A 71,824-nucleotide genomic window follows, 5' to 3' on the forward strand; every position below is an offset into this window, starting at 1 on the left:
ACATCTGCTCTTCTTCCTCTCTATTGTAGTAACTTCTCCATCTACACTGGAGTGGGATCAGCTATTTGCCCCATGGCTAGCTGCGTCCTGTGCCACAGACCCCGGTGACTGAGACTCAGAGCAGCAGGAACCAGGAAACCTTACGCAAACCTGCCAGTCTGAACCACACTCTCCTTCCAGCCAGTGCCCCAGAAGCCCTAAGTCAGGAGATGGGGGCATCTTCTGAGGCTTGCCTTATGTTAAGTAAGCTGATATTTCACAACTACTTGGTTCTTTCACCTTGTGGGTGTCCTTTCCTGGTCAGGAGCCTCGGAAATGTGGGATCTGGAGCACCAAAACCCAAATTCCAACCCCTCATGTGTATTTTAGCCATTGTATACCTTCCTGTTGCTCAGAGTGTCCATTTTGAAAAATGGAATTAAAAAAAAGCAATACTATGTCACATGAGGGCAGGAGGTTTTGAAGAGAAGGGCAGGAATGTTTTCTTTCTTTTAAACTTAAATTCATTAGCAACTTCAAAACGAAGATCACACAAGCCCCATTCAGGGTTGTCAGCCATTACCAGCAGGGGTTAAATTCAGGCTTCCTTCCAAAATCTACATTCTTTTGGGCTTCAGGTATGAGATAAAGTAACACATTTCCAATTAGGCTTTAGGTCTCCAATTACATATCTCTTTTAAACAAACTCACCGTTCTAATAGATGAGTGCACAGCATCTTTCTCCCCTTCTCAGAACTGCAGTATGCACTGAAAAGTACATTACATGTATAGTTATTAATGTTTAAGTAAATTCTTGCTCCAAGGAATGAAAAATGTCAACACTAGGCTAAATACACGGCGTTTAAATTTGAATGGTGTGGGGGAGGAAAACATTGTCCTCCTGACCTTCTAGGTTCTTTGGCTGGCCTAATAATTGAATTGATGTAAATCAGATTAACAGAAGAAAAACAGATTTAATTTTGTACACACAGGAATTCACTGAGGTGTGTGACTCAGAGAAGTGACCAAAGCTGGCAGCTTTTTGCCTTTTAGAAAAAGAAACAACAATTTGTGAAAATTTGACAAAGCCAAGGGGTTTGGATTTGGGGTAGCTAGTTAGTGAGGCAGTAGCCAGCCTTGTTTATGCAGACTTCCCCCCAATGGTCTATCTCTGGTGATCAGTATGCCTCCTCCCCTCCAGGTGTAGGGAAGCTATGCTTCACATGGGGAATTTATTTCATGCTTTCAAGGGGACAGAGGAGGGTCAGAGTGTCCTTCTTGCTCTGGCTCTTTTTTAAGTAACTTTAATTCAAGATAATCGATATGCCAAGTGGCACATTTTGGGGTGATATATTCTTCTCCCCCTCAATTGTATCCACAAATGTAAAGATACTCCATAAATATATCTGTGTGCTTAGGAAGCTCTCCTAAAAAAGGTTAAACAGGATGACAATAGCAAAGGAGGGAATAAAGGAAAAGAGATTCATGTCGGGTAAAGACAGCTGATGCTATTGAAATTGACAGTGCATGCATTACTGAGGGGTAAGGAAGCACTATTTTTGCTTGAAAAATAATAGGACATTGTAATCATCTTCTGGAAGAAGCTGTAAAGCTAGGAGGACATGTTAGCTGTTGAAAAGCAATTAAGCAATCTCCTAGAGGAGACTGAAAGGGCTGTAGGAAGAAATGTAAAATAGCCTTCAGTGATGGGTCATGTGTCAGCCCTTCACTAGCCCTGAGCCTTCCTGGAGCTGATGAAGGGTGTTTGGTGAAATGTTACATCAGGAAGGAGGCCATGCACAGCTAGAGCATGAAGCAAAAGGACCGTGTTTCAAATTGTGAAGAAAGGGAATTGCTGGTGCTCATTTGTAACAAGCTGATTGCAAAATGGAGGTTCTCTCTGTGCTGTCATAGCTCCAGAAGATGTGCTGTATATGTGTCAGGATAATCCAGTTCTGTCTAATGGTTCATTACAGTTCAGAAAATAGGGTGTTTGGCTGGCTCAATCCATAGAGCATGTAACTCTTGATCTCTGGGTTGTGAGTTTGAACCCCACATTGAGGGTAGAGATTACTTAAAATAAAAAAAATTTTTTTAAAGATTAAAAAGAAAAAGAAAACCAAAAACACAGCCAGATAATTGCTTAAGCCTTCCTAGCATTTGTCACTCATCCAAAATTCACCTGCTGATTAATATCACCCCTTACAGTAGGCTTTCTCCACCTGGACATTACTAACATTTAGGTCTGGATCATTCTTGGTTGGCAGCAATCTTGGATAGGATAGCATGTTTAGCAGCATCACTAGCCTCTACCCACTAGATGCCAGTAGTGCACCCTGCTCCAGTTGTAACAATCAAAAATGTCTCGGGCACCTGGGTGGCTCAGTCCATTAAGCGTCAGACTCTTGATTTCAACTCAAGTCATGATTTCAGGGTCGTGAGATCAAATCCCGCGTTGAACTCTGTCCTGGGTGTGGAACCTGCTTAAGATTCTCTCTCTCTCTCTCTCTCCCTCCCCCAAGGGGGGGGTAATAAATGTCTCTAGACATTGCCAAATGTCCTCAGTAGAGGGGAGGGGTATGAGGTCAAAATCACCACTGGTAGATAACCACCCTCTTAGAAGATGTAGACACCATTTTTTTTTTCTTACTCCTATTTCTGCATGGTGTCATGGACAGCTTGTGAGCTTGAAGCCAGGTGGTCTAGCTGCAGAACCCTGCTCTCATGCTTTGTGAGTGATCGGAACACCAAGTCCTCTATCTTTCAGCCACTCCATGGCGCCCCTAGAGGCGGCTGGGAGTTGTGTTGTTTCCTAGAGGAGCTTCCGCTCTCCCAGCTCAAGGTGCTATCGCTGCTTCTCTTCAAATGAATTAAGTCAACCAAAACGGTCTATAAGCTCTGCAGAGAAACCTACGAAATGGGTCTGAAAGTGAAATGTCAGCTTCCCCTAATGTGTGAATTTTCAGATCAGTTGAATTTATTATAAGGTCAGCAGTAAAGGTGTATTACTACCCCTATCTGTGGCATGTGACAAGCAGATTTTAAGACTGTGAGTGTTGGAAGGAAGGGGTGGAGTTGGAGAGTCGGCCCAAGGAGGTGGCCCTGACACTGAGGATTCTGAATGCTATGAAGTACGTGCGCTCACACCCCCGGGTTGCTGACTCAAGTTTGGAAAGGTCTCTCTGAGTGCCAGATCTAAAGCTCACCACTAGGTGTCACCCTGGTCTCACCAAAGTTCCCCACTATTGCTAACTTGCACGTCAGAAAAGTTTCAGGGTCCACGGAAGCTGATCAAGGAGGAAATCTGAGGCTGGATTAGCCCCACCGCAACCCTTAATCAACGATGGGCCAAAAGATAGCTCAGCTTTCTTGACGGGTCCAGACAACCTCTGAGGTGTACCCTACTGCCCTTCGACGCCCCGGTGGGATCAGGCAGAAGCTGGATGCTGCGGGGCCTTGCTGGAGGTTACACCCTTGTTGAGCTCATTCCCTACCCTGCTGCCCTTCTCCCTGACCTGTTTCCCTGGAAGTCACGTTTCCATAAATCACTTTACACAAATCCTCATGTCAGCGTGTGCTGACAGAGTCTCATGCAAGAGTCTCAGGCCAAGACACTGGTGTACAGGTGGTGCTCAGAAATATCGGTTCTTATCGGCCTGCTTCAGGTAACAGTGGAATTGGGAGACACATCTCACCTCGAGTCTCCTTCTCTTGCAGGACAGCCCAGCATTGCTAGACTATGCAGCCCACCCCCACTCTCCCTTCTCTGCCTGCAGTCCCTCATGGCCTGACTGAGGTTGGCCCCCAAACCAGTGTGTCTGCTTGAGGCCCCTGGGAGTCAAGGCTTAAGTTTTGTCTGCTAATCTATGTGTGGCTTTAGTAGTAACAGAAAGCTCAGGGAAAGATCTAGGAGCAGAAAAAAAAAAAAAAAAAAAAAAAAGAGCCTTAAGTCAATTTGCCACAAGGGGGTGTGGAGAGAAGAAAGAACTGTGAACTCCTGAGTGACTGGGGTCCAGCCAGGTGGGTGGATGGACAGCCAGGGACGGTCGACACCTCAGGCTTTCTGCCTTTGGTCTATAGAAATCTCAAAGCCCACATGGGCTCCCCACACCCACAGCTTGACATAGAATTGTTCAAAGGGATTAACATTCCCAACTGGACTGAAGCTTTTCGCCAGGATAAATTCCCCTGCTGAAGCAAAGAGGAAGAAGGGAAGCGAGGGTAAGAAAAGATGAGAGGCAGGGACCCATGGGGTCATATCTTTACCTCTCAAACACACTCACTTGAGTACAGCACACACTTGGCCAAGAAATGATTAAAACAATTGCTCACGTGTGACAGAAAAGTCATTTCCATTTAGAAAAATATTTAAATCACAGCTTGGGGAGCATTCTCTGTCTTTGTTAATGATGGGTTAGAGGATGGATTCTCTAAAGCGTGCAGATCGATATGTCCTTTTTCCCGATTAAATTACTGATCTATGATGGTATTTGCCGGTAACGCAGTCAGACACTGTAACGGGAAGGCCTTTACAGTCTGCAAAATTGTATTTCAAGGATAGAACATGGAATAGTATTAGCTTGTGTAATTTCTCTCTGACTTTTTTTCCCCCCTCACCATTTCAGATAGATGAGGCTGATTGTTGAAGAAATGAGATTTTTCTTCCTGGTGCTCGCTTTTATTTCTTCTCTCCACTTGGAGCTGAAATACCCACTTCCTCCAGAGATTTGTTTAAATACTACACGAAGGCGCTTAATATTTCCCTGTATCGAATCGGATCCGTGAGGGCACAAGCATCTCCTCAGCCAATAAACATGAGAAGCAGTAAATGCCCCATCTATCTAGGGTCAAGAGTGGGGGATGCTAAAGGCAGCGCCACTTTGACTTATCTTTCTTTGAAGCTTATGAAATCCGCTGGGGTTTTCTAAAACTTGACTGCACAAAAAACTGCTGCTGAATTTAGTCACACTGCGAACAATGAACTAAGTCAGCTGTGACTCAAAACTTTTTCACACACACTGTGTGGATTCACACACACACTTTTTCACACACACACCATCACCCCAGTTACTCCATGCCCCCATAGCAAGTCTGAAAACCCTCGCTAGGCCTGGTTAGGAAACGCTCTTAGAAGTTCATGGTCGGGAATGGAAGGAGAGGTTTCCAATCTTAGTATCTGCTGGGGATTCTGATTTACCTCTGTTATAGGTTTGCAGAAAGGAAAACTAGCATTCCCAATGACTTGCCTCTTGAACAAGAGGTATGACTTTTAACAAAAAGAATTGCTATTAGCAGGAATATGCTGCCTGACTTGCAGGGAGAAGCTCCCAGCGCTCTTCCTGGGATAATCAAAGCCCTGCCTTAAATTGCCCTTTCTTGCCATTTGCTGATATTTGTTCTGGGGAAGTGGCCAAGAAAGGGAATTCAAAAGCTTGTACTCTGAAAATGAGGTGTCTTCCAGATCTATAGACTCGATAATTAGGGCAATGTTCATAGTTTCTGCAGGACTGCAATACTCAAAATGACCCCCAGCCACTTATTTATTAGTCATCCCAAGCATCTGTCCCCATCACAAACACTCAGAAGGTGTATCGGCAGTCAAGTCAGTCTCTGTTGGCTGGGCACCAGATAGCACCGAGAATCCCATGGCCGGCTGCCATTTGCAACATTCTCTGAGGATAGAGGAGGGTGTGGGAGGAAAGGGCTGGAAGTCGGAGAGTGCTGGGGCTCTGTCCTGCTAGGTGTTTCTTAAATGTCTCTTTGACAGAGCACCAGGGACATTCCCCGATAATGAAGTCAGGGGAGCGGTGCCATCCCAGACATCAGATACAGCATTTGTCAAGTTTTGTGTGTGCATACATGCGCACGTGTGTTCCTATATCCATGCCAAGTATTTGCAGTATGCCTTGCATAAAACTTGAAGAAAGCCATGGAGGAAACACAGAAGTATACTAGAAAGAAAAGATGCTAAAGATATACTTTTGATTCACTTAAAAAAGAACTGAAGTTCTTCAAAAGTTTCAAAAATGCTTTAAAAACCTCTCATTTTGAAGTTAATTTTACTACCATTTATTATACACCCACTGTGTACTGTGTACTGTGTACTGGGCTGGGTGATTTTACATACTGTATCTCATTTAATTTAATCCTCATAATTACCCCCCAAAGTTAGTTATTCTTACCCTCAAAGGCATTCTTATTCCCACGTGTAGATGAGTTACATGGGAGGTAAGAGGTTCAGTGACACGAACATGGCCACACAAACAAGAGAAGTCTGAGCCATCAGGCCATGTGATGTGCAAGAGCCCCAAGGGCTCTCAGGGCTACAACAATTCACGTTACGATTACTCCACTGGCTTTGACATAACATGGGGAATCCACCAAATGTAGCCCATTAAAATTACTTGGATTTATAAAAATCACTTGTATTTATTATAGGAGTACTTAACATAACAAAGGTGTAGCCAATAAGAAATCACATACTCTGGGGCGCCTGGGTGGCTCAGTCAGTTGGGCAACCGATTCTTGATTTCGGCTCGGGTCATGATCTCAGGGTGGTGAGATTGAGCCCTGCCCAGGGCTCTACACTCAGAACGTGGAGTCTGCTCAAGATTGTCTCTCTTTCCCTCTCCCTGTGCCCCTCCCCTGCTCCAATAAATAAATAAATAAATAAATAAATAAATAAATAAATAAATAAAAGAAATCACTCCCCTAGCAATCTATTCGGGATAAACTTCTCATTAGCATGCATTCCACACCTGTGCATACTGTTTTAGAGAAAGTGTAGAAGCCACAGTACCTCAGTCTCAGGCCTTCTCTCCTCCAGGTGCCATGTGCTTTGGATTTTGTACAAGGCTCTCATCAGAATGACAGTCAAAATGTCTGGCCAGACACGTGAACTTCCAGCATCAGGAGAGCAGAAGACCAGTACTCACCCCTGCAGTCAGAGCAACTGCCATCAAGCTGTGTAAAACCAAGGTGAGACGCGCCCCTTCCAAGGCTGCTTTCCTAAGAGGTGTTGTTATTTACAACTTTGCCGGGATGGCTAGATGCAAATGAGACAACCCAACTTTGCTGAGCCTAAATATGATGAATTTACATAGTAACATCCATCTGGCTGTAGGTCTCAAAAATAAACAAATATATAGAGAACCTACTATATTGATTCTTACAAGGTGTGGGGGCCCTCAGTGGGACCTAAATGACCCCCACATGTTGGTGTTAATGAAGGGCTGTGGCCAGAACTGGGACTTCAAATCAAAATTATACTCATACACTCCACACTATTTCGGGTAATTTCAGGTGTTTTGTTTTTTTTTGTTGTTGTTGTTTTTTAAGAAATGAGACCACAAAAAAAGCATGCAATGTGGAAATATCTTTGATTTAGAAATCCCAGATGGTCTGAAGGGGAAGTTACAATTTCTTATCAGTGAAGCATCTAGCAGATTACAGCACAGCTCCTTGAGGGAAGGCTGTTCTCTCTGCGGCCCTCTTGGGTCAGATAATACTAGCTGCCACCTAGGGGTCCCACTCTTAGAGGCCTTATTATATTATATTTAAGCCTCGCAACAACCCAGCAAGGAAGATGCTGTGAACCCCTTGACAGCCAAGAAAACAGAGGTCCAGCAAGGTCAGAACCTTATTCAAGCATGCACACATAGGGAACGACAGCACTGAAAGAAATAGACAGCCTATCTTTTTCCATGCTGCCCTGAGCTCTGTGCTTGCCTGACTTCTCTGAGCCACCAATTACACAGTTCCCTTAAACAAGATTTCATTTCATTTTATTGCCTGCCGGGGTCTTCCATGCCATGACTGTTCTCACCTCGGATGGGTTTCAGTGCTTCTCTCGTCTTGCACTGGTAACCCCTTTGAATAGCTCTGCTCGAGGCAGTCTCACCATTTGCCCTAAATTGGCTCCTGAAAGCTACTTGACTGCGCTACCCATATCCACTGCCCTTATTGTTTCCCATATCCTGTAAGGTCAAGGATGAGGAAACTCTTTTTTTTTTTATTAGTTTCAGGTGCACAGTATAGTGATTCAACAATTCTGTACATCACTCAGTGCTCATCATGATCAGTGTGCTCTTGATCCCCTTCACCTATTTCCCCCATCCCTCCACCTGCCATCCCTCTGGCATCCGCCAGTTTGTTCTCTATAGGTTAAGAGTCTGTTTTTTGAAAAAAGAATAAAAAAAAAAAAGAGTCTGTTTTTTGGTTTGTCTCTTTTTTTTCTTTGTTTCGTTTTGTAAATTCCACATGAATGAAATATAGGGTATTCATCTTTATCTGACTGACTTATTTCACTGAGCATAATACTCCAACATGTGGTTGCAAATGTCAAGATTTCATTCTCTTTTATGGCTGATGAATATTCCATTGTATATACACAAGGGATAGTGAAATCCTTAGTTTTCTCCCAAGAGGAAATAGTACAGCTACATGGAAAAATTTAAACACTACACACACACACAGACACACACACACACACACACAGACACACACAGCCTCAGCTTGGGAGTATAGAGGAAACCTACAAGTTGGAGTTCCCTCAGGGATCCCTAGGCCTAGTTGTTTGGGGATTTTTGTTTTCTTTAATGTCTGTTGGGGGAGGTCATGGAGAGGACGTGACCACCAGTTGACCCTTGAGCTGGACGCGAATGGTCAGTAGAGGCTCCTCACTCGTCTTGCAGCCGCCCATAAGCCTTGCGTGTTAAGTCCCTTGCTTCAGGAAACTGCCACCTGCCCATCTGGAGTGGTCTACCTCTTTCCCAGTCTCCCCTTCCAGGGCCTGGTCTCAGATTTCTCAGGAGCTCCCAAGTTTGCAAAGCAACAACATCAGGGACTGAGAATCTCTTAGAGGTAGAAGATACCCTTGCTCGTAGTGGGAAGGAAGGAAGATTCCCCAAGTGGCCTCATTGCCCCCCCCGACTCTCACTTCCCCACCCCACGGCCCCCTTTTCTGGAAGGTAGAGATCTATAGACACCACGCCGGTGCCTACAACATGGGGGGATACTGGTTTCGGAATGTGGAAATCCTGCTCGTTCAACCTTGGCAGAGCTGCTTCATCTCCCGGGTGCTCTCGCTTTTTTCACTTATTTCTTTCTGTGTCAGAGGAAAGGAGAGAACTAAAATGAGTGTTTCTCATAACCTTTAATGTCCAAGGGTTTTAGAACATGCTACCCCAAAAGATGCCGCTTCGGCATATTGATCATTTTGAGCTGAAGGCGGGAGAGAAATCGTGCAGATGCAGGAAGGGCTCTCTGACCTCCCTTTCTACCTAAAAACAGGCCATAAAATTTCCCACGAGGAAGGTGCTCTCGGTGCGCTGGGAAGAGGACGCACTTATGGCCAGGCCCTAGGAGTCGGAGCTGGAAGGGACCCGGGCAAACAAGCCGCTGCAATCACCCTTGTCTTCCACAGCTCTCCGTGTACGTTTCCTGGTCACCGTACCGTGATTTACTGCCCCGCACCCAAGCCACTTTGTCTTGTCACGTCCCACATTTTATTGTTCATTGTCGAAAAAGGTGTATAAGTACATGGCTCTAGTGGCTTCTCTGAGTCTTCATTTTCCTTTTGAAGATTCCCATCACCATATAAAAATATGAAATTAAGCATACCCGCTTCTCTCCTGGTGGTCTATGTCAGTTTAATTCTTAGGCCCAGCCAGAGACCCAAGGAGGGTAGAAGGAGGTTTCTCTTTCCCTCCAATGCATCCATGAACCTCAAATCTGGGGGTCTTGTGAAAATGCAGATTGTGATTCAGAAAGTCTGCGGTGGGCCCTGGGGTTCTGCCTTCTTAACCAGCACCCAAGTGAGGCCCACGCTGCCCCCGGGCCAGGGATGGCCCTTTGCCTTCTGAAAGGCTAGCTCATGTTTAAAAGTCCCTGCAGGTGCTTTCATTCTGTTGATGCAGCTAGGCCCCCAGAAGATGGAAACCAATCAAAAGTCCTGGATGAGATCGGTTCTGGTGAGGGGAAGGCAGGTGTGGCCAGGAGGGACCGCAGCCTGAAGCCCCGTGCTTGAGGAGGAAGGCTGGAAGCATGAGGCCAGACAGATGGGGGCTTTGGCAGATGGAGGGTGTCATGAGGGATAATGGTGTACCTGGAAGGGGGAGCCAGCAAGTGAGAGGCAGATAGAAATAGCGGATAAATGTCTCTTACCTTAAATTGTGTTGACCACCCTAGATGCTGCCTGAAACATTTTATGGAATGCAGTAAGTGGGTTTGGGTTTGGGGGGCTTTTTGGGGTACCATTTCACATGATGAAACCCCATGGGAATTTGGCAAAAATAAATTCACCCCAAATCACAATGGACACAGCTGGAAAAATGACCCTGGGGTCCCCATCTCTGACTTATTGTAAATGCCCTCCTCTTCATGCCGGTGGGATGAATAGACCACAGAAAACTGAGGAACCAACCCCAATTCCAAGTGCCTTCCAGACTTTCGATGACCCCAGGTGAAAAATGTTTTAAAACAAATTTTACATCAGAAATTGTCAATTTTTTTGAGTACAGGCATTTTAATTACATGTAAAAAAGACTCATGACTACATAAAAAGAATTATAGTAGGAATACACAATCAAAGCAAATTTCCAATCAAATGTAGAGACACTTGTATTATCCTTTGGGACCACCAATGCCCTCACCAGATTTCTTCACACATCATCCTTGACTGGGGGACTTTGCACAGGAAGAGGAAATTCAAAGTTGAAAAAGAAGTCGAGAAATAACCCACAGAATTTTTCCCCCTGTCTTTTGACTTGAAGCTCAAATGTTTGCAGTGACAGCACATATGATGGGGAAACTATCCCATTACAAATATTTCATAAGCTGCTCCACCCTTATTACATACACACACACTTAAAATTTGGGAAGCAGTAAATTGATCACTAGAAGATAAAATTCCATTGAAATAATTCGTGATTTTTTTTAAGAGAAAGAGGCATAGTCCAAATACCTCTGAGCCCAAACAGCTCATCCGCTCCCACCAACTTCACATCCCAAACACATCCAATATTAAAAGTAACAACAATCCTCGAATACTCCTTGGGGATATAGCCCCTTTGGGTACATATAACACTCCAAATGGCCAGTGAGACAAATAATTAGAAAACAGCATGTCCAAAGAGAAGATCTGTGACCCACCAAGTTTATATAAGAAGCCAAAGAGCTGGTAAGAATTACAATTTAGAAATAATAAAAATGAGCCATCCTCTGTATACATTCTTGCATAAGAGAGGGTTCTCTAGGCTAAAATAGAATTTCTGCTTTCAATTCTCCCTCTTGAACCAAACGTCGCCCTGCCCCAGGTGGTGGGAAGACCAGGCCAGCAGAAAACTGAATGGAACCCCCTCCTTCATGCGCCACCTCTGGCCGCCAAGGCCCAGTCCTCCTGTAAGGATAACAAAGCCTTGAAACAAAAGTCAGGAATTAGGGACACGTATTTTTTTCTTATTTCGCTTTTCCTAGTTTTTGGTGTTTCCTTTTTCCTTGCAGGTTTGTCTAATTTCTTACTCACAGAAGAAGTCAATATCCTAGGGGGAAAAAAAAGGCAAAAAAAAAAAAAAAGATTGAACCGAGCACACAAGGGCCAGAAAACAAATATAGTTTCTTTATTTAAAAGAAGGTCATAGGTCATCAAAGAGAAATCTGGATTTAAAATAAGGTTGAACCCCAAAGAGTATGACATAATTATCACTTTAAGTCAAAAACTACTTAAAATGAAGGTTCTCAAATACACTTTTAATTGGTGGTTAATTGACACATTCAAGCTCAGTGCTCAGAAGCGATGACAAGCAAGTCCCGTTTGTGTGGGTTGGGCAATGTTTTGAAGTTATTTCACGCAGCAATTAGCTCCAGGAGAATCTTCAAAACAACCACCCTGCCAAGTAGCTCAAAGGGAATCTTTTATGTCTCTTCTGGGGCTTGCAAGACCCCAGGGCACTGGAAAGAGTATAATTTCTTTTTCAAACATAAGTAGAATCTATAGACCACAGAAATAAGGCACCCAAAGATTTATTTTTCCAGAATGTTTTGATTTGATTAAATACAGGTGCTGATTTTTTCCCAGCCCAAGTGTTTTAGTAAATAAATGTAACCATCAGTTAAGAGTCCATGAATACTATATTCTTTTCTTTCTTTGTGACATGGACTCCTTTCTAGGATAACTTGTATCTAAAAACAAAAGGGGGTGGATGGAGAAAGTTCAGTAACCTTTCAACACTGAGAGTAGGTGTAAATGCTCTCCCAAACCTCCCTGTCTTGGGGAAGCCTCTGCTACAAGTAGGGGGGTTTGCTCCAGTCGTCTTGTAAGTGACAAGATGCATTTTTAACACCTGCCTGCACTAGCCCAGGATCTGGGTCCTTCCCTGGCCTGCTCTGAGACACTTACCATGGTGGGGACTTCTCTGGTGGCTTCTTGGTACAAGTGTTGCTCCTCGACCAAGCTGCTGGGGAAATAGCCCAGGGTGCCCATCTCGTCCTCATGGTCATCTCCGTAGACCTGAGCGCCCAGAAGAGTAACAGTCAGGGGGCTGCGGCTGGGAGTCCACTTCTAGACACCCCCTAGCATCACATTTGCTGTGAATGAGAATTACAGAATTGCAATGACTCCATTTTCCCCTCTGGGTTCCAGGGGCCTCAGATCCAACTTTGAAGCTCACTCACAGCAACTGAGTCAACCCACAGAAAGTGTATCTCTGTTCTCTTGTGGCCAGGTCTTCCCAGTCTCACTGAGCATTTCTTTATTTTATGCAATCTTGTGAACCGCCCAAAATCTTTTTGGAACCCATAAGCAAAGTCAGTACGTTTCTAAAGAACCAAATAGGTACTTTTATTTTAAAGAACTGGCCTTTCTCGATTGTTAAATATTCGAGTGCACAGATACTTGAGTGAATTTAAGATTTAATTCTTCATTCCTTGAGAATCTGTCTGTGGGGCTGCAGATGAGGACAGGAAATCAGCCCTGCTTCATCCCTCCCTGGGGCCCACCCCTGCAGGTTTTCACCGAAGAAAGCAGATTCTCTGGAACTGAAGAGGGTGTTGGTTTCCTTTAAAATATTGAAGCGGAACCTGACTGCCAACACGCAAGCCTTTTCCTTGGCAAATCCGTTCAAACATTTTTGAGTAAGTTTCAAACTCTTTAAGATGTTCAAGCCCCCCATGTGGTTGACTAGTTCTTGCCAACACATCACATAAACCTACATTTGGTTTTGTTATGAAATTTCCTTTGTTTCTTCAAAATGCCAGAAAAGCAAATGCATGTGATTTTCTGCACTTGCATCTAAACCTCTCCATTATTCTTGAGAGCTTGTTTCAAACACTGAAATGTACTGGAGGGAGGTCAGAGAGAAAAAATTAAGAGCAACCTATGTCAAGATGTGTGTATATTTGCAAGGATCTCATCTTACACTGCCAGCCCAAAATTCTCCAGCTCCGTTTTCTTGTACCAGCTTTGAGTAAACATAAATCTGCTGTCCTTTTTTAACATTAATAAACCTACAGTCTGGGGCATTGTAATCTTCTTGAGCTCTGGCCAGAGAAATAGTATCTGGAAGAAAAGAAACATTGAAATGACTACATTATTTAGTCTCCTGGATTTTCTAACAGTAAAAAGGCCGAACATATCAGAAATAGGAAATCAGAGAGACTAATAACTCCCAGTTTACAGCTCCTGAATGTTCAGTTCAAGAAGAGTAATATAGCCAAGGTATGAAAGCTGAAAATCTTAACCAAGTGAATTCTCAGTAATTAAGACACTGAATGTACAGACCAAGCAGTCCTAGCGACATACACGTTAGAGAAGATTCACTTAAAGCCCAATTAGATAGTTCTGCTGTTAGTGGATTTTTTCTTTTTCTACTTATTTATTTATTTATTTATTTATTGACAGAGAGATTTATTTTTATTTAGATAGATAGATAGATAGATAGATTTTTATTTATTTATTTATGACAGAGAGAGAGCACAAGCAGGGGGAGCGGCAGGCAGAGGGAGAAGCAGGCTCCCCGCTGAGCAGGGAGCCAGACATGGGGCTCGATCCCAGAACTCTGGGATCATGACCCGAGCCGAAGGCAGACGCTCAACTGACTGAGCCACCCAGGCGCCCCATTCTTTTTCAATTATATAATAGAAAGATAATGAAAGGCATAAAAAGTGTCCTTACACACGCACTCGTCATCTGCACAGAGCTTCTTGGAAGCAAGTCTGTCCATAAATATTCCGTGCACGGCACATATGGCTACAAGACCTGGGAGGGAAAGTAATAATAGTCTGGCCATCTTCCTTTTTTTGCTGTTTTTGCTGTCGTCCTTTAACTGGAAGTGGGAACTGACTGCAGTGGTTCCTGTCTTTTATGTGGAAGTCAGACATCTGGGTGAGTCCCCCCAGCCAATGGGAAGGTGCCCACGTTCCTTCCTCTGCCTTCCTAACAGCTCCCGAGCTCCAGGGGCTAATTTGCATCTGGTTTTCCAAAGAGACTCAAACTCGATGTCTTTTTTTATATATATACACAAATGATATCCAAACGGTCCACCATTGGTAAAGCCACTTTAGCTGTGATACACTGAACTAGTAGGGCATTGTGGAAAGAACTATGAGAATTTTAAATCATTTAAAACAATTTTTTGGCTCCATTTTCCTATTCTTTCCACTTAGAAGCAGAGATGTACTGACTAGATGAATCTGCTGAAAATGTGAGATCTATATCCTTAGAACACATAATGTTCCTTGAAACAAATCCAATTAATAAACGTGGATTTATAGAATAGATAAATCAAGGATGCTTAAATTTACAAATCATCCATGATAAGATTTTCAGGAGTCGCGTCTGTTCTGAGGCAGACATAGTTTGTAACACGTGAGCCGTTACCAGATCTAGACTGTTTCAATGTGGAAAGGGGGACATAGGTGAGTTGGAAAGAATGGAACAATCTTTTCTTCCTCTCTGGAACTTTTGAAATTCAGTCTCACAGTGCTCCTGGGTGGAGACAGGGAAAGCTAGAGGTTCCTGTCACCGTCCTTCTCCCTGCTTCTGGGAGTCTTTCCCGCAGAAAGAGGAGTACTGCTAGAAATCACCAAAGTTGAAGTGCCAATATGCAGCTCCATCTAGTCAACAAATATTTACTGAGCACCTACTGTGTGCCAGGTCCTGTTCCAGGCACGAGGGATACAGCAGTGAATAAAAAAATTCCCTGGCCCCAAGGATTTACTTTCTATGAGGAGAGACAAGACAATAGGTTGCTGCCTTTTCTAGTGTTTGGGGCTGGTATCTCTTTCATAAGATTCACACCGCCCCCCACCCCACTGTTTCTAGACTAGAGGTCCCTGTCCGGATGCCCTGTCCAACTTGGCTGATGATGAGGCTTCAGAACAGAACCTCCTCCTCCCTCCAACAGGCAGTCACCTCACAAGATGAGGGACAAGCATTCAACTTAACAAAATAATCTTGTACACAACTGGGGGTAAACTGGCAAAGCAAAATATGCTTATAGTATTATTTTTTAAAAAGGTTTTATTTGGGGGTGGAGTGTGTTATTTTCAGAGGACAATATTTTAAAGAGCTGGCCCAGATGTGGAAGCTTCTTTAATTCAATATCTCAATTATAGATAAAGAAACTATAGCCCCTACAGTCCAGCAAAGGCCAGAACCACCTTTTTTTTTTTAAAGGTTTTTTAATTTATTCATTTGAGAGAGACAGAGAGCACAAGCAGGGAGAGAGGCAGAGAGAGAGGGAGAAGCAGGCTCCCCACGGAGCAAGGGAGCCCAATGTGAGACTCCATCCCAGGACCCTGAGATCATGACTTGAGCTGAAGGCAGACACCCAACCGACTGAGCCACCCAGGTGCTCCAGAATTGAGATTTTAAATTCCTCATTTCCTGTTTCACTTTAAGGAAAATATGAATTGGAAATCATTTCCAAAAGCAGGCTGCCAGTACATTTTTCCTTCCTTATAATCTAGGGCCCTAAGAGGGTCTCTGGGAAAACTAAAGCATAGATTAAATCTTCTTAATCCTGATCAGGCAGCTCTTTTACAGACTGTGAGGGTCTCAAGGCAGCCCTCAACACAGGAGAGCTAAAAGACAATTGCCACTTAAGAGGCACTTAACAGAAACGGGGATTGCCACACAGTCCAAGCCCCACCTCCCCCTGGAGCAGAGTGAAATGTGGAATAAAGCCACAACCGAGCCATCACAACAACTTAGCAAGCTAAGGCCGGTGCTCACACCAAGCCATTATTGGCTATTGGAAGGTGGAGAAGTAAAGACAAGAGATGTCAAGCCATCTGAGTACGTCCCCGGGCAGGCCTGGGATATCCTAGCATTCTGCAGCGGGCGGAGACAGGATGGAAACGAACATTTTGCTTGCAAATTGGAACTTAAACTTATTATTACTCGGCGAGCAGTTGTCCCTGGAGGCAGGCTCCAGACCCTGTGGATACTGGGGGTCTGGAGAAGGGCTCTGTCCTGAGCAGGCTCACCTCCTTCATCTGGATTTTCAGGTGTATTCTCTGCGCCTTTATTCTCCAAATGACATTTTTCTGTTTTTGTTCCTAAATTAGCTCTCGATCTGCAGTTCTTAAAATGGGGTCCATGGCTCCTCTAAGGTATAAAAATAGGTTTGGGTGGTGGATGGGGGTAGAAGCAACCTTCTTGCTGTGACCTACAAGGCCCTGCATGATCTGGCCCCTCTGCCCCTCTGAAGTCACCTCCTGTCATTCTCTCCCTCACTCACTCTGCGCCTGCCATACCAGCTGATCTGTCTTATGAAACTGCGGGGTTCATTTCTACTTCAGGCCCTCTGGAGCTGATTGCTGGGGAAGCTTTCATTCCATAGACTGGTCCTCAGGTCTCTGGACAAGATGTCTCCCCAGACAGACAGACAGACAGACCGGTTTCACAAAGCCATTCTTGCACTCCTCCAACTCAATCCATCCATTGTGTGTTCATGGTACACTGCCTCATCACTTATCACTACGCGACAGGCCTTCTTTATTTACGTGGTGACGATTTGTCCCCAGACACCACAATGAAAGCTCCAGGAGGTGAGGATCTTGTCAATCTTGCCCTTTGCTCTATCATTAGCACCCACAAAAATGGGCATCTGGGGCGCCTGGGTGGCTCAGTTGTTAAGCGTCTGCCTTCGGCTCAGGTCATGATCCCAGGGTCCTGGGATCGAGCCCCGCATCAGGCTCCCTGCTCAGCGGATAGCCTGCTTCTCCCTCTCCCACTCCCCCTGCTTCAGTTCCCTCTCTCGCTGTCTCTTTGCCAAATAAATAAATAAAATCTTAAAAAAGAAAAAGAAAAAGAAAAATGAGTATTCATTGAATGAATGCATGGCCTCCCTGAAGTTTATGCTTAGGTGTATATATGCATGTTTTTGTTTTAATTTTGTTTTTCCTGGGGAAAGCCCTTAGGTTTTATCAAGTTTCAAAAGACGTTCATAACACCACAAAATCAAGACTCACCAACTAAGTTATCAGGGCAAAGACTCCGGGATTTTGCCACCAAAGCATGGTCCCCAGATCAGCACATTCAGCATCACTTTATAAAGTCTCTCAAACCTCACCCCTCAGGGTGCCTGGGTGGCTCAGTTGGTTAGGCGACTGCCTTCAGCTTAGGTCATGATCCTGGAGTCCCACGATGGGAGTCCGCATTGGGCTCCCTGCTCAGCAGGGAGTCTGCTTCTCCCTCTGACCCTCCCCGCTCCCATGCTCTCTCTCTCTCTCATTTTCTCTCTCTCAAACGGATAAATAAAATCTTAAGGAAAAAAAAAAAAAACCACCCCTCTCCTCCAGTCCTGCTAGATCTGTTTAATAAGGTACAAAAGTGCTTTGGAAGAACATGAAAGTTTGAGAAGTACTGCTCAAGGGCAAATCAATTTCAGCACAAATTTTAAGCCAGGGCTTCACATTCTGCATTAGATCTTTACTGGATACAATATTTCCAAGGACAAAATGCTTGCTAAATACCCAAACAGAAAATACTTTACACCTTAAAGTTCAAAATGGAGATGTGAGCCTCTTGCAATGCTTTCCTTTAAAAACAAAAAAGATTACTTATTTGAGAGAGAGAGAGAAGGAGTGTGAGCAGGAGGGAGAGGAAGAGGGAGAGAAAATCCTAAAACAGACTCTGTACAGAGCTCAACATGGGGCTCGATCCCACAACCACAAGATAATGATCTGAGCCAAAACCAAGAGTCAGACACTTAACCAACTGAACCACCCAGGTGCCCCACAACACTTTGCATTTTTACACCATCTTCTTCTTATCAATATGCTGCCTTTGAAAAATACAATTTGAACTAATGATCTAATCATTATAACCTATTTCGAAAGGTAGAAATCTGCTTTGTTAGTTCTTAACTCACATTGGAATCACTCAGGGAACTTAAAAACATTGCTGATTGGGTTTCACGCCTAGAGATTGGGATTTAATTGATATGGGGTGTAGGTTAGGCATGGGCATTTGGAAATGTTTCCCAGATGATTCAAATCCGCAGCAGAAGTTAAAGTTAAACTCGAAGTTGTGAACCACCACATTAGATGAGCGCAACATCTACTTCTTCCAAAACTCCGGGCAACTCCCACAGATGGGCCCAAGATCCCAGCATGATCAAATCATTTTCAAAGGGTAGTTAGTTCCTTTTTTCTTCCCCCTCTTCCCTCTTGAAGCCTTGCTTCCCAGAGTTTGATTACATTCCAGGAGATTTAAGCAGTAAGTAAATGCATTGATCACTGGGAGCGGAGGAAGTTACAAAGAAGGAAAGTAGGGCTGGAATGCTTGGGTGGCTCAGTTGGTTAAGCGTCTGCCTTCCGCTCAGGTCGTAATCCCAGGGCCCTGAGATCGAGTGCCGCATTGGGCTCCTACTCAGTGGGGAGACTGCTTTTCCCTCTCCCACTCTTTGTGTGCAGGGGCTCTCTCTCTCTCTCTCAAATAAATAAAATCTTAAAAAACAAAAGGAAAGGGGGAAGCCCAGAATAAACTCAGGGTCGCCGGATTGCAATTAGAGATATGGCTGTAAATTCCTTTTTCATATAATTGTATCGATACAGCCACAAATACAGACACACAGATATCTCTGCATACCATTAAGAAAGGCAAGGACCGGCTGAGGAACGCACAGGACACTGAAGAGACAACCACATGTGGCATGATCCCAGGTTGGAATCTTGGTCATTTTAGGGACATCAACAAAATGTGAATCAGATTGGATACTGGATTAATGTTATTTCCTGATTCTGCTGGTCATATGGCAGTTATGCAGCAGCGTGGTCTTGTACTTAGGAAATACACACTGAAGTATTAAGGGGTAATAAAGGGTCAAGGTGGCATGACTCCTGAATGGTTCAGCAACGTTTATGGGAGCTGTGTACTATTTCTGCATTTTTTATATAAATTGGAAATTATACGGGGCACCTGGGTGGCTCAGTCGTTAAGCGTCTGCCTTCGGCTCAGGTCATGATCCCAGGGTCGGGGGATCAAGCCCCGCATCGGGCTCCCTGTTCTGCGGGAAGCCTGCTTCTCCCTCTCCCACTTCCCCTGCTTGTGTTCCCTCTCTCACTGTTTCTCTCTCTGTCAAACAAATAAATTCTTTAAAAAAATTGGAAATTATATCAAAATAAAAAGCTTTCAAAAGTAATCAGATGTTCATAAGCTCTTTATTTGTAACAGCCCCAAATTTAAAAGAACCCAAATGCCCATCCACTGTTAGAACTGCTAATGCATTCAAGAGATGAACTTCAAAAGCATTCTATTTTTTTTTTTTTTTTTAATTTTAAAGGGGCTCGAACTCTGAGATCAAGAGTTGCATGCCCCACCGACTGAGCCAGCCAGGCAGCCCCAAAAGTATTCTAGACTGGGGACAATTATAGTGCTAGAAAGCAGATCATTGGTTGCCTAGGGTCAGGGATAGGGAATGGATTAACTGCAAAGGGGCAAAGGGAGTCTTTGTATTTGAGGGGTGATGGAAGGCTCTGTATCTTGATTATGGTTAGTACACAACTGTATACAACTGTCAAAACCCATCAAATTGGCTTACTCACCCAAACTCACTAAAAAGGGGTGAATTTTATTGCATGTAAATAACTCAATTAAAAAAAATCTGAAATAAAATCTTTAAAGAAGGGGGCAGCACCTGGGTGCTCAGTCATTAAAACATCTGCCTTTGGCTCAGGTCATGATCTCAGTGACCTAGGATCCAGCCCTGTGTCAAGCTCCCTGCTTCGCCAGGAGTCTGCTTCTCTCTCCCTTTGCCCCTCCCTCCACTTGTGCTCTCTCTCAAATAAATAAAATCTTTTAAAAAAGATTCTAAATGTGGCAGCTTTAGGAATAAAAATTATTTTGCTTTTTCCTCATGTATACGTTGAGTGACCTGACAAAAATCTACGTAAGTCTAGAAGTAGTCTTCCCATTAAGTATACAATAAAAATTCAAACTTTTGTTCAAGGAAATATTCAAAGAAAAACATGAAAAAATGATCAAGTGTCACTTTAATGTGTGCTGTAGGTGCAAAAAATTGTCCACTTCTAAAGATGCCCATGGTTTTACTAGCAGGGGACTGAATCACAGCCTTAGGTATAAATCAAAAGCTAAAGAAAACGAGCTTTGGTGTTTAAGAATTAAACATTGGTGTTTGAGAATTACAAAGACATATCAAGGTTAGAATTGGCAATTCTTTACAAGTCAGCCTATTTATCTTAAAAAATTTTTAGATTGTAAATTCTTTCCCTTGGAAACCTTCCTAAAGAAGAGGTTAGATTATTAAACAAGCAGGTATTCCTTAGGAAAAATCCTGCATCAAGAGGATAAGAGCATGAAATGAGAAGTTGAAAGACAGCATTCCCTCTCCTTGTTTCCCCTGAAAATAAGTTACTCCGAAATGGCCTTTATCCAATTAAATGCTGAATGAAAAGCTTTGTGAAATGCCTACTACCAGCAAGAAATGATGCGCATTTATTTGAAGAACACAAAGTTCAAACTTGGTTCCTGTCCAGGTCTCATTTTCTTCTAACACTTAGGGCAATTATTTTTACCATTAATGCAACACATACATAGAACTCCAGGATTGGCAGTCCATATGAATAAAAAAAAACTACAAAAAATCTAATCAAGGACTTGATCTAATTCTCCTTTTGTTAAAATGATTCAATGGTGGCGTCTGAGTGGCCCAGTCAGGCAGGTGGCTGACTTAGGCTCAGGTCATGATCTCAGGGTCCTGGGATCGAGTTCTGCGTCCCTACCTCAGGCTTCATACTCAGCGGGGAGTCTGCTTGAGGATTCTCTCTCCCTCTGTCGCTGCCCCTCCCCCTGCTCGTGTTCTCTCTTTATAAATAAATAAAATATTAAAAAAAAGATTCAATGTTTCTCTGCCATTAGCTGCTCCAAAATAATACTAGGCAAGCATCCTATTACAGTTTTATATACCTTAAGAGGTGCTCTAGACTAGCATAAACATTTGATGATAGGACAATGGAATAAATGAAGTATTAGGTAAAGAATACAAATAAAAGTTTATTACACAAAATTGAGTCCTTCATATTTCATAGTTCACGAAGGCTAAACAAAGACTAGGTTTTTTTTAAATCATTCACAAAAATTTCACTTTCACTCCCCCTCATCCCAACTATTAAAAAATGGCCTGACCAAATGTTATCAAAACAAACACTATAAATAACACCAAGTGCTTTAAAGACAACTCTCCCATATGTTATTTCTTGGCATAGGTGATCTTCATGGCATGTGACGGTGTGATTTTAAATCCCTGTAAAGCATCCCTGGCAGCTCCAGCCTGTCCATCATTTTCAAATTCAACAAAAGCAATGTCATGCCTCCCAGGTACCAAACGTACTTCCTTGAAGCCAGGAAACCTACAAGAGAAACAATTTATATACATAAATATATAAAGGATATAAAGGATATCAAATACATGAATGCTTATTCTGTGTTTAAATCAGCAACTTCCCGATACTGGTCTAGGAAAAGTTATCATATCCTACCAAGAATCCTGAGTAGGCTGAAAGAATCTAAAATACAATTAATAATACCATCAAAGAAGTACAGGTATAATGTAAGCTAGTTCAATTTTATCACTGTATCAAAGCTTTGTTTCCTGTTATACTCACCAATTAAGAGTCAAACATTAGAGGTAATTCAGCTTTTTATTTGCTAAATCTGCAGATTGGCTTGAATTCACATCATTAATCCCAGACCAAATCAAGAAAGCTATAGGAATTACTGTTGTGATACACAAAAGAATTCAACCCATAGAAGAACTATTCGTCCTGTTGGGAGGCTTTCAGAACACAGACTGGTTTACAATAAAACTTACTGATTAAACAGCATGGATAACATCATCTCATTAGTCTCTTCTGGTAAATTATTGAGGAATAAAATATAGTTTGGAGGGTAATCAGGGACCTATTACAAAGAAAACAGGCAAAGTTAGCTTTAAGTATAAAAAGTATAGTAAACCATTCAGTTCTTACATTAAAATCTAAACTTCAGAGAGCTATGTTCCAGTTTATTAAGGATTATGAAATTGTAGCACTACGGCGAACACTAAAGCTGAAAAACAATGACACCGGAGAAATAAACACAAACTGAACGGCAACTATGCAGACATTCAAGTCACTTAATACAAATTTGGATGATTACAAATCTTACTAAGTTTAAAGTATTTAATAGTATTTAAAACAATGTTTAAGCATCCAGAGTCAGTTGTACTGGAAGGATTGTCAACTAGGTTACATAACTGAAAGATCCTAACAAAACTAGAGAAGACAGCAGTGTCACCCAACTTCAACTGGTTACCCGAATAATAACTCAGATTTCAATCCTCTGAGTTATTGTTTACAATCTCCCAGCATTTAAGAAAATTTGGAACTACCACTTAGAGCCAATACTTGGTGACTTTTAATGTTTTCTGCAAGTAAATGAGATATACAGAGCATCTAGTTACATCCAATAAGTAGAAACAAGTATGTTTAACAAGATGTTAAACTAATTATCTGATACCCTAAGCTGGGGTTATGGGCAACTATAGGGACAGGGTCATCCTGTACCTAAGAGCTTCTCTGTCTTCAGACGGCTACTTTCATGAAGAGAAAAGATGATGTGTAAAGAACTTAAGGCTTAGAGAATTAAGTGCCGGCATTTGTAAGCTGTACTATAATTGCTGAAAGACTACAAAGGAGGGAGGGAGAGAATATAGGAAAATGCACATAACTGCAAATCAGAGAAGGAAAGCTCTGAGGTGCAAGGAATTCTCCGGACTTAAGGATCTTGTCAGACTCGAGCATCCAAGAACCAAGAGGAAACCATGAGTACCTAATTGAGGCTTTCTCTTTTGAGGCCTCCAGCAGGGAGATTTGCTAAGAGGTTTCCAAAACCTATCTATAAAGAGACATATATTTGTTCTCAGAAGCCGGAGCAAGAGTAACCGTAAAACAACCTTGCTCTATTAAAAAAGACAGTTCAGTGCTTCGAGCAATTGGTAGGGAAAGAGAGCCCATTCACCTGACCAATTTCCCCAACCTGTGTGTCTGTAAAGTCCTGGGGGCTTTGTACATACTGTAGGGAAAATAGTTTGCTCCCAGCCTTTGTAGTTTAAAATCTGTCATTTTGATTCCATCATTGAAACGTTATGGAAAGCAAGGAATAAAGTCAGGTTTCATTTCTGCCCCTTAAAAAAATTACAATGTTTTGAGAAGTGAGTTTCTATATTAAAGTGTTACATAATTTCATTTTTTTTTTAAAGATTTATTTATTTATTTGACAGAGAGAGACACAGTGTGAGAGAGGGAACACAAGCAGGGGGAGTGGGAGAAGGAGAAGCAGGCCTCCTGTGGAGCAGGGAGCCCGACGAGGGGCTCAATCCCAGGACCCTGGGACCATGACCTCAGCCAAAGGCAGACACTTAATGACTGAGCCACCCAGGCGCCCCTAATTTCATGTCTTGTAAAAGGAATTATTTTCATTTTTTGGAGACAGGCAACTTGTTCTATATTATTCTTATTGGTTTATAATTTTACTTTAAAAAGCAAGCACCCATGGAAACAAAGATTACCTGAGGATTTGGTGTTGAATTTCCTTGGGTATTTGCTGCATTTGGTGTTCCCTAAACAAAAGAAATAGAAAACAGTTAAAATTTCTGATCACTCTAAAAAAGCAACAGGTGATTATAATTTTAATTACTGCATAAAAATAACATTAATTTTTAAAAGGCCACCTACTAAATGGGAGAAGATATTTGCAAATGACATGACCGATAAAGGGTTAAGTACCCGAAGTATATTAGAAACTGATTAAACACCCAAAAAACAAATAATCCAACTAAAAAATGGGCAGAAGACATGAACAGACATTTCTCCAAAGACACAGAGGTGGCTAAGAGACACATGAAAAGATGCTCAGTATCACTCATCATCAGGGAAATGCAAATCAAAACTATAAGGAGATGTCACCCCATACCTGTCAGAATGGCTAAAATCAGAAACACAAGAAACCATAAGTGTTGGTGAGGATGTGGAGAAAAAGAAACTCTCTTGCACTGCTGGTGGGAATGCAAACTGGTGCAGCCACTCTGGAAAACTGTATGGAGATTCCTCAAAAAATTAAAAATAGAACCACCCCATGATCCAATGATCGCATTACTGGGTATTTACCCAAAGAATACAAAAACACTAATTCAAAGGGATACATGCACCCTGATGTTTACAGCAGCTTTATTTACAATAGCCACCCAAGTGTCCATCGATAGATGAATGGATAAAGAAGATGTGGTGCATATATACAATGTGCTATTTTTCAGCCATAAAAAAGAATGAAATCCTGTCTTTTACAACATGGATGGAACCAGAGGGCATAATGCTAAGTGAAATAAGTCAGTCACAGAAAGACAAATACCATATGATTTCACTCATATGTGGAATTTAAGAAACAAAACCAACAAACAAAGGAAAAACAAAGAGAGAGAGACACACACACACAATAAGAAACAGACTCTTAACTACAGAGAACAAACTGATGGTTACCAGAGGGGAGATGGGTAGAGGGATGAGAGAAATAGGGGACAGGGATGAAGGAGGATAATTATCATGATGAGCACGGAGTCATGTATAGAAGTGTTGAATCACTATATTATACACCTGGAACTAACAACACTTAACGCTAACTCTACTGGAATTAAAACCTTAAAAAAACACATTAATTTAAAAAGATTTCTTATTCTAAGAATTTACATGGTACCTGAGTCAAACTTTAACTTGTCAGTTAATTTTGAAAGATCTAGTCCAAAATTTTAAAGACTGTTAATCATAAAATTTAATCTCTAATGTTTAAAATTATGGAGAAATATATACAGAAAAACCAAGAACCAGTCTTTTTTTTTTTTGTTTTTTAACAATCAGACAAAGTCAAGCATTATACTTCTTGAAACTGATTTCTAATGACTTTCAATCCAAAAGTAACTACATTTTGGACGATAATCTCACTTTTATCTGGCATTTTAAATTAGATTTTTGAATTCCTGAACTGTTTAGAGAAAGCAGCTTTGTGTGGAGTACTCAAGATTAAAGATAATATCTATAGCATTGACAGGCAGTAGAACTTGAGAAAGATGCCAGCAAATATTAACATATTTTGAAGAATGATGGAACTAAATGTCATACAAATTCAAATAAAACTGTTTAATATAAATCTGCGTTTGTAAGGATTTAGATTTAATTTGGGGCTTAAATATAAATATCGGAATTCTAGAAAGAACTCAACCAATTCCAGGTTCTTGGAAGTGCACCTTTTAAACACACACATAGAGACACACACCCCCCAAAGATCATCCCTTAAGTGGAAAACGGACATCCCTGTCAAGTTCTTAACACCAACAAACCTAGGAACTTTGTTCATCTCACCTGACCAGGCTTTTTGTTTGCAGTGGTCGCAGTCTGTTCCACAGTTTTCGCTTTTTTCTTTTCCTTCTTCTTTTCTTTGTCAGCAAAAGTGCCACGCATTTTAGATATTATATCCGAATCTGTTTTTGCATACTGGATTCGCTGTTTTAATTATTTGGAAACAGGTTACTATTCATTAGCTGAAGGCTGTTTATACTCTTCATTAGTATTTCAAATTTCATTACACAAACACACTACAAGCTGGTTTTAAACACATCCCTAAGGAAGTCTGTCAAACACACTGAGCACCAAATGAAAATAAATTATGGTCTATGACTCACAACTTAGACAAAGTTAGACTCAACTATGCTTATTAGAAGAAAACCCATAGATTTTCATATGGGAAACACAGAACTTTGCAACATCTGCACCACTGCTTCTCTCAATTTCATGAAACAGAAAAACACACTGGAAAGTTGTCTACTCCTTGGTAAGCACTCTCAATAAAAGGGTCAAGATGTATCGATTAGCTGTGGAATGTATTATATGGAATTTGTTATTTCTACAGGTAAAGTACTAAAGATTGAGAATGATTTCCCTTTGAATCTGATCTAGGATTTTTAAATGAAATGACTAATAGTGGCAACAACTTAAACTTCAAGATGCTTTGAAAAGAAACAAAGGATGGCATCTCAGCTAGTGCAACCAGGCCACTTGCTGATTCTTCCTATACCACGGCCAGCAAGAACAGTATGCCAGCAAGACAACAGGCAGCTTTTAAAAACCCTAGTCTAGGAGAGCATTTGGTAAACTTTAACATGCATTCTAACTACATGGAAGACTGCAGATTCTGATGCAGTAGGTCTGAGTGAGGCCTGAGATTCTGCACTTCTAACAGGCACAAAGTGGATGGTGGGGCCAACACTTTGAGTAGTATGGCCCTGGCCTAAAGCATTATCACACAGCTAGATTCAACATCAATCACCCAAATTTTTGCTAGGAGTTAAACTATTTTCTAGGGTGTATCTATTTGCAAGCTGCAATTTCCATTTCCAGGAAATATTTCTTCTCCGGAGCTGAATGAGCTGAAACAACCTCTCTGACCTTATCAAAACACAAGAGTCCTACAAATTACTATCTAAAATTGCCTTATAGAATAAGAATTTCATCTCAGCCTGAAAGGAAACAAGTGACCTAAAACAGCATGGGTTTGAAAGTAGAAAATTTGTTAAAACCAAAAGCAAGTCTTTTTCCCCAGCCAGAGATGAGTGTGCTGGGGAAACAAGAGGGGAGCATCCTACCCTCACTTCAGTATGCAAAGCTTTCTCTGGCTACTCTGGGCTGCTGTACCATAGGGTTTCTAAGTGGACTTATCCCTGTAAGCAACTGCTGGTTTTTGCATGTCAGCATCTAACCAGAAGGAATGCTTAGACTTTTTTTAAATTTTGTTTTAGATTTTATTTATTTGAGAGAGACAGAGATAGTGAGAGAGAGCACAAGTGGGAAGGAGAGGAAGAAGCAGGCTCCCCGCAGAGCAAGGAGCCTGATGCAGGCCTCGATCCCAGAACCCCGGGATCATGACCTGAGCCAAAGGCAGACACTTAACGACGGAGCCACCCAGGCACCCACTTAGACTAACTCTTAGTCCCAAGGACTCCCTGCCATCTCCCCTGTGTCTTCAACCTTCTTCCTGACCTGAACAGATCTTGGGTGACCTGTCCTTATGACACAGTCACCTGTGAAAAATCCCTGATCTCAGCCATCATACTTAGCTGGCTGGTCTACACTAGTGATTCTCAACCAGAGGTGATTTTGTCCACAGCAGACAACTGGTGCTATTGAATGGACACAGTCTGGGTTGTCATGCTACTGGCATGTGGTAGACAGAGCCCAGGGATGCTGTTAAACACTCTGCAATGAACACGACAGCCCACCACAACAAGAATTATTCAGGTCAAAATGTCAAAAGTACCAATGGTGAAAAACCTTGGTTGGAGACCAAATACCCATAAGGGACAAAAAAAAGTATACCCACAGCTTAGAGAAGGAGCAAGGTTTACATATATGCCAAAGGTTTCATAACAGAAGCCATTCAGGAAAATGGTTCTACATTACTGAGGTATTTTTGGCATTAAATAACCAAATATCCTTGAATTTGGGTAATTTTGTTATGAGCTCCAAGTTATAGCAAATTTTGCTTACTTCTGATCTGGTATGTTGGGATTTAAAACAGAAGAGCAACTAAAACCACCTGAATAAGCACAAAGCAAGACAGCTCAAAGAACATCCTTCTTCCTCTTCCAGGATGCTGGAAATTTGGCAGTATCTGCTACCTTCCTGAAGGTAGAAATGGAACTCATAAAACACTTTCTGTGCATTATCAGTCTACTGGACTTTTTCCATTGGCTTAAAATAATTAGTTGGCAAAGTGAAGCCAGTGCCAAAAATGTCTAGCTTTCCTGTATCTGAGTAACTGGCACATGCAAACTTGTCATCTCAACTCAACAAAACAAAATCCTCTATAGGAAGAAATCGTTCCTCCATATTAATGTAATTTTCGATTTAAACTAAAACCCACTCTTATGCTCCTGCCAACTGCGATCTCCATTATACTATTTCTTCATACTTACTAAGACAGACAAACTGGTTTCAGGCAATTCCAACTTATCAAAAAGAGTGTATGTAGGCACAATCCTAGTTTTCTGAGGTGGGCCTTTCCACACAGCTGGTGCCCATTAAATGGGAAGTGATGGGAAAAGGGGAACTGGATAGAAAAGAAAAAAATTTGCTCCAGTAACAGAGAAAAAAATGCCCACTCCTGAATTAAATAATGTGCTATATAAAGGCCCTCGAACCAATGACCACAGCCAACACTGCCTGTTTTTATAAATCAGGTCTTGCTGGAACACAGCCACATTCATTCATTTGCATACCATCTAGAGCTGCCATAAAGGCAGTTAAACAGTTGCAGGAGAGATCATCTGGCTCACAAGGCCTAAAATACTTACTATCTGGCCCTTGAGGACAGTGTGCCAACTCATAGTTTGGCGGGGGGGAAATCGTAATACTGGGTGTCAGGTTAGCTTTCAAGGCCTTGTACTGCCATTGGTTGTATTAGTATAACCTAGACTGGCAACTAACCTGTCTGTGCCTGATTCATTCTTTCTTTCTTTTTCCCCCTGATTCTTCATTTCTAAAATAAAGGGATTAGACCAGTACCTGCACTAGTGGGCCAAATCCAGCCAGCCCATGGCCTGTTTTTGTATGGCCTATAGGTTAAGGACTTCTTTTTTCCCTACGGTTTAAAGTGTTGTTAAAAAAAACTCACATAGACACAGGAATACGTGACAGAAACTGTTTGTGGCCCACAAAGCCTCAAATATTTACTATCCAGTCCTTTATATAAAGTTTTTGCTAACCTCTGAATTAGCCTAAAGGATAGCCAATCTGCTTACATTTTATAGGTACTGAAAATGAACACAGGCACACAGCCAGTTAATGGTAAAATCAGAATGAGGATCCAGGGCCTGGAAACTCTGGGCCTTGGCTCTCTCCTCAAGGTCTCTTCTCATCCCATTCTAGTCTCAGGAAAAAGCACTAGGAATCTGTACCCAAGGTACTCTGTAGGTACACGATTCCATTGATTTAAAATAATTAGTTGGCAAAGTGAAGCCAGTGCCAACAATTTCTAGACAGTGGCCTCCTGAGTTCCCTAGTCCCTCTCAGCCCTCTGACAACCAATCTTCACCCAGCAGCTAAATGTGAATCTCACGTCATTCCTGAGGTTAAAACTTTCTACGCATGACTATTTCACTGTCGCTCATTGTTTATTCATCAATAAACCTATGAATTTAAACCTAGGAATTTTTCTTAGATCACTGCTTTTTCTAGACTGCATGGCTTCTGATATGTATTTTGCTATGCTATTTTCTGAAACTTCAAATTGATTTCCTCTCTGACCAATGATTTTCTGTGTTTTGTACTGTTTTATAAGTTTACAAAAAAAGTTTCTTTTTAATCTTGAGTTAACTTCTAGTTCTTCTGAGATGAGAATATTGCCAATACTGCCACTATTTTTTAAACATTGTACATCGAGGTGTACAATGTTTAAAAAATATTGTATTTTGTTATTGCCCATCTGAACTATCATAAACTAGTGAATTATAAACTCTACTATTACTGTGTTTCTATAAACACAAATGTGTAAATAAAATAAACCCAAACTTGCTTTAACAATTAAAAACAGAAAGGAACAGCCATAGTTTCAAATGCGTATCTACTAACTTAACATACCATTAAGTGATTAAACCCAAAATAATAAGATTGCCTTACCATTGGTTTACCATAAAATGGAAATCCTTGTAACTGTCTCAAGGCATTTGTGGATGAGCCCAGTTCCTTAAAAATAACAAAGGCTTGCCCCCTCATCTTCATGGTCTTTAAAGCTACAATATCTACAACATGGCCAAACTGAGAAAACAGGGCATACAGGGATCTCTTCAACTCTGAGCAAAAGTAAAGGGGAAAACAATTTATTTGTGAAAGAAACAGTGACAAAACTCTTCATAAAATGACACTGCAATGAGTGCCCCCCACCATGCATTTACTTATTTAAACAAAAGTTACATATTTTAATAAAATCACATTATACTACTGGCTATCTAATTTTAAAAGCTGGTTTTTTTTCAAGATTTTATTTATTTATTTGACAGAGAGAGACACAGCAAGAGAGAGAACACAAGCAGGGGGAGTGGGAGAGGGAGAAGGCCTCCCGCAGAGCAGGGAACCAATTCAGGGTTCGATCCTAGTACTCTGGGATCATGACCTGAGCCACCCAGGCGCCCCTAAAAGTTGTTTCAAACCATTTTATCTGTAAGTGAAAACATATTCACCAAATTTCCAGCCCCTACCTATTTTTGTTTTTAAAAAGCCTTAAAATTCTCACACAAAAGGAACAAGCCATTATTTCGGGTACTGACAAAGATTACTACATGAGAAGTTTTGAAGCAGTACAGTTTTTAAGATGCTAGCAATTAAATGCACTTTGGCTGTGAACAAATGGTTTTTAAAAGCACTTACCTTCTTTTTTAATTTTGTCATTCATATTGTTGATGTAAATTGTATGATTTGGTCTGATATCCATGTTTGGAGTTAAACTGTTCAAACTGCCTAAGGAGACAGTAAATATTCTGTTATAAACAGGGAGCATTAACTCACACTGTTGTGTCATATAAGGACAACACAGGGATTTTTTTTTTTTTTAAGATTTTATTTATTTCTTTGACATAGAGAGAGAGACAGCGAGAGCAGGAACACAGCAGGGGGAGTGGGAGAGGGAGAAACAGGCTTCCTGCCGAGCAGGGAGCCCGATGCGAGGCTCGATCCCAGGACCCTGGGATAATGACCTGAGCTGAAGGCAGATGCTTAACGACTGAGCCACCCAGGCACCCCTAACACAGGGATTATTAACTTACCAATTTTCTTTCAATCCCAAATGTCAGAAAATACCAGTTTTTGTTAGTAGTTTTTAAAACCTCTCCAGCACTTGCTAGCCCTCCTTTTTAAACAAAAAAATAGTTCTCAGGCGCAAAACTTGGTGGAGCACCAGTATCTAGGCAGATTTAATAACATTATTTCACCCAATACATTTATTTTTTTATCTTTCACTTGCAACAAACAAGTTTTTTCACCTAACAAAATAACCTTTGTTTTTTAATGAAATTATTTTATTTACTTATTTTTTTTAAGTAGGCTCCACACCCAGCATGGAGCCCAACATGGGGCTTGAACTCGCAACCAGAGATCAAGATCCGAGCTGAGATCAAGAATTGGATGTTTAACCGACTGAGCCACCCAGGCGCCCCACTTAATTAAATTATTTTTAAAATAATATTTTAGGTTTTAAGAGAAATGAGAAGGAAACTAGCAAATGTGTGCCCAGTAAAAATCATTAACACATTAACGAAGTTTGCTAAGCAATACTTCACAAGTAAACTTAAAAAGTGCCTTCCTATCAGTTACTTAATTTATATACACCATCACCAGCTGTCCTGACTCTAAGGTTAACTCTAACGGACTTGAAATTATGGAGCTCAGATAGAGCAGTATTGCATGACGGTTAAGAGCTCAGATTCTAGTACCAACCTCCTCTGAATTAAAATCCTATGTATGCTTATTACTAGCTGCTTGACTGAAGGCAAGGTCTTTAATCTCAGGTCCACGGCTGTAAAATGGGGCTGGTGTAACAGCATTTACCTACTAGAACTCAGAAAACTAGATAACATAAAGTTCTGGCACAGCTCTCGGACGGGCACTGAACACTTCGAGTACCTGTTGTTAATGGCTACTACAGGTAAGGGACTTGCCTATCGTCAGACTAATTGTTAGCTAATGAACAGCAGACTTGGGAATTCCACCCTTGTTTCCTCAACTTTTGCACTTTTCTTTCACACTCACTTCGCCATTTCATTTTTTACACCGTTTTTAGTTGCCAACTGTGACCCTACTTTATTTCCTTGGGTGACCCCCCATATACTTTCATTTCACCAATTTTAAACCCACTGTGTGTGAACAGTATAGGAAGCCTGATAAGGGAAAAGCCTACAAGGCAGGGACAGCACTTGTGCGGGAACAGGTGAAAGGTAACGCTAGCCAGACATTTGTGACCGCCCCCCCTTACCTGAAACCTGGAAAGGCTGGGGTCGCGAAAATGACAATAACAAGAAAGTGAGACGTCAAACTGAAGGCGGAACTTTCAAAGGGGAGGCTCTTGCAAGATCTCACGCGAGGTTTGAGAGTGGTGTGGACTAGAGCAAGGGCACCTGGAGTCCAAAGGGAGCCTCCCGCTTCTCTAGACGTGCCACGTTCGACCAAAGCCCCAGGAAGCGGTCAAGCGATCGCCGATCCCAACCCTTCCCACTAGAGACAATTCTCCTAAATTCGGAGGCCTAGCAGGACCAGCGCGTTAGTTTCCAACTCCCCCCACCCTCTCGCCAACCCCTCCGCGAATCCGGGAACAAACACTCGCCGTTCCCAGCACCGCGCCCCGTCCACTCCCTGCTCCCACAAACTGGCGTCAAGCCGAGCGGCGGCCGACAACCCGGAGAACGGAAACAGCGAACGAGAACGCGTTCCAACTCACCTGAGGTCTACGTTGGTCCCCCACGAACCGAAAGCCGGAAACGGAGCCGCTATCGGAAGTGACGCTACCACGCGCCTCAACCAAGCGCCGACAATTCGAGCAGTCGAGCTCAGAGTCGATCGATGCCCTCCTGCTCCGGCGGCCGCCCCTGGGACTCTCTCTGCGCATGCGCACACCTGGCGGGCGGGAAGGGTGGCTGGGGACCGGGAAGGATCTTGTAGGAACCTCATGGATTAAACTGGATTCCTGGGGTCGTGCAGTGAGGCGATAGGGAAGGTCAGTGTTTCCTTATCCAGCCACGACTTTGTGTGGTTTTACCCGACACGACAGTGCCTTTCATCTTTCCAGACCCTATATAGTTTCATAGGCAGCCCCTCATGCCAACTACCGTCGTTCTCAGAGCTCTGGTGGCCTCTGGTTTAACATCACCTTGAGGGCACCTGGTACCTTCCCTCAAGGGTCCTCTGATTCCTGGTGCTCTTGAGGGAACGCTTCTCACCATTCTGCTGATGAGCTTGAATCCCAGAAGCAACTCAGGTTGAGTCTCCAAAGCAGAGGGAATTGATGTCTCACTTTCGCTCTCTCACCTGATAAGGCAACCACCTCCAATGATAGCCAAGCAAGCACCCCTAAGATCATCTGCCTAAATTCACTGGGAAAAAAAAAAAATCCCTACCCCCTTTCCCATCTTCTCTCCCCACAAAATGCCTAGATTGTTCTAGGATGATAGAAGTTGTTGATGTTGTTGCTTAGCTGAATGGGAATCCAAAAAAGTACATGTGGTCATTCTTCTATTCATCAAATATATGTAAAGTATCATCTGAAATATGAAACGGGTTGTTAGAAGCCAAGGGAAATCTAATCTTGTTTCTTCCGATAACCTTACTTTTTTTTTTTTAAGATTTTATTTATTTGACAGAGATAGAGAGGGAACACAAGCAGGGGGAGCAGAAGAGGGAAAAGCAGGCTCTCCACTGAGCAGGGAGCCGGATGTGGGGCTTGATACAAGGACCCTGGGATCATGACCTGAGCTGAAGGCAGACGCCTAACGGCTGAGCCACCCAAGCACCCCTTCCGATAACCTTAAAAATAAAGCTTACTTTGCCATCAAAAAAGTGGGTTTACTCGGTAATGGCAGGTAATTGTAAAATGCAAGACAAGCAAGTTACAGTCAAACCATTGGCAACCCCCCCCCCCCACACACACAGTAGGGAAATGTTATTTTTAGGGAGAAGAAGGAGGAAATTGGGAGGGGTTGTTTGGAAAGAAAGATCTCCAGGTAATTAGGGTTTCTCATTGGCTGAGTTGCAGAAGTAATGAGTTTCTTAGAGGAGACGCAGTGTACATCTTTTTTCTGTTGGGACCTGTAATTGATTGTTTCCTACTGATAATTTTTTCCTTGAGTCTGTAATTGACACTAATTTTGGAGTTTGTAATTGACAGTTCTTCCTGTAATTGACATTGAGTAGTATTCCCCTTTCTAGCCTCCACAGGCCACTTTAGTGAGGTTTCCCTTTATTAATTTTCGAACTTCCCCTTAACTAATCTCTCTCAGCCTCTTTTCCTCATCTGTAAACTAAGGATCATAGTAATACCTCATTTTGGAGCTATTGTGAGGATTAAGTAAGCTAAATGTAAAGTGGTTAGCACACTGTCAGACACAAAAGAAATGTTTTATAAATGTTATTTCTAAATGCTGGCTATGATTTATACATATGAAGAGGCCAAATAGGTTGGTTTTATAAGATGGGGATTTTTATTTTTTTAAAAGATCACCTGGAGTTGGAACAACTTGAAAATAATGTAAGCTTCTTAAGCGTGGGGATTTTGCGTACTTTGTTCACTCAAGAACCCTCAGTAACTAGAAAAGTAACTGATACTCAATAAACATATTGAATGAATGGATGAAACTTTATGGAAATTAAGCAGCACTAAACAAATGTGATATTTTACGAAGATGCACATAAGTGTAGGACATAAACAATCACAGAAAAGCATTATTTATATATATATATATTAGAAGAAATGTAACTAGTTCTGTCTCAGTTAAGGGATTATGAGGGAATATAAAGGGCATATCCTTAACATATTAAAAGAGAATATAAACTAACTAAAAATAATTTCTGAATAACAAAGGACGAGGTGCCCTGCACATTAATAAGGACATCTCTGCCATTAATTGCTTCTGTTTGATGCTACTGAGGATGGCTAAACTATTTCTCTCAAAATAAGCTATAACCTGGCAGTATTACGCAAGTGCTTCTGGCCAAAAACTTATCATAACTATTAAAAGAGAATGATGTAGGACTTTGCCAATATGGGAAGAAAATACCACAGGAAACACAGAGACCTAAAGACAGACTGTGCATCATGTTTCATTAACAGCTAAATAATGGCTACTATACTGTACGCTGTGAGAAAGAAATCATCTAATGCCAACTCAGTGACAATGACCTGCATGCTATTTCCCAGGTCCTTCTCAAAAGAGCTAGTGCATTTTCCTGTCTTTGGGCAGTTGCTCTGCGCTTTCCAATAGCCCGTTAATGGTCTTCCATAGTTTCCTGAATGATTTTGAGAAACCAGTAATTGAAAGCAGGAGTGAGAAAGGAATGAAGGGGAGAGAGGATCTTTTCTAGTCTTGTGAGAAACCCTGTTATAGAACTATATTCAAGAGCATTATAATATCTAAACCTTGGTCAGATGTATTATAAAGCAGCTGAGGCTGGACACCTGGTTCCTGGACCTACTTTGAAAGCATAAGCAGAACTATAGTTGTGTTAGTTGCATTATTAACTTAGCCCCACGTTCTGTTTTGTTCCCTACTTAATTATGTTTTATGCACCTCTTAACAACCATTAACTTTGCCTTTTCTGCTCCTACTCCCTGTTTACCCACTGATAGTAGTAACCTGGTGGGGATCCGATGATGCTAACATTTGCATTGAACATATCTGCTTACCTGATCTCCAGGTCCCAAAGGGTGCCTCATTTTATAAAAGAATGCATACCTCCAGGTTGTTTCAAGGCACCCCCCCCCCCACTCAAGTTTGCAAGAAACCTTTCACCTACCTCTGTGTATTCACCTCCTTCCCCAAACACATATAAACTGTCCCTAGGCTCAACTGGGCAAGGCAGCTTTGGGAGTGATCCCCTGCCTTCTCCTTGGGCTGCCCTTCTGATAACAAAGTTCTCTTTGCTTCTGAGTCAGTGTCTCAGACATTGGCTGGCTGCGCATTGGGTGCACAGACAAGTTTGAGTTCTATAACAGAACTGTCATTCCTTTATAATGAAATTCACCTCTTTAGGATCAGATCAGGAATCAGTGTCAAAAGCTTACATGTTTTTAAAAATAATAGAAGAGCAAATGGGTTTCCTCAGAGTTCTGCTCAGTCCAGTCTCTCACATTTCAGTTAAGCAACATGATTTACTTTCCTGTGGAACAGGTTTTTTATCAAATAAACCCAGAGGCAGCACTGTAACACCTTGGCCAGGCTTTACGCTGATGAAACTCGCTTATTTTAGGGGTAGCAGAAAAATGCCTACAAACAATTGGGAATAAAACAGTGTCAAGACATCTAAATGATAACTGAGGTGTCTCTTAGTGACTTGAAATACACAAATATTTACTTACCTTATCTGTATGTGTTTTATGTTTCTCATTAAATGTTTTCAGTATCTTGCTGCGGTAGTTCTGAGATGGAGCCATGTTTAGAGGAAAATGCATCATAAAACTGGTGGATAAATTTTAGCTTATTTATGTTAGATAGAGCCACAAAAATGTACGACCATTTGTTTGTAGCTTCTTTCCCTCCCCAGGTGGCAATTACATTAAGAAATTTATGTAGAGTGAAATTATTTTCACACCAAGCATTAAACAAACCTAGGCATGATTGTTGAGCACTAAATTATGTTTACCTTTTCCTAGCTGTTTGAGATTATGTTTGCTGAAACTTCCTAAAAAACACCCCCACCCTTGCAATTCAGGGAGGAAATCATTTTGTGCAATTATTTCAGTTTATTTCAGCCCTTCCTTCTTTTATTCTTTTATTCTTTTTGGAATTTTCTTGTTTTCAGGGAAGAAAAAAAAAAAACCAGAAGTGACTATCACCTCTGATATGTACTACTGTGTTAACGGTAATAATGGGTTGTCATTCACATCCACAAGAATATTACCCTCTCCCCCAGGCAGGTGGAATCTGAGCTAGGCTGTAATAATATATGTGTTCCTTAAAGTTTGGAAACAGTAGTTTGCCTTTTAAGACCTGATAACTAATCCAAAGAAATGGTGTGTGTTGGGGGGGACCTGAACTTCATATTGTTTAATATTATGATATGTGCAAGTTATGCTTGGCATGGTGTCATCTGACCTCCCCTGAGGTCTGCGAACGTAACGTCACAAAGATACCATTCTCTTCGAGACTGGAAAAATAAGATGCCAGTCTCATTAGGTCCACCTAACAAGCAAAATATTAAGCAGATAACAATTTTTTTTACCATTTCTTTTTTTTTAAGATTTTATTTATTTATTTGAGAGAGAGAGAATGAGAGATAGAGAGCATGAGAGGGAAGAGGGTCAGAGGGAGAAGCAGACTCCCCGCCGAGCAGGGAGCCTGATGTGGGACTTGATCCCTGGACTCCAGGATCATGACCGGAGCCGAAGGCAGTCACCCAACCAACTGAGTCACCCAGGCGCCCCTACCATTTCTTTAAATTTTTTGTTATGTTAATCACCATAGATTACATCATTGTTTTTGATGTAGTGTTCTATGATTCATTGTTTGTGCATAACACCCAATGCTCTACACAGAATGTGCCCTCTTTAATACCCATCACCAGGCTAACCCATGCCCCCACCCACCTCCCCTCTAGAACCCTCAGTTTGTTTTTCAGAATCCCATTGTCTCTCATCGTTCGTCTCCCCCTCTGATTTCCCCCCCCCTTTATTCTAGCCCTCCTGCTATCTTCTTTTTTTTTCTTAACATATATTGCATTATTTGTTTCAGAGGTACAGATCTGTGATTCAACAGTCTTGCACAATTCACAGCGCTCACCATAGCACATACCCACCCCAGTGTCTATCACCCAGCCACCCCATCCCTCCCACCCCACCCCCAACCCAGCAACCCTCAGTTTGTTTCCTGAGATTAAGAATTCCTCATATCAGTAGGGTCATATGATACATGTCTTTCTCTGACTGCCTTATTTCACTCAGCATAACACCCTCCAGTTCCATCCACGTCATTGCAAATGGCAATGTCTCATTGCTTTTGATGGCTGCATAATGTTCCATTGTATATATATAAAATATATATACCACATCTTCTTTATCCATTCATATGTCGATGGACATCTTGGCTCTTTCCAAAGTTTGGCTATTGTGGACATTGCTGCTATAAACATCGGGGTGCATGTACCCCTTCGGATCCCTACATTTGTATCTTTGGGGTAAATACCCAGTAGTGCAATTGCTGGATCGTATGGTAGCTCTATTTTCAACTTTTTGAGGAATCTCCTTACAGTTTTCCAGAGTCGTTGGACCAGCTTGCATTCCCACCAACACTGTAGGAGGTTCCCCTTTCTCCACATCCCTGCCAACATCTGTCGTTTCCTGAACTTGTTCATGTTAGCCATTCTGACTGGTGTGAGGTGGTATCTCATTGAGGTTTTGATTTGGATTTCCCTGATGCCGAGCGATGTGGAGCACTTTTTCATGTGTCTGTTGGCCATTTGGATGTCTTCTTTGGAAAAATGTCTGCTCATGTCTTCTGCCGATTTCTTGATTGGATTATTTGTTCTTTGGGTGTTGAGTTTGATAAGTTCTTTATAGATTTGGATACTAGCCCTTTATCTGATATGTCCTTTGCAAATACCTTATCCATTTTGTCCGTTGTCTTTTGGTTTTGTTGACTGTTTCTTTTGCTGTGCAAAAACTTTATCTTGATGATATCGAGTAGTTCATTTTTATCCTTGCTTCCCTTGCCTTTGGCGATGTTTCTAGGAAGCAGTTGCTGCAGCTGAGGTCAAAGAGTTTGCTGCCTGTGTTCTCCTTTAGGATTTTGATGGACTCCTGTCTCACATTTAGGTCTTTCAACCATTTGGAGTCTATTTTTGTGTGTGGTGTAAGGAAATGGTCCAGTTTCATTCTTCTGCATGTGGCTGTCCAAATTTCCCAACACCATTTGTTGAAGAGACTGTCTTTTTTTCCACTGGACATTCTTCCCTGCTTTGTCAAAGATGAGTTGACCATAGAGATGAGGGTCCATTTCTGGGCTCTCTATTCTGTTCCATTGATCTATGTGTCTGTTTTTGTGCCAGGACCATACTGTCTTGATGATGACAGCTTTGTAATAGAGCTGGAAGTCCGGAATTGTGATGCCACCAGCTTGGCTTTTCTTTTTCAACATTCCTCTGGCTATTCGGGGTCTCTTCTGGTTCCATACAAATTTTAGGATTATTTGTTCCATTTCTTTGAAAAAAGGGGATGGTATTTTGATGGGGATTGCATTGAATGTGTAGATTGCTCTAGGTAGCATGGACATCTTCACAATGTTTGTTCTTCCAATCCATGAGCATGGAACGTTTTTCCATTTCTTTGTGTCTTCTTCAATTTCTTTCCTGAGTATTTTATAGTTTTCTGAGTACAGATCCTTTGCCTCTTTGGTTAAATTTATTCCTAGGTATCTTATGGTTTTGGGTGCAATTGTAAATGGGATCGACTCCTTAATTTCTCTTTCTTCTGTCTTGTTGTTGGTGTATAGGAATGCCACTGATTTCTGTGCATTGATTTTTATCCTGCCACTTGACTGAATTCCTGTATGAGTTCTAGCAGTTTTGGGGTGGAGTCTTTTGGGTTTTCTACATAAAGTATCATATCATCTGCAAAGAGTGAGAGTTTGACTTCTTCTTTGCTGATATGGATGCCTTTGATTTCTTTTTGTTGTCTGATTGCTGTGGCTAGGACTTCTAATACTATGTTGAATAGCAGTAGTGATAGTGGACATCCCTGCCGCATTCCTGACCTCAGGGGGAAAGCTCTCAGTTTTTCCCCATTGAGAGTGATATTCGCTGTAGGTTTTTCATAGATGGGTTTTATGATATTGAGATATGTATCCTCTATCTCTATACTCTGAAGAGTTTTGATCAAGAAAGTATTCTGTACATTGTCAAATGCTTTTCCTGCATCTATTGAGAGGATCCTATGATTCTTGTTCTTTCTTTTGTTAATGTATCATGTTAATTGATTTGCGGATCCCACTTGGTGAAGGTGAATAATCCTTTTAATGTACTGTTGGATCCTATTGGCTAGTATTTTGGTGAGAATTTTTGCATCCATGTTCATCAAGGATATTGGTCTGTAATTCTCCTTTTTGATGGGGTCTTTGTCTGGTTTGGGGATCAAGGTAATGGTGGCCTCATAAAACGAGTTTGGAAGGTTTCTTTCCATTTCTATTTTTTGGAACAGTTTCAGAAGAAAGGTATTAATTCTTCTTGAAATGTTTGGTAGAATTCCCCTGGGAAGCCATCTGGCCCTGGGCTCTTGTTTGTTGGGAGATTTTTGATGACTGCTTCAATTTCCTTAGTGGTTATAGGTCTGTTCAGGTTTTCCATTTCTTCCCGGTTCAGTTTTGGTAGTTGATACATCTCTAGGAATGCACCCATTTCTTCCAGGTTATCTAATTTGCTGGCATAGAGTTGCTCATAATATGTTCTTATATTTGTTTGTATTTCCTTGGTGTTGGTTGTGATCTCTCCTCTTTCATTCATGATTTTGTTGATTTTGGGTCCTTTCTCTTTTCTTTTTGATAAGTCTGGCCAGGCATTTATCAATCTTGTTAATTCTTTCAAAGGACCAGCTCCTAGTTTCGTTGATCTGTTCTACTGTTCTTTTGTTTTCTATTTCATTGATGTCTGCTATGATCTTTATTATTTCTCTTCTCCGGCTGGTTTAGGCTTTATTTGCTGTTTTTTCTCTAGCTCCTTTACGTGTAGGGTTAGGTTGTGTATTTGAGACCTTTCTTGTTTCTTGAGAAAGGCTTGTATTACTATATACTTTCCTCTCAGGACTGCCTTTGCTGCATCCCAAAGATTTTGAACAGTTGTGTTTTCATTTTCATGGTTTCCATGAATTTTTTTAATTCTTCTTTAATTTCCTGGTTGACCCATTCATTCTTTAGTAGGAAGCTCTTTAGCCTTTCCAACTTTCCTCTCGTGATTGAGTTCTAGTTTCAAAGCATTGTGGTCTGAAAATATGCCGGGAATGATCCCAATCTTTTGGTACCGGTTGGGGACCTGATTTGTGACCTAGGATGTGATCTACTGTGGAGAATGTTCCATGGGCACTAGAGAAGAATGTGTATTCCGTTGCTTTGGGATGGAATGTTCTGAATATGTTTGTGAAGTCCATTTGGTCCAGTGTGTCATTTAAAGTCTTTATTTCCTTGTTGATCTTTTGCTTAGATGATCTGTCCATTTCAGTCAGGGGGGTGTTAAAGTCCCCCACTATTATTGTATTGCTGTCAATGTGTTTCTTTGCTTTTGTTATTAATTGCCTTATATAATTGGCTGCTGCCACGTTAGGGGCATAGATATTTACAATTGTTAGATCTTCTTGTTGGATAGACCCTTTAAGTAGGATATAGTGTCCTTCCTCATCTCTTATTACAGTTTTTGGTTTAAAATCCAATTTGTCTGAAATAAGGATTGCCACCCCAGCTTTCTTTTGGTGTCCATTCGCATGGTAAATGGTTTTCCACCCCCTCACTTTCCATCTGGGGGTGTCTTTGGGTCTAAAATGAGTCTCTTGCAGACAGCATATCGATGGGTCTTGTTTTTTAATCCAATCTGATAGCCTGTGTTTTGATTGGGCCATTTAGCGCATTTATATTCAGAGTAACTATTGAAGGATATGAATTTAGTGCCATTGTATTGCCTGTAAGGTGACTGTTACTATATATTGTCTGTGTTCCTTTCTGGTCTATGCTGCTTTTAGGCTCTCCCTTTGCTTAGAGGACCCCTTTCAATATTTCTTGTAGGGCGGGCTTCATATTTGCAAATTCCTTTAGTTTTTGTTTGTCCTGGAAGCTTTTTATCTCTCCTTCTATTTTCAGTGACAGACTGGCTGGATATAGTATTATTGGCTGCATATTTTTCTCATTTAGTGCTCTGAATATATCATGCCAGTCCTTTCTGGTCTGCCAGGTCTCTGTGGATAGGTCTGTTGCCATTCTAATGTTTCTACCATTATAGGTTACATATCTCTTCTCCTGAGCTGTTTTCAGGATTTTCTCTTTGTCTCTGAGACTTGTAAGTTTTACTATTAGATGTTGGGGTGTTGTCCTATTTTTATTGATTTTGAGAGGGGTTCTCTGTGCCTCCTGGGTGTTGATGCCTGTTTCCTTCCCCACATTAGGGAAGTTCTCTGTTATAATTTGCTCCAATATACCTTCTGCCCCCCTCTATCTTTCCTCTTCTTCTGGGATCCCAATTATTCTAATGTTGTTTCGTCTTATCATATCGCTTATCTCTCGAATTCGGCCCTCATGATCCAGTAGTTGTTTATCTCTCTTTTTCTCAGCTTCTTTATTTTCCATCATTTGGTCTTCTATATCACTGATTCTCTCTTCTGCCTCATTTATCCTAGCAGTTAGCGCCCCCATTTTTTATTGCACCTCATTAATAGCCTTTTTGATTTTGACTTGGTTAGATTTTAGTTCTTTTATTTCTCCAGAAAGGGTTTCTCTAATAACTTCCATGCTTTTTTCAAGCCCAGCTAGTATCTTTAAAATCATGATTCTGAGCACTAGGTCTGACATCGTACTAATGTCCATATTGAGTAGGTCCCTGGCAGTCGGTACTACCTCTTGTTCTTTTTGTTGAGGTTATTTTTTCCATCTTGTCTTTTTGTCCCAAGGAGAATAGATGTATGAGAGAACAAAACGTAACAGGGTAACAATGTCCCCAGAAACTATACTCTAAAGAAATCAGAAAAGACCTGAAACCAGGGGAAAAGAAAGGGAAAGAAAGAAAAATGAAAGAGAAAATAAAGAAAAAGAAAAAGATAAAAACAAACAAAAACAGAACAAAACAAAACAAAAAAACAGAATATGATCAAATATGATCAGGCTGGTGCATAGATCAGTGCCACACACTAGATTTTAGGTGTATTTTGGTCTGTTAGAAGGAAGTGCCTCCCAAAATTTTAAAGAAAGAAAAACTTATATATGTACAAAAATAAGGGTTGATATGATGAAGGGATGGAATATGACTGTAAAGATGAAAATTATAAAAATTTTTATAAAAGGAATTGATAAGATAAGAAGTTGTTTGAAAAAAGAAAGAAAAGGTTTTAAAAAAGGGGGCAGAGAGAGAATGTGATCAGGGAGGAGACTAGAACAAAGCCGTACACTAGAGATTTAGGGTATATTTTGATCTGTTAGAAGAAACTGTATCTCAAAATTTTAAAGAGAGAGCAACTTATATATATATATGCCAAAAATAAAGGTAACTACTATGAAGGGATAGAATATGACTCTAAAAATTAAAAATAAAAATGTTTTTTTTTAAAAAGGGATTGATAAGATTTTGGTTGAAGGGGAAAAAGAAAAATACAAAAAAAAAAAAAAAAGACAGTTAAAAAAATTAACTTTGAAAGACTAGGAATCATGGTAAAAAAGCCATGAATTTTATGTGCAGTATTCTCCTAACACTGGAGTTCTGCCATTCTCATTGATCGTTTAACTTGGTCTTGGCTGGCTCTTCTTTCTGATCTTCTGGGGCAGGGCCCTGTTGTCTTGGTTCCCAAATGTCTTTGCCGGAGGTGGAATTGCCCTGCCCTTGCCTGGTCCAGGCTAAGTAATCTGCTCGGGTTTTCTCTTGGGAGCTTTTGTTCCCTGCAATCTTTCTGTACAACTTTGGAGGAGGAGAGTGAAAATGGCGGCCTCCCAATCTCCACCTGGGAGGAGCCCAGAACTAGGGGCCTGGCTCCTCCATGCACCCCCAGAGAGAAGCATTCAATCACTCCTATCTCCCCAGTCTCCGGCCACACTCTGTGCTCACCCGGCCTGTGACCGAGCATTTCTATCTTTGGCACCCGACCCCGTGTGGAGTCTCCAAACCCAGCAGATCCCTGTGGTGCCCTCCCACGCCACTCCTCCCAGGGGAGGAAGGGGAGTCTCCCCAGATCTGCCGCTTGTTGGGTCCCTGCTGGAGGAGCAGTGGCCCAACTGTGTTGCCGATCACAGTTTATGGCAACCCCGAGCTGTGATCCTGCTCCTCGGCTCCATCTCTGCAGCCGGCTTCCCCGCTCCAATACCTGGGAGCTCTGCCGCACTCAGGCACCCCCGGTCTTTCTGTGATCCCGAGGGTCCTGAGACCACACTGTCCCAGCGAGGGTTCCACCCCCTACTTAGCCACTGGAGCAACGTCCCTCAGCGGAGCCAACTTCTAAAGTTCCGATTTTGTGCTCCGCTGCTCTATCACTTGCCAGAAGCTGCCGACAGAGGCCCCCTCCCCCGCCGTCTATCCTCCCGAATATTGCCTCGGATTCACTTCTCCGCACGTCCTACCTTCCAGAAAGTGGTTGCTTTTCTGTTCAGAGAGTTGTTGCTCTTCTTTTCTTTGATCTCCTGTTGAGTTCATAGGTGTTCAGAATGGTTTGATCCCTATCCAGCTGAACTCCTAAGACCAGACAAAATCCAGGTCTCGTACTCCTCCGCCATCTTGCTCCGCTAAAAGACCACAGATAGTAATTTTTAAGTAGAGCAGGTTTTGCTTCTGTGATTTAAAATGTAATTTTTTGAGTCCTAAACCCTGTGACAATTGGAAAATCCAAATTTCAAAAAGGAAAGTTCTTTTTTAAATGTCGGACCTCAATTATGGAATTCCATACATGATATATCATTGATTTCAAGGACTTATCCCAGATATCCTAATCCAGCGCTTCTCAAACATTAGTGGGCACATGGGTCACCTAGGGATTTTGTTAAAATCAAATTTCGATTGAGTAGATCTGGGATACAGCCTAAGAATCTGCGATTATAGCAAGCTTCCAGGTGATGCTGATGCTGCAGGTCCCCCATGATATTTTAGGTAGCAAGATCCAAAGCATTTCCATTTTAAGAGAATTAATTAATCCACAGATTATCCAGTATCTCACAATAGTTAGCTCTGAAGCCACAGAGCTACTATCAGATACAGAATACTATCTTCTTAGCCAAACACAAATCAACTTTTTCTTTCAAAGGTGGTACTATTTATCTGAAGCTTTATTTTAACTGCCTTCTACTAGGCATTTGGAAATAAATCTTAGGTGAGAGTGACAAAGCCTGGAATTTATATTCCTTATGATGAGAGATCACGTCATTGTTCCTTAGGCCCAGGGTCACCTTCTAATTCGTGGTACTCATTATACCTGTGCACAAACGTTCTGGTTCTTATTCCCTTCCAGGCTCATGGAGGGCTTGAACTTCTCCACACCCTTTGAAAATCATCATAGTAGTGTAACTTGTTTTGGCTAAAGGAGTCTGAGGATATGAGGAGGCAGCAAGGTAGTGCACGATTTGCCAAGTGCCCTCTTTCCTGGCTTTGTGATCTTGGAAACATATCCCAAGATGGAACCTCTGTCAAGCTTAGGTCCCTGAGGGATTTCATTGATTAGACACCTCCCCTACACACACATATGCCGCTTCCAATTGATCATGTAACATAAGCAAGAAATAATTAACTTAAGGTGGCATAGCCTAACCAATCCTGACTTATATACTAATTGAAAACATCTCTGAGAAATAATTCTTAGAAAGTTCAAGAGTTTGGGGAGCCTGGCTGGCTCAGTCATTGGAGTATGCCACTCTTGATCTCAGGGTTGTGAGTTTGAGCCCAACTTTGGGTGGAGAGATTACTTAAAAAAATAAAATCTTAAAAAATAAAAGAAAGTTCAAGAGTTTTACACAAGTAGTTTCACAATTATGGACTGTTATTGAGTGCGTAAGAGGTTATGTAGCTGAGGTGGCTCATTTCTTTTGAAGGAAAATCAAAGTAATCAATTTATAACTGCAGTTGGCCCTTGAACAATGCAAGTGTATACTGCGTGGGTCCACTTTGCAGATCATCTTTAATAAATTCAGTACAGTACTGTAAATGTATTTTCTCTTCCTTTTGATTTTTTAAAGATTTATTTATTTATTTATTTATTTATTTATTTTAGAGAGAGAGAGAGAGCACGGGGGGTGGAGGGAGGAAGGGGCAGAGGGAGAGAGAGACTCTCAAGCAGGCTCCACACTGAGCACAGAGCCTGATGCAGGGCTCGATCCCAGGATGCTGAGATCAAGACCAGAACTGAAACCAAAAGTCAGACACTCAACCAACTGAGGCACCCAGGTGCCCCTTCCTTATGATTTTCTTAGCATTCTCTTTTCTCTAACTTACTTTATTAAAAATACAGTGTATCATACATATAACATACAAAATATCTGTTAATCACCTATGTTATCAGTAAGGCTTCTGATCAACAGTAGTTAAATTTGGGGTGAATTTAAAGTTGTATGTGCATTTTCAACTGCATGGGGGTTCAGCACCCCTAACCCCTACATTAGGGTCAAATGTATATGATCCATGTTTTGAGTGACCTTTCTATAGTAAATTAATCCTAGATCTATTGGGTGCATAATTTGGATGACTATATAAGAAAATATCTTGAGGCCTAGCTGAGAGAAGAATCTGTGGCTGATAGCATTTTCACATACCTTCAGAGAAGGGTTCTAAAGAAATAAAGAGATGTCATGCTCTCAGTCTAATTTTAGAGTGGTCAGAATCATCTTGCAACAAGAGACCAAGATATGTATAAAACATTTCAGGTAAGCTTTAACATCATGAGACAGTTTGGATTCTTATCACAAAGAAGTTGAAAGAAAAAAAAATATGAAGTCTCTAGTTTGTACTGCCAATTATATTTGGACAAGACAACCCTGGAAATTATTTCTGTCCAAGGAATCCAAAACAATTATGTAAATGAGGCTAGTACTTCCTATTCTATTTTGTTTAAGGTGAATGGGGATCAATTCAACTATTATAAACTTCCCTAATATCCACTGGCAGAAACATCACATAAGTTAATGAGTTTATTAAAATGGATGGTGAAAAAATATTTATCTCTTATTGATAGGGGATAGTCTCTCCTTTATCAGTCTTTTATTTTTCCAGTTTTAATATGAAGCTCCTTTCTGACATTAATGTTACCAAATTACTTCAGCTCCTGAGAGATATTAATATAACATAATACATTTTGTCAATTCAGTAGAAGATTCTGAATAAGACTGGTCAGTTGAGATGTCTGAAAGAAATTAGTTCTAAGTTATTTCCTCGTGACTGAAATTGCAAATGTCAGATTCCATTACAGGTGGCTAAGAGTAGAAGAGCTCCTCCCCCACTTCATTCAACAGAAGTCTTTGTGCAGTGTTAAGCTTTAAATAGCTTAAAACAGGACCAAGATTTTGGGACACTCTTTATTGAACACCTAGAAAATCCCATGCTAGCTACCAAAGATGTGATTGTAAGCAGCACAGACATATTAGTTGGTCTCGTGGAGCTTCCCATCTCTTGGAGGTGTCAGACCAATAAGTAAATGCTTGTGAACAGCTACTGTGGAGATGTTCCCATTACTCTTGCTGCATAACAAACTACATGAGACTATGCCTCATGGACTCTTTGGGTCAAGAATTCAGTCAGAGTATGGCTGGGTGATTCTTCTACTCCTGGAGCGACTGCAGTCACTTAGTGGGACTCAGCTGATGGATGGACTGATCTAGAGGATCCAAACAGCTTCGCTCACATTTTTAGTGGTAGGAGGGGCTAAAGGACTGAGCTCACATGGGACTGGCACCTGGAGTATCCATGCATGGTGCTTCCAGCCTGGTGGTCTCCAGGTAGTTGGATTTCTGACTTAGGGGCCAGGTTCCCCCAGACCATATGTCTCAAGGAAATTAGGTGGAAACTTCATGACATTTTTGGACCTAGCCGGGAAAGTCACACAATAAAACCTTCAGCAATTTCTTGTTGGTTAACAAGGGAGTCATAAGGCCAGCCTAGATACAAAGGAGAAAGAAATTGGATTCTATTTCTTGGTGTGGGTATATCAAATTCACATAGTAGAAAGCTTGTGGGAAGGGAGATACTATTATAGCCATCTTTTTTTTTTTTTTTTAACTGTGAAAAAATTTGTACTTAGAATTAGCCAGCTGGATTCAGTTTAGATGATCCCACTTTTGTTGGCAACATCCAAAGCACCATAGTCAGGAGCTAGTTGACAATATGCCTTATTCTCTTCATCAGCCTTGATCAGGGTGTTGATCTCGACCACATCAATGTCATAGAGCTTCTTCATAGCCTGTTTGATGTGATGCTTGTTGGTTTTGACATCTACAATGAATAGAAGTGTGTCATTGTCTTCTGTCTTCTTCATGGCCAACTCGGTGGTCAGGGGGCTTGATGATGGCGTGGGGGTCAAACTCGTCTCTCCTGGGGGTGCTCTTCTGAGGATACTTGGGCTGCCTTCAGAGCCACAGTGTCTTAGGCCTTCAAAAGGTGGGTGATATGAAGATCTTCTTTATGCCTATCTTCAAAAATACAATCTTCTAGAAAAAGAAAGAAAAAACACAGAGTTGGAGGGAAAGACTTTATAGAACTAAAGGTAAGAAAAGACAGGCAGTTAGAAAGGTAGCAAGTAGGAGGAAGACAATGGAGACCTCTATAGGCAGAGTAAATACTTCTTGCAAAGGCCCTATGGTGAAGAGGAATTTGCCAAATTTGAAGAACAAAACAGAACAAAAAACAGCTGGAGCTGAAGTGTGCAGAGTGAGGGAGAGGGTGAGTTTCAAAGATAGTATCTTTGAGTTTCAAAGGTAGTATCTTGTAAGCCATGTTAAGACATCCAAACGCTCTAAGAGCAGTGGGAACAAGATGTTTAAGCAGAGAGTAACATGATCGGAGGCCTTGCATGGATCTTTCTGAATGAAATGGAGGAGTCAAGTCTGGGCCAGTTAGGAAATGGTTGCAGTGTCCATGCTGATGATGAGGGTGGCCTGAATTAATATGGCAGCAAAGAAGTAGACAGATTTGAGTTTCATTTAGGGATGTAATTGAGAGATCTTGCTGTGAATTGAACATGGAGAGGGTAGGGATTGTGAAATGTATTGGTTTCCTACAGCTGCTGTAATAAATGTGGAAATTGAAATAAAATGGAGTCAGTTATGTCAAGGGGTCTTAGGAGCCAGGAGGCCATTAAGGAAATGGACCCTTTGTGTGTTCTCACTGGGTAGAACCATGAACTTTTGAACTGGTCGAAATCCCAAATATTCCAAGGACTCTGCAACTTGCTACAGTAACAGACTTTTGCTTAGTGACGGCCTTAGCAACTATTTATGTCTACCAAGATGTTTTGTGCCACCAACACCAATCAAAATCTTTATAAAGAATCTATAGAAGCATTCCATTTTGTCTTTAAAAACTCCTGGCTTTTGTTCTCTAGTGGGACACAATGTGGGTTACTACCTGAATCTCTGCTCCCCAAACTGTAATTCTGAGACCCAAATAAATGCCTCTGTTTTATTTCAGCTCAGCTTCTTCTCTTGGTTGACACAAACTTCCGTAAATTAAGTGGCTTAAAACAACAGAAACTTATTCTCTCATAGTTTTGGAGGCTAGACGTCTGAAATCAAGATGTCAGAGGGCCATACTTTCTTCGAATGTTCCAGAGGAGAATCTATTCCACGTCTTTCTCTTGGCTTCTGGTGTTACCAGCAATCCTTGGTGTCCCTTAGCTTGTAGACACATCACTTTGCCTCAGTCAGCACATGGGGGACTTTTGTGTGTCCGTCTCTGTGTTTCTTCTTCTTATAAGGATGCCAGTCATATCGGATAAAGGGCCTACCCTGCTCCAGTGTGACCTCACCTTAACTAATTACATCTGCAAAGACCCTAGTTCCAAACGAGTTCACATTCACAGATATCCGGGGTAAGGATTTTAACTCAGCTTTTTGGAGGCCATAATTGAATCCACAAAATGAAGAGAAGAATGGAATAACTAGAGATACCTCTCGGATTCCAGTGTGCATCCTTGGGGGAGTAGTAGTGAATGGTGTTGAGGCATAAGCAGCTGGGGAATCCAGTGTTTATTTTAAATAGGTTAAATTTCACATGACAGTGAGATGCCCAGGTGGGGAGGTCAAGCAGGTAGCTGGACAGACAAGCTTAGAGATTTCTGAGGGGAAATCTGGATAGGAAGCCTATGCCGAGGGAACTGTACCCTTCTGAGGGACAAGGAAGGGAATACAGGAGAACTGGCTGGTGAGAACAAAGAGAAAAGCCTAGAGCCCAGGGGACCTTCATTCAAGGTCTCAAGACATAGGAGAGAAAATCAAGGCCAGTGTTGTGCTACTAAATGTTTAACAACTAGCTCTCTAGGGGGAGGAGAGAAAAGGAAAGCCCTGATTTATAGAGTTGGCCGATTCCTGTGGTATAACTACTCCTACCATGATCACAGTCTTGAAAAATTCCTGAAAATTAAAAAAATGATTGCTTACAAGCTGGAATGAGCTGGTTCCAGCACATCCCTGAAGTCAAGGCCCTGGTTCATGCTACTAGTTGTGTAAGCTGAACAGTCAGCTTATCCTTTCAGGGCCTTAGTATCTTTATCTATGAAATGAATGGCTGCTCCTAATGGTTTCTTCAGGGCCCCTTTCTGCTCTCACATAGCATAAGCCCCAACAGTAAAACTTGGTTCAGTTTTGATGGTCATGGGCCCTTTGAGGCCCATGTGTTTGGGCAGAGTATGTGGTATTTTCCAATTAAAGAGCTGAATGGGTGAGGCCTAAGTCGTGACACTCCTATCCTGCGCCTGTCAGCTCCTGGCTTTCAGATGTACACGCACACACATAAAGGAGGAAGACTGGAAACTACTCTCTCACTCTCTAGAGTCCTGTTGGCAAGTTTAAGCTCTATTCGTCTCTCCTTAATTTGCCCCTGCTCTTGCCCCAAGAAGTCACCTTGGACAAAGTCTGCCCTTGGATGTGAAGAGGTCCGTGGAAGCCCTAAAAGAGGACCCAGGCCATTTAGACAGAGGATTCTGAGGCCCCTGCACCCAGAGCATAATCTAGTAAGGAAAGGGATGTAGGTTCTGGTGGTTACGACCAACTTGGCCCCATGAACTGGGAGGGGCTTCTCTTGCCCCTCCCGCCTAAGGAGGATGCTGTCAAAACACATGGAGCATATGGAATAAAGTAATACGAAATAACCTACTACATGTTTGACACATAGTAGGTGCTAAAAATGGTGGATTCCACTTCTTGTCAGGGTGGTATTTGACCGAAAGGGGTTCTTTCTATAGGAATCAAATATATGTATTAAGGGCAGACACCAGGCATGTGTAATACACTATCTCTTCTCTCATAGGCAGGACAAACTTGTTGAGGAAAGGAGACACTTCAAAAGTGTAACTGATCCAAAAGGCACTTTATGAAATGTACAAAATGGTACACGCCCTGGCTCTGTGGAATGCAGAGAACTGGGGGGAATTTGAGCTTGGAAGCTCAAAGAAAAGCACACAGAAGCAGCTCTGGGAACAGACAAACAAGGCATTCATAGGTTGTATTCAGGAACAATGAGCGGACTATAGCAGAATGTTAGAGTTGGAAAGCAATGCTAAATAAACTGGAATAAATAGTGCTGATCAGCTTCTTTCTATCTTTGATGCTAGAAAGTGAAGTGCCATTGAAGATTTGCTTTCTTTTAATGTTAAAATAAGCCAAAAAAATTACTCAAGAGATTTTTTTTTAGGTTTTTGGCATGCGAATTGACCCTTTGCCAGGGAGATGATCCAAAGGCTGTTAATGAGCCAAGACAAAAAAAGAGGATTTATGAAAGAAAGGCGAAAGGAAAGAGAAAAACTGTGGATGGTCTGGAACAGTGAACCTTGGGTTACCTGTTTTGGGTAAACTTATTTGCTGGCAGCTGGCTAAAAGGTCAGCTGGACCATCTGACCTTGAGCAGGCCAAATGGGCACAGAATACCATCATTTTATTTCTTTGTGGATGTGCGGAAAGCCCTTGAGAGCTTAAGTGTGGCACACACAGGTCTCTGCATAGCTCCTTCATTAGCATCTCCACCTTCCTTTTTTTTTTTTTTTTTTAAGATTTTACTTATTTATTTGACAGAGAGAGACAGCCAGAGAGAGAACACAAGCAGGGTAAGTGGGAGAGAGAGAAGCAGGCTTCCCGCCAAGCAGGTAGCCCGATGCAGGGCTCGATCCCAGGTCCCTGGGATCATGACCTGAGCCGAAGGCAGACACTTAATGACTGAGCTACCCAGGCGCCCCCGCATCTCCACCTTCCTTAGGCCACAACATACTATGTCCCTCTTTGGAGGTGATTTAGTGAGACAGTATAGGAAACTGAAAATCGGGCAGAAAAATCACCCTTTTAATACAATTTTTCTATCGGGGGGTATTACTTCATGGTCTATTTCATGTGCTTATTTTGCATAATTATAATTCTGGTGAATACATAATATTCATATAAAATCTTGGTTTTTATCTTCTATTACATCATTGCCCTCTGAAGATTTCTCTACAGCCTCACATCACTTCTTCTCACTCCTAGCGCCTCAGGGGGTTTTCAGCAAGTGGTTAAACACACACCAAAAAGGAGGAAAAAAGAGCAATATTTAGAGAAACAAAAATTCATAAGTATCAAGAAAGAGGTCTTTATATAGTTGAAAGTTAGCTTGTGGAGGAGGAATCTGGCTTGCTCTGAACAGTCCCAGAGCTCTCAGTTGAAACCAAGAGATAGAAGTCAAGGGAGACACGTTTCGTCTTGTAGAGTGCAGTGGGAATCAGGCAGGCTGTCCCTGGGTGCTGAGTCCCTGTCCCTGGAGGAGTTCAGGTGAAATAGGAAGGACCACCTACCAGGGATGCTTCTGGGGAGTATCTAAGCCTGGCATGTGGGGCATGAATGAATGGCAGCTTGGAGCCTGACATTCAACCTGTTGGGCTGCTCTGGTTTTCTGTAGTAGTGAACAAATCAGCTTAAAAATTAGTTGAGACTGCAATAATCATTTGATTATTCTCTCTCACAGCTCTGGGAGTTGACTAGGCTCAGCTAGACAGCTCTTGCCAGGGTATCTCATGTGAGACAGTGGCTGGGGTTGGCTTCATCTCGAACACTCTTCACTCCTATGTCCTCGACCCGGGTTGGCAAGACTCGATCAGCCACAGGACTGGAGTGCCAGGCATTCTTGCGCATTGCTCTCTTTCCCCTTCTGTGTGGTCAGTTCAGCACCGTGACTTCAGGGGAGTGGACCTCTTACATGGCAGCTCAGAACTAGAAATGCACGTGTCAGGAAGAGGATTGAGAGAGAGTGCGCGCACTCGTGCACGTATGCCAGGCACAAGTTGTGTTACCATCATGATTCAGCCTTCAAAGTCACATGGAATCTCTTCTGCTGTCCTCTGTTAATTGAGACAGTCACAAAGACCTGACCAGTTTCAAAGGAAGAGGATATAGACTCTACTCTTGAAGAGAGAGTGGAAAATTCCTTTTTAAAAAAAAAGTATTTATTATTTGAGCGAGAGAGAGAGAGGGTGCACGAGTGGGGGAGGAGCAAAGCTATAGGGACAAGCAGACTCTGTGCTGAGTGCAGAGCCCAATGTGGGGCTCAAACCTATGACCCTGAGATCATGACCTGAGCCCAAATCAAGAGATGGACACTTAACTGACAGAGCCACCCAGGCGCCCTGGGACCAGAGGTATTCTTGTGTTCACTTTGGAAAATACAAACTGCCCCCTGAACTTTCTAGAGGAAGAGTTTTCTCACATTTCTCAGTGGGATGTCAGGGTGACATAGCTGTAACGCTCTCGAGGTGCCTCAAGCTTCTGGGGCCAGGGATGTCTCTAATATAAAGGTCATCACAGAGGTCTGCAGTCTTTATGTGAGGAGAGAATACTTATTTTCCCCAGTTCCTGAGGTCAACCCAGAACTGAAGAAAGGGGAATAAATGGACTGACGAGATAGTGACATTCATGAGTAGTGCAGGGAGCCAGACATGGGGCTAGGTGCATATCCCTCTCCACTGGGATTCCTTTGGAGAGGGAGACACCATCAGGACCCACTGATTAGTCTTAATCTATAGGTTGGGAAAGATGGATTGTACATTTCTATCAATCTGCATCAGTGGGGAATCAGGGTCAACTGCTAACAGCAGAGATTCATTTGCAGTAGCTTGAACTCACAAAGGTTTGTTATATAAAACACAGCTGAAAAACAGCTGGCTAGGGCAGTTCCACAAAGTCTTCATGGGTCAATCTTCCCTCTATTGTTTTGCTCTATTTTCTTGCTCTATTTTTCCATTTCCATTCAAAAGATCACCTCACGGTTCAAGGTGGCTGCTGGAGTTCCAACTATTATATCCACATTCCTGGCAGCAGGAAGGAAGGAGGAGGAAGCATATCTCACTGTCTTTTAAGTAGGCTTCTCAGAAGTCTCAAACTATATTTCTTTCTATATCACTTTGAACAGAACTTAGTTTTATGTGTTCACCTAGATACAAGCAAGCCTGGGAAATGTAGTTTCTCTGCAGGAGATAGTCTGAGGTCTTGTTTCTTAAAGACAAAAGTGAAAATTAATATTTGCCTTATCTGTCAAATTTCAACTTAAGAGATAAGAAAAGATACCCACGCAGTTAAGTGAATCATAGAGACCTTTCTAGTCACATGTAATTGTGCTAACATTTCTTCTTTTTGAGTGCCTTCAAGAAAGGAGAGATTTAATTCGATATTTCAAGATGTGAGATGGGAAATAGGTTTTGTGGAATCTATTTCCACTCTGAACAGTTGATGGCAGCATACAAATCATGTTTTCAAATGCCACCCCCACCGTCACTTCCCCAATTTGCCCTTTTGGTCTAAATGACTGAAGTCACAGCTAATGCAAGATATAAGAGGACAATTGGAACCTTAAAGGATGGCACTGACTCTGAAGCATTCAATGAGCTGATCCCTAAGACTCTCCTCAAGGTTCTGGCAATTTAGGTAATTGTTGCTATTAAGACATTTGCTCAGTGTTACAAACACATGAATGTGCATGCCCATCCACCCAGAAAATGTCAGGAAGTATTTTCCTAGCTTCTCCACCTGCAAACATCTTACACTTAAAGGCCCAGCTGAAGTCCCATTTCCTTCCTGAAGCTTCTCCTAGCACGTGTGCTCTATCATGTCTCCCCTCTCTGTATTCAGGGACTGATTCTACTGTTTGTATTTAACAATTAGTACCCAACATTTAACCAACATTAAGAGAATATCTAACATGAGTCCCAAACAATTTGGGACTTTGACTTGGCCAGTTAGTGTTATATGTAGGATTCTTATCTCCCCAGGTTGAGTGTGAGCTCTTTGAGGTACTTATACTTGTTTTGTATCATTCCATTTTAGGCATTAAATACTTCCCAACTGATAGAGTCCTATAGATTGCTCTGGCACTAGGCATCAGAAACCAAAGGAGTATATACTAACCAGGTAATGGAATGTTTCTATTAAGGAAAAAAAATCTTACTCTAAAATCTTTTTTTTTAAATTAAACTCTATGCCCAAAGTGGGGTTCAAACTCATGACCCTGAGATCAAGAGGCACCATGTTCTACCAACTACACCAGCCAGGCACCCCCTTACTCCAACAAATGTTTGAGTCACAAAAGCAAACTGTAACACACATTCCAGAAGAGCTAGAATGGAAAAGTCAGACAATACCACGGGTGAGATCCCTGGAATGCTCAAATATTGTTGGTGGGAGTGCAAATTAGTATAGCCACTTCGGAAAACTGTTTGACTGGACCAACTAAAGTTGAACAGAGGCCTATTTTATGACCCAGCAACTACACCTGTCTACATGCAAAATCAGCAACAATAGCAACACAACAAACATGCAGTAGAATGTTTAGAGTGCTATTTGTAATAGCCCCAAACGAGAAACTACCCATATGGCTTTCAACAGTATAATGGGTAAAGACATTGAATAAAATGTAAATTTTACACAATGGAATATCATGTGATGACAAAAATGAACAAACTACCACTACATGCAACAACATGTATAAATCTTATAAACATAATGTTGAGTGAGAGAAGCCAAGCATAAAAGAGGCCTCACTGTTTGGTTTCATTTACATACATTTCAAAAACAGGCAAACGAATCTATCCTGTTAGAAATCAGGATAGAGGTTCCTTGGAGTGGGAAGGGGTCGCCTATGGGAAGGGGCTCAGGGAGGGTTTTGAGGGTGCTGGGAATGTTATGTTTCCTAATCTGGGTGCTGGTGACATAGGTATGATGATGAAACACAAGCTGAGCTGTATGCCCAAGGTTTGTGCATTTTCATCTACGTCACATCTCAATAAAAGCATACTAGAAAACAAACCCAGAAATGACAAGCTGTGGGATACAGTAGGTAGTCACCTGTCCCAACCTGTGCATGTGCTGCTACTGGGCACCAGAGAAGGAGGGGCTTACCAGAAAACCTCCTAACTTGCTTATAGCTCTAACATCCTATGGTTCTATGATTCTATTAGGAGCCCATTGGAAAAAGACTAGAAGAAAAGTTCTTTGACTCTAGGTCACAGAAGGAAATTCCAATTGGCAGGGAGGAGCCCTGGGGCCAGCCATCCTCTGTGCCTGAGCCCACTGTGGGATGTCCCAAGTCCTGGGAGCCATCCACGCGCCATTGTGCAGAGCATCCTCGACAGAAGAAGCAAGAGGCTGGGAGGCTCACTCCAGCGGCACTTTCTAGATTCCTCCTCCTCCTCTCTTCCATCAGCCTCTGTCTCCCTTACCTTGTCAGCGGCTTTCCCGCCTGGCACCCCTGGTTTTCAGGGCTGACATTTGGCTGGGAGAAATGCCCCTTTTCTCTCCCTTGTTGGCATCTGTCTCAGTTCTTCTTATAATGCCTGCTGCTGTGAGCTCACGCGTACTTGGTGGGGTGTGTTCCCCACCCACCTAATAGCTAAAGTTGCCCTGTTTGCTTTTCCTGGTGGCACAGAGCATTTCAAAGTTAAAAACATTAAACACTCCCCCTGTCCGCCTTCCCTCTCAATGGCATACTTGTCCATTTCATTGTGCTCGACTACACTGACAACTCACAAAAAATCATGGAGGGGGGAAAAAACATTGAGAATAGAGGTGCTATAGATGGTCAGAAGGACCAAACGTGAAGATGGACATGGAGAAGCACCTCCCAGCCCATCACTTAGTTACTTAAGCACTCTCTGCTCACACCTGGGGACAGGTTACAGACCGTGCAAACAACACCAGGTGTGCCCTCCACAAGCTCCTGACCTAAAGGGGGTTCGGGATGTGGGCAAATGTAGAAGTAATCAACAATGAGAAGTCCCAAACGAATAATAATGTAATGATGAACTGGAAATGATATGGGGACACCAAAGGGGCATGGGGGCCCCCAAGACAGTGCCAGTTGCATAAACAAAGCCTCATGGAAGGCAGACAGGTTAAAATTGGAAACATTTTCAGTGCAGTCCAAGTCTGAGGCTGGTTGGAGAGATTAATGGAGCATGCAGCAGGCTGGCTCCATAATCATGAAATATAGACAGCACAGAGGGTGGCTCTGCGAGTTTCACTTGGGGCTTTTCCTGTGGAATATGATTTCCTAGGAAGGGGGAATAAATAAGGGTCACTGTGTGAAGCTGAGGAAATTTTTGAGCCAGGAGAAGTCAGATCTAGTCCGTGGTAGAAGAGTTGTCAGGATAAAAATCGTGAAAGTTCTACCCCTCATTGTACTTGAAGCATTCAAGGACTTGGCCTTTCCCACCACCCCCCCCCCACCCCCAGTGCACAGTCCTGTCTCTTTGGGTCTGATGCACTCACTGGGACTCCGGGGATGGACAGTGGGGGAAGTAAAGAATATTGGTTTATTCCTGCCACCCTCCATTCCCACCCCTGATATAAAACACCAGTCATAAAACAGCCTAATCCAACCATTAAAGGATGAGCCAGATGTGATGGGACCTGTCTCACCAATTTTTAATTTGTGTGATTTTTCTGGACTGCAGACAAATTGGGTCTAATAGAGAGAAATAGCCCAAGTTCTATGGGAACTGCACGCAGTATACTCATGATGCTTGAGGCTGGATCTCACTGCCCACTTTAAGGATCATTGTCTAGAAAGCCACCAGAAGATGAAAACTGACACAAAGCTTAATAGTAAGTGTCATAAGAGTCAATGCTTTTATAGGGTTAACGGGGGACGAGCCACAATGTTCTAAGCACCTGACAGGCACTTCCAACCACAACCCTGTGATGGAGTCCCTATAACTATGCGTGTTTTAGAGAAATAAAGAAATTGAAGAAGAGGGATGTCCATTACTTCCTTCACTCGTTCATTCAATCAGCAAATATTTTTGATCTCCTATTGCGTGAGTAGACACAGGAAGTCGGCTCAATTGCAGGTTAGTGCTGAACATCTAGGTGGGTCTCATTTTAACTTAATCACCTCTTTGAAAGCGCTATTTCCAAATATAGTCACATTCTGAAGTACTGGGGGTCAGGGCTTTAACACAGGATGGAGGTAGGTTGGGCATGGACACCACTCAGCCCACTACAGCTGGAAAGACAATTTGATCCCTTTGACCAAGGTCATGGGACCGTAACTTCATCTCTCTAAACTGGGGCCGGAAGGTTTCTTTTCCCCAGCAACATCAGGATTCACAAAAAGTCTAAATTCTGAATTCAGCCCATGGAGTGCGGTGGAGGAAGTACACGGAGGCAAGTTCCCACATATGATCCAACGGTCCACCAACCACAGTACAATTGATGGCTTGTACGGACCAAGGGAAACAACTGTGTCCGATTGCCCAGAATGTTTGCTATAAACACTGAAAAGGAAACATCTGCTTATACTATGTATTTTTTTCTTTTTTTCCCCCTATGAATGCTTCAAAAGTGAATAAAGTAGATTTCAGTCACCCTGCCACACAAAGCTGGATTCACGCTTTCAGTAATCCTTTCTGTGCTTGTCACATTCATTCTTGCTCTGAGGCACTTCAAACCCTGTTGATTTATTCTTCCATGAATCCAAATGAAGGTAACACTGCAGAGCCAAGTTGTTCCTGCTGTTCGGGGTGGGATTTCATGGTCTATCTGCCAACTCATTAAGAGTACCCACCCTTTCCAGTTTTCCGGATTTATTCTGATTGTAATTTCTCTTAGTCTTCTTAATCTTGAAATAAAGAGATTTTGGACCCAGAAGGGTATTATGTCCACCACAATATTCATTTACTTCTATCCCTCAAGATGATTTGGAAGAACATTTAAAAATGTGGAAAAAGAAAGTGAACATGGCTGAGCAATCACAATGCATTGCCTGCACCATGCTCTGAAAATGCATTCCCCACTTTAAATTTCTCTTTAGAAGGCAGGGAAATAAACAGTTCAGATGCAGCTAGTCATGAGAAGATAAAGATCATTGTATGTTTCTATACAATGTTTCTTTTCAAACCCTTTGTACATATCCAAGATTTGGAAATCCAGGTACTACTACATGGCCGCATAATTGCTTGTCTGGAAAGGCTGCAGATAATTTGGTGCAGCATCTAGCTCCCTCCTGCTTTAAGATAAAAAGGCTGCCTCTGGTGGAGAACAAAGAGCAACCATCTGCTTATTCAGGAGAAGCCCCCTTTCGTGCAGAAGTCGGGAGGAGTGCACTGAGTTCCAATAGGGATTCCTTCTATCACTTAAGAGATCATTTCACATCCCATTGCCCCATGTTCCTTCCCATTAAGATAGCAATGCTTCACCAGATTCCTCGCTCACAAGAGTCTTATGCAGAACAATTAAGGGTTAATTAATTAATTGGAGAACAACCAAGCAAGAGAGATAATGAGGATTTCTTACTGCATTTCCTTGGCTTTGGGAAAGGCCACCCCTAAATCAATTTTAATCAGAAGCTTCGGCCTCAATTTTTCATTAGTAGTCACACTTCAAGGCTTAAAATGAACACAAATCCCTTGAATGTAATTTTTCCCAAATCAGGTATTTTTTCCCCCCTGCAAGACTGATCTCTACTAACTACTTCACTGGGTTAATCAATAAGTTACCTTGCATTAAATTTCGTAGTTCTGTTGTGAGTCAATGAAAACGACAGAGTTTTTTTCTTTGCTATTTAATGTGGGCTTTTTTTTGTTATTGTTATTGCATATTTAAGTTAAATGGGAGAAATCCCATACTCCAATATGAATTTGCTTATTTCCATCTTTTATCTTCAGAGATAGTCCTGGCCAAAACCCAGGACAGAATGACAGACCTTGGATGCAAAGTCCATGACTTAAAAAAAAAAAAAATCTCTGATCGCCTGCTGATTATCCAAATGCTATTTTTCTAGGGTGAAAATGTTTTCCTCCCCATCTTCCTCCTGGTGCTCACTCTGTTGATGGAAGATGGGCTGGGGGACACATATGTAGACCAAGAGGGATGAATGAATGGATTTGCTCCCTGCTGCTGGGAGAGCTGGTGCTAGTTCTAAGCTCAGTCCTAAAGCGCTATAGTTCTAAAGAGCTCTAAAGGCATTAAAGCGCCTTTAATGTTCCAGATCAGTGATGCCCAGGTGGTGGCTGAACTTTCATTTCCTTACCACCTCTACTCTAAACAGAATGGGATCTCTCATTCGTGTTCTGGAGAATGGAAGATGGGAGTTCCTCCCCCTTACCGAACAACCTTTCCCTCTCTCATGGCCACAGCAAATCATGACACTTTCCTTCTGAATGCAGAAAACCTCTAATGTGGGCTAGAGGTACAGCCTCCTGTTTCCCAAAAAACAGGCTGCTACAGTCCTTGAAGAATCATATTTTTCTTCTACTCAATGCCAATCAGCAACTTTTTATTCAATTTATTCAACCACTGTTTATTGATGATCAATGTGTGACACAACTAGGAGCAAACTAGTAGGAACAAAAAGAAGGTGTCAGACACAGTCTGACTCAATGAGGTCAAAGTTAATCTAGGGGAGGAGAGCAGCATAGCAAGTTAAGAAGGTTAAGTCCAAATTCATTGGTTTGACCTCTACATAGGAAATATGGTCAAAGACTGAGTGAAGAGATAGAAAAAAGTCCAAGAGAAGATGAACATTTTTCTTTGGGGATAAAGTATTCAAAGTCTGAATCGGGGAATATTCAGAACTCATATTCTTGGAATAGAAATTCCTGTACTTTCACTGGGTTCAGAAAAATTTTTTTTTGTAAACTCTTACAGATAAATGTCAAATTTCTTTTTATTAATAATGGAGTAGAGGGGCCTCAGAGATAATCCAAACCCCTCATTTTAAATATTATAAAAATTGAGCTCCCAAACTAAATGATTTGCCTAAAATCATGTTGATTAAAAAAAATGGTGGACTGGGTCTAGAGCTCAATTTTCCTGCCCAATCTCATGTTACTTCAGAATAAAAAATTACTATGTATTTGCTGTAATTTCCCACCACATTTTTTCTTAATACCTTCAAGCTTGTGGGGAAATTTTTAAGCTACATTAATAGACTTAATTAAAATATAACTTGATAGATTACAAAATGGTCACAAATTCTTTCACTCTGTCATCCCTTGAATGTATTCTTTACTTTGTGATCAGCTTTAACTAATGGGGCATGAACAAGAGTGAGGCTAGCTGAAGCCTCAAGCGAGCTCATGCTTTTGGACCCCAGCCTCCACGTGAAGGAGCCTACCCAGCCTGCTGGATGATGAGAGACACATGGACCAGTCAGACCAGCTGCCCCATCAGCCAACAGCCCAGGCAGCCCTCTGCCAAATCACCAACTGGCTACAGACGCATGAATGAGCCTGGCTGAGCTCAGCCGAGCCTAGCACAGAAAAACACCCAGTCAACTCCTGAGCTAAATAAGTGTTGTAAAGCCCATAAAAGTTGGGGTGGTTCATTGCAAAGCAAAAATTAGCTAATACAATGAATATAAGAATGAATAAATAGCCATCGGAGAAGTGAGTTCGAGAGGGGAGACTGCACTGTTGCTAGTCCGAGTAAATGGTTGAGAGGTTCCTTTTGAAGCCTACACTTTATATACAAGAGAATAGAACCTTAATTCTGAATTTGCTATTTTATGAAGGAAAAGGCAGAAGTTGTATGCTATCCTTTCTTCCTAGGAGAAACTTCCTCATGGGATGGATACAAGTTCTCATTACACTTGTTTCCTAACTTAATTTCAAGGCTTGGCCAATAACTGGCCACTAACTAACATGAAATTGCAAATAAAATTTTTCTATTAAGAGCACACAGGCACATACGCGTGCACGCATGCGCATGCACACAGACATTATACACACGCGATGCTGGTAGAGGCAGAATTGTGCCTCCTCTTACAGAATCATTTATCTGGGAGACTGCATATTGTGATCTCTTCCAGCCAGGGCTCTGTTTACTGTGGATTTCTGCCAAGATAACCCTTGGCATTCTTCAAAGACTTCTCTTTTAACAAGAACATCTCTATAATGCAATACGCTTTCCAGGGGTTGAAATATAACCCTGATAGAATATAAAGATAACTCCTTGTAATAAATAAATGAAACACTATTTCCTGTGTTCTTTGAGAACAAAACTTAAAAGAAAAAAAGTTTTTAAAGTCTATTCAGAAAGAGATAGGCTCCTGACTATATTTGGTAACTTCTCTGAGCACTGGTTGGGATAATGCCAACAGACAAGCCAGATAGTTGACCCCTCTTCCCCATCTACCTCCCCACCGGCTAGATGGCGCTTAATTGGACTGTCTTAATCTAAGTAAGGTCAATCTGGCAGCCAGATGGGAGAGGCAGAACACAATCCTCAGGAGAATGGTGACCAAAAGGAGTATTGGAAATTACTCATGTCCAGAAGATGTCATGCCTTGCCCATCAGCACACACTGTGCCCACCGTCTATGCCCAAACCTGCATAGTGATGGCAGTGCACCCCACCTAGAAGCAGAGCCTTCGCATCCAGCATAATCAGTCATGGGGGGCCATGACAAACAGACAAAAGAGTCCCAGAATTAGGTCAGCAGGAAATCAGGGCAAGAATCTGTGAACATTTGCGTGGATCAACAACATGGAAAAGGCTCACCAAACTCAACAAATGGAGAAACACAGTTAATACAGCTAACAGAAGCTTTTAGGATGGTTATAATCCCTACTCTTGGCCAAATCTAAAAGGATGCTGTAGTCATAAAAAAATAATCAATTAGAGCTCTAGAAAAATTTTTTAAAATGTATTCTTAAAATTAAAAATTGAGTAATGGGACGAACAGCAAAATAGACATTGACGTAACATCGGTTGGTGGCCTGGAAGAGGAATTCTGCCAGAATGCAGGACAAGAGAACCAAAAATTATAAGGCATAGAAGAAAAAGTAAGGGATTTGGAGAAACAGGTCAGAAGGGCCAACATTATCTAGTAAGAATTCTAGGAGAGATTAGAGTGAATGGTGAGCATGAGAACACTCAAAGCCGTAATAGAAAAGGAAGTCCCAGAACAAAAGAAAAATAGCACTTGAGCTGGGAGGCCTAGCTCTACGCTATTGACAAGACATATATATATATATATATATATATATATACTATAACCATTGTCAAAGTTGAAAATAAATACATACAAAAGCTCTCCTAGGTAAAACCTACCAAAAGAGGGCTGAAGAGCAGTGTTTCTAGGCAAATTAGAATCAGAAAGCATTACAGGGACAAGAGGTTATTTCATATTAGTAAAAGGAACAACGAACCACTACAACAGTCGTAAACTCTAGGTCCCTTATTTCCCTGCTTTAGAATATTTAAACAAAAATGAATAGAAGAAGGGAAACTTTAACAAATTCATCCCAACTGATACTAATGATTACATTTGGGGAGGAGGGTGAGGTTTGGTTAGACAATAAAGAAGACTTTTCTAAGTCTGTATTATGTGAAATTATGTTTACAAGTTAGATGTCTCCATATATTAATTTTGCATTTAATAAATTTTAAAAATAGGAAATATATAAATATTTTAAATTATACCATACTTAATAGTACTTTGCATATTTAAACCAGGAATAATTCTAATCCCAGCCCAAACTGGCCTTCCTCCCTCATCTATTAGAATCTTGTTTGTCTCTGCCACACACTTTTCATCACTAAATTTCTTGCCTTTCTGCACTGTTGTTCGGTTAAGTGAACGTCAATCATGTAACTTCAATTGGAGTTATCTTGGAAGAAAGGGATTTTTCTTATAGTCTAAGTAAGAGCAGAGTATTAATAATAGTATTTAGAAATAGTGTTTTTGTCCAGGCGCTTGAGTGGCTCAGTGGGATCCAGCCCCGCAACGGGCTCCCTGCTCAGCGGGGCATCTGCCTCTCCCTCTGCCCCTCCCTGGGCTTGCACGCTCTCTTTCTCTCAAATAAGTAAATAAAATCTAAAAAAAAAAAAAAATAGTGTTTTGTAAAGAGTGCATATTATGTGGCACTTTGTATTATCTCATTTAATCTTCTCAATGGCCCTTCAGAGTAAGTACCAGTACAGATCCCATTTTACAGATGAGGCACTTGAGGTTTTTTTTTTTAAGATTTTATTTATTTATTTATTTGAGACAGAGAGAATGAGAGAGAGAGAGCACATGAGAGGGGGGAGGGTCAGAGGGAGAAGCAGACTCCCCGCCGAGCGGGGAGCCCGATGCGGGACTCGATCCAGGGACTCCAGGATCATGACCTGAGCCGAAGGCAGTCGCTTAACCAACTGAGCCACCCAGGCGCCCTTGAGGTTTTTTTAGGCAGGTTAAATAACCTGTCCAAATTCCCAGAGCAAACAAGAACAGAAAGTGCCAATATTTGAAAGTAGATCTGCTTGATTCGGGATTCTGAATTGTAACCACTGTGAACAGGTCTGGGCACAAAGAACCTGCTCAACATAGATTGCAATGATTACTGGCTGATTTCACATCTCGGGGGGCAGTCCTCCTGTTTCATGACATCAAGCCCTCCTATGACATCAAGAGGAGGGATCTGAACTGTTTTAGACGGGGGGAGGACCTCAGCAAACATTTTACAGATGAGGAAAACGAAGCCCAGGGAGGTTAAGCGAGTAGTCCAAGGTCACAGAGCTCGATCCTGGCACAGCCAGGACTGAAACGAACCTCCTGGATCCCAGATGCAGCAGGATGGAAAGGAACGTCAAGGTGGACAGCAACGTCAAAGGCCTTGGCTCCTGCAGCTTCTAACCAGCCCTCTTGCCGCGTTGGGGGCTACAGCTCTTCCAGCTTAGCGGTCCTTACGGCGCTGCAGTACCATTCCCCACCTCCGAGACCCACACATAAATCGCCTCGCAGTGTGTCCTGGCAGACCCACGCGACTCACCGCTGGGGGCTTTTCCGGAACGAAAGTGTGAAAATCAGAGGTGATTCCTGGAGCAGAAAGCAGGACCTCAGACATTAAAAGAGGCCCTGAGGGGCGAAAACCAGAGAAGAGTTACAGGTGGAGAACGGAAAAGATCCTGAGAGCATCCAGACAGAAGTGGGGCTGTCCACGTGAGAGAGTAGCTTCAGACAGCGACACCCAGAGGTCTGGATGAACACGATCTCGGAAGCTCCTGCTATAATTCCAGGGCCCCGGTTTCTCCTCCCCCGGTTGTGGGTGCCTGGTCTGTGAGTCCTCATGGTGAGAAATACCTCATTTTGGCCTTTGTCCAGGGTCCAAGCTATAGGCGATGAGGTGACCTGTAAAGTAAAATGGATTTTTCTTTTTCTTTTTTTAAGATTTTATTTATTAGAGAGCGTGTGCATGAGCGGGGGCGGGGGCAGGGGGGGTAGACAGAGAGGGACAAGCCGACCTCCCCCCGCACCGAGTAGGGAGCCCAACGAGGAGGCTCCATCCCAGGACCCTGGGATCATGCCCTGAGCCAAAGGCAGCCACTTAACCACCTGAGCCACCCAGGCGCCTCTCTTTTTCTTTTTTTTTTAAGAATACTGAAACATTTTCTTTAAACTATATATTTCAGACCTACAGAGGTGTTTCAAAAATGAAACCATGAACACCTGCATGCCCTTTGTCTAGACTCCCAGTGTGTTCCACATTTCTCTATGTATTTTTTTTCTTGTTCTTTTTCTTGCTGAACCACTTCAGAATTTCCATATATCAGAACTCTTTACCCTTGAATACCTCAGCCCACATATCATAAGCACAAGGACATTCCCTTATGTAATTAAAACATGTTGACCAAATCCCCGTTATTTTACGCTGGCACACTATCATTACCTAACATACAGTCCATATTCAAATTGTACCAGTTCTTTTAATAATTTTCTTTATAGCATTTCCCCCCCGATCCAGGAACCCATCTCAGATCCAACACTGCATATAGTTGACATTTCTCTTTAGGTTCCTTTAATCTGGAACAGTTCCTCAGCCTTTGTTCTTCATGACCTTGACATTTTGAAGAGTACTAGTTGTCCCTCCTTTGGGATTTATCCAGTGTCTTCTTGTGATGAAAATCATTCAGTATTTACGGCAGGCCTACCACAAAAGCGAGGTTGTATTCAAGTGAAGTGGCTTTAATCACAATAATTTTATATGATATTAATCCTATCAGATATGCTGTTTGTTGAGTTCAAGGAGTATAACGGTAAATGACACCAAATTAGCCATGAAGTGAATCCCGAGGAGAGAACACCATCCCCAAAAGAGAGGTCACTCTGTTGACAGTATTCTTAACGGCCTGCCCCTTAAGGCAAAGCAACCTCCTCTCAGTCCAGCTCATATCACACTGCTCTCTTTATTTCTACCATGATGACACCACTGAGCAGAATTAATTTCTCTACAGAAAGGAGGACAAACACCTACACGGAAAATTATTCCCCATGTCAGTCTGCCCGTAAATGAAAATTTGAAAACTCTCATTGTCAAACATAATCATTTCCCTTCGGAAACATCATAGTCTTCAAAGAATTTGAGTTGAAATAATTAAATCAACTGCCTAGTTTTCACCACTGAAATTTTAAAAATGATGAGGTAAGCATGTCACCTTTAAAGATGTCTATTTCAATGTGTATTTATAACATGTTTGGGTTAAGGGCGTTGTGTTAAGCTTTCATTTAGGAGGCTCATAATGTTGAGTTCTGAAAGTTTGAAAGAGCCTCCCGCGTTTACTGGTTTCTATTTCCCAAACTCATTCTCTTCCCTCCCGGCACCTGCCAACCCTCACTCCAAACTTCCACTCCTCAACACTGTCCTAACAGTTTCCTGACGGCACCCAGCCTCCATTTTTGTTCCCCCATGATGCAGCTTCCACAGAACAGACAAACTGATGCCTCTAAAATGTAGGCATTCCCCTAAATGCCCAGTGACGTCCTCTCCATTGTACTTACTTAAAATCCCAGTCTCCTACCCCTGGGAGGAGAGGCAGGACTACCCCTGCCTCCTTCTCCAACTGCCTTTCCTCCTGCTCTCCCCCTCAGTCTGCTTCTTCCAGTCATGCTAATTGTTCTGTTCCTTGAGTGAGCCTGTCTCATTCACCTGAGGGCCTTCTCACTTGCCAATCTTTATGCATGGATCCCTCTTTCTTTGGCTTGACCCAACATAGTTCCTTCTTGCCATTTGGGGCTCCACTCAAATATCACCTCATCCGAGAGCCTTTCTCTGATGATGCCACCCAAAGTAACCTCCACCCCAAACCGGTCACATCCTCCTGTGTTTCTTACTTTCTGAATCTCTTTCTGAATTTATCCTGTTGATACATTTGTTTGTAAATCCATCATGTAGCTCCACTACATCCTAAGGTCCATGGAAACAAACAAGCAAAAAACACATGTTTTTCTTGCTCCCTGCCAAATCTTGATTGCCTAGAACAACTTCTGACATGGGGTGGATGCTCTATAAATATGTGTCGGATGAGTGAAAGAAAAATCACAGATTACAACTAGCCATCTCTGAAAGAGGCCATTTATCCGGTGTTGGAACAAATCGCCTATCACCTTGACCAGTTACCCACCTTGGGCACCAGATTTACCTCCAAGATGTTTCAGCTGTTTCCAAAGATGGTTCTAGCAATTAAGGGTAAATTAACAAGAATGGAGGCTGAAGTATAAGGGAATGAAGACATAGCACAAGAGGGTCCCATATAAACATATGTTCCACGAACTGAGAATATGATTAATTTAAACCATGGCATATAAGTAGGGCAATAATTGAACTGTGAACAATGAAACTTAGGAAGTATGCCATCTGCTGTGTGTGATGCCCTGTCCCAGTTCCCACTGCCTGCCGCCCACCTCTTGTGAGTCTCTATAGCTCTCCATCTTCCTTCTGCTTCTGTCCCCAAATGTGACCATTCCTCCAACATGGATGTGATAGATAGCCTTCTTTCTATATATGCCTTGTCTCTCAGAGTTCTCATTGACTTCCACAGCTGTGCCATCATTTTTCTACCAGCAAATTCCAAATTTTCATCTCTCCAGCACATTCCAGATCATTGCTGGCTGAATTTTTTTGGCAATTTGAATCCTTCCTAGAACTCCTCAGCAAGTCTAGACTAGCTTTGTCCAGATGCCAAAAGGCCCATAATTTCCCATTATTCAAAAAAGTCAATTATGTTTTTTAAGATTTTATTTATTTATTTGACAGAGAGACACAGCAAGAGAGGGAGCACAAGCAGGGGGAGTGGGAGAGGGAGAAGCAGGCTTCCTGCGGAGCAGGGAGCCCGATGCGGGGCTCAATCCCAGGGCCCTGGGATCACGACCTGAGCCGAAGGCAGACGCTTAACGACTGAACCACCCATGTGCCCCAAGTCAATGAGTTTCTGAAGGGCAAGGATTATATCTCACTTCATTTCTTTATGATAGAATAGGCATCCACTCAGGCAAGTCTGAAGTCCCATAAACTTAATAGAAAATAAAGACTTTACTATGTTAGTGGATATACACATGTTGCATGGCTATTTCTGTGTCATAAACTACCCCCAAGTTAGTGGCTTAAAACAATAACCATTTTCTTAGCCTGTAATTCTATTGGTTAGGCCTAGGGCCAGGGCTCGTCTAGGTGGTTCTTCTGGTCCTGGCTGGGCTAACTCATGCATCTGCCGTCAGCTGCCAATGTGGCCTGGGGTAGAGGGGCTTCAGCTGTTTATCTCTGCTTCCTGTGGTCTCTCTTCCTCCAGGAGGCTAGTCTGGGCTTGTTCTCACGGCAATGATGGAAAGGATCTTGCAAGAGCAAAAAGAAGTGTGCAGGGCCCCTTGACTCCCATGCTTAGACCTAGCACACCACCAGTTCGGCCACCTCTAATGGCCACGCATATCATAAGACCAGCCCAGACTCAAGGCCTTCATCTCTTGATGGAAGATGCTACAAAGTCACATTGCCGGGGGTGTGGATGCAGCAAGGGAAATTATTGTGGCTATTTTTGCCAACGGTTTACCACAGTGAGTAATGGTGTGCTAGCGGAATGCAGCTCTTTGAAGTGTGCTTAAAGAGAAGATACACAGACAATGGTAGGCAGGCAACGAAGCCTAACTTCTTTTTCTGTAAGCCATGACCTCATCCTCCCTAGCGCTTCAGGCTGCTGCTTTGCAGGAAGGAAGTTGGAATTGCAACTGCTCCAGAACAACTGTGATCCAGGGGGTGCCTACCTGGCCCCCACTGATTCCCTGGAAGTTGGAGGTTATGATAACCACAGCAAGAATGCCTGAGATAGCAGTCTCCACAGATCTGGCCTGGAAGGGCTCAGTTAATCAATCACTTGTCTGAATCGGTGACAGAAAGTCTCAGGTCAGTAGGATGGCAGAGTGGAGTCAAGGCTTCTAGGATGGTGGCTTTGGTCATTCCTTTCCAGCCTGCCCTGTTGCTATGACAACCGAAGGCTGCCTCTTAGATTCATCAAATATACAGGGGCACATTTGAAGTGCAGGAGAACTGCTTTGATGGAGTTTTTTTTTTCTAACTTGCAACAGGCAGGTGGTACTTCCTGAATTTTTTTCACTGGTGGTCCAGAATGGAAATTTACATACCGATCAAATAGTATTCAGGCTTTCTCAGGTAGTTAGAGGAAGGCGCTAATGCAGTGTTTCTCAATCCTGGCTGCTTATTAGACTTCCTTGGAATGCTTCTCAAACATATTAGAGCCCCACAAGCAAGAAATATAATTGGTTTAGGGTGGAGCCCCTTAATGATTTTGTTTTTAAGGCTGCCCAAGTGACTAATGTGCATCTGGGGTCTTGAATGGCTGTGCTAATGAAATGAACTCAAAGTCATAAAGAATGATGTTGTTGAAAAAGCACTTGTAGGTACATTTGCATCTCCATATGTTTGTATTGGAATTCTGGCTCCACCACCTTCTAGCTGTTTGGCTGTGAGAAATCTCAGTGTGCTCATCTGCATAATGGGGGCACTAATAATACCCACAGCATACCACTTGTGAGAACAAGAGGTAGCATTTTAAGTGTAGAGTAAAAGAAAATTAAAAGAAATATCGAATTGTAAGGAATGGCCAAGAACAAAGGAAAGAGCCTGGAAATGCTTCCCTTTTTCCTCCTCTTCCTCCTCCACCACCACCATCACCACCACCACCACCTAGCATGATGATCTGCCCATAGGTGGCGCCAGGACCCACCTGCTATATTAGTGATGACAACACTGGACCCATAGAGGCTGCAAGACTCAAATCAAGGGCCCTTAGTCTGATGGAAGAGGCAAAACGGCCAGGTCTGACCTAAGTGCTGGGAGCAAAGGGTAATCATAGGTTGGGTCATGGAGCAGCATCAGTTGAGTAGCTTTCTGGGGAGGGGGATGGGGGAAGAGGGTTGCCTAAGCCTATTCTGAATGGGGAGAAGCTGGATTCATCTCCAGGGTACATTTAGTTTTAGAGCTCCATGCCTAGCTGGCCCTAGGTGCATGAAAATTAGTGTCCGCTGTGAAAAGATGCTTAGCTCATCATTAAGTGCTGGAGGCATTCAGAGCAAAAGGAAGTGGCCTTGAAAGATGAATAAGGCTTGGAGAGGCAGAGGGAGAACTGAAAAGGAATGGCTTTTCAGCAGCCAAGACAAAGAGGAATTGGCTGGCATCTTGTGACTTGGGGAAAATACCAGCTGGAACCAGAGAGACGTGGGGAAATCAGGTTAGACAGGTCACCTGGATCCAGATGTGGGATGGCCTTGGAGTCAGGCAGAGAAATTAACATTTGAAATGGTGGGAAAGAGGCGGCCATTGAACATTTTTGAGCAGAGGTAATGAAAAGATTTATTTTAGCAGTAGCCCTTGAAGAAGCTGGAAGATTCTTGGCTGGGGGGGGTCGGGGGAGGGGGAAGACAACTGTGTGAGACACAAGAGAGGTTTCTTTGAAAGGAAAATCAGTAGGACTTGGTACCTAACTAGAGATGGGGAATAAGAGAGGAAAACCATTTCTAGCCTGAATTAAGGAAGACAGGTGGTCAGCTTCTAGCATTCTTTATCTGAGTTCTAGACAATCTCAACTTCGGCTGAACAAGGGCATCATCTGGAGATCTTGATAAAATGCAGACTGCTTCAGTGTGTCTGGGCCCACATTCTGCATTTCTAAGTAGCTCCCTCATGAGGCTGATGCTGCTGGTCCACGGATCAACCACGCTCCAAAAAGAAAAGTTTTAGAACAATAGTTTCCAACTTGACTGTGCGTGGGAGTCTTCTGGAGAGCTCTTAAAAACCCAAAGGCCCAGGTGGACCACTTCAGTCAGAATCTCTGGAGGGGTGGGGCCGAGGCATCAGGATTTCTAAAGCTCTTCAGGTGGTTCACTCACACAGCCTAGGT

At 42.1% G+C, this 71,824-nt stretch overlaps 2 protein-coding genes across 4 annotated transcripts; both read right to left on the bottom strand.

Moving 5' to 3' along the window:
- Nucleotides 1–10,490: 10,490 nt before the first annotated feature.
- Nucleotides 10,491–14,451, bottom strand: OTOR (otoraplin). Its single transcript, XM_027623081.2, has 4 exons — nucleotides 14,150–14,451; nucleotides 13,395–13,534; nucleotides 12,377–12,487; nucleotides 10,491–11,519 (listed from the first exon to the last, which is right to left on the bottom strand). The coding sequence occupies exons 1-4, from the start codon at nucleotides 14,262–14,264 to the stop codon at nucleotides 11,496–11,498; spliced, it is 390 nt and encodes a 129-aa protein (XP_027478882.1). The 5' UTR covers nucleotides 14,265–14,451; the 3' UTR covers nucleotides 10,491–11,495.
- A 7,018-nt stretch (nucleotides 14,452–21,469) lies between these two features.
- On the bottom strand, nucleotides 21,470–33,121 carry SNRPB2 (small nuclear ribonucleoprotein polypeptide B2). 3 transcript variants are annotated; one of them, XM_027623912.2, is made up of 7 exons: nucleotides 33,014–33,121; nucleotides 30,952–31,041; nucleotides 30,205–30,377; nucleotides 25,894–26,034; nucleotides 24,051–24,101; nucleotides 22,314–22,402; nucleotides 21,470–21,852 (listed from the first exon to the last, which is right to left on the bottom strand). In XM_027623912.2, exons 2-7 carry the CDS (start codon nucleotides 31,013–31,015, stop codon nucleotides 21,693–21,695), a joined length of 678 nt encoding a protein of 225 aa, XP_027479713.1. In that variant the 5' UTR covers nucleotides 31,016–31,041; nucleotides 33,014–33,121; the 3' UTR covers nucleotides 21,470–21,692. The 3 variants fall into 3 exon arrangements, with proteins under 3 accessions (XP_027479713.1, XP_027479714.1, XP_027479715.1); XM_027623913.2 differs by having other exon boundaries at nucleotides 30,952–31,037; nucleotides 33,014–33,058; XM_027623914.2 differs by lacking the exon at nucleotides 33,014–33,121 and adding an exon at nucleotides 32,552–32,808.
- Between the last annotated feature and the right edge of the window lie 38,703 nt (nucleotides 33,122–71,824).

This window comes from Zalophus californianus, chromosome 8 (genome assembly GCF_009762305.2).
Source record: "Zalophus californianus isolate mZalCal1 chromosome 8, mZalCal1.pri.v2, whole genome shotgun sequence".
NCBI lineage: Eukaryota > Metazoa > Chordata > Mammalia > Carnivora > Otariidae > Zalophus > Zalophus californianus.

Coding starts and splice junctions, on each gene's coding strand:
- OTOR (XM_027623081.2), bottom strand. CDS start 14,264: ATGGCCAGACTATTATTACTTTCCCTCCCAGGTCTTGTAGCCATATGT. Junction 12,488..13,394: donor GAGAATTTTGGGCTGGCAGT/GTAAGATGAGAT, acceptor CTGGGCGCTCAG/GTCTACGGAGATGACCATGA. Junction 11,520..12,376: donor CCAGAGAAGTCCCCACCATG/GTAAGTGTCTCA, acceptor TTTTCCCCCTAG/GATATTGACTTCTTCTGTGA.
- SNRPB2 (XM_027623912.2), bottom strand. CDS start 31,015: ATGGATATCAGACCAAATCATACAATTTACATCAACAATATGAATGAC. Junction 30,378..30,951: donor TGACAAAATTAAAAAAGAAG/GTAAGTGCTTTT, acceptor ACTTTTGCTCAG/AGTTGAAGAGATCCCTGTAT. Junction 26,035..30,204: donor CATTTTATGGTAAACCAATG/GTAAGGCAATCT, acceptor TAATTAAAACAG/CGAATCCAGTATGCAAAAAC.